We start from the raw sequence: 72,089 nt of genomic DNA on the forward strand, positions 1-72,089 counted from the left end.
AACCATCACCTCCTCCTTATTCATCTCAAATACCATCTGATCTTGAGCTTCTCATGAAAGAATTCTTATATGATATAAAGACAAGTGTCAAAAATGTAGAGAAGCATGTGCAGTCGATTATCAAATCACAGGAAGAGGAGCAAGCGAATTCCTTCCCAAGAGATATAATACAAGATCCTATAGAAGAAAGTAAGAAAATCAATCAAAAGAGTTCATACTCCAGTGAACTAGAGAACTTTCCATCCTCACACATGGAAGAAGAGGAAGATGCAAAAACAAAGGAGGAAGATGCACCCACAAAAGAGGAAGATGCACAACCTCCCATGCCCTTGGTAAGCAATGAAGAAGAGATTGAATTAGAAGACAGTTACCAAGAAGAAGAGGTTGAAATTGAGGAAGCTTGCAAAGAAGTGGAAGAATTCAAAGAAGAACACAAGGGAGTGAAGCTTGCAAGACCTCTCCCAAAACCATCACCATCCAATACAACATTCAAGTGGGTAAAATTTCTATCTTTAACATTTACATTCCCACTTGAATATGGGCTACTGGAGACGGATGGTCAACTTAGAGCTCTTTGTGGCATTAAGAGTGAGAGGAAGATGGTTAGTGGTAAGAGTTGTCAAGCAAGGTCCAATATGGTTGCATGCTCCAAATTGAATTACAAGGATTGGTGTAGAGCTCAATTGAATGGGTCTAGAAGGTTGTTTGAATGTTTCTGTGAGAATTCAGATTAATTGCCACCCGGTGAGAACAATGGTGATCCACAAGAAGACGGGTGTAAAAGCAAGGTTTGGGACCCTGGAATTCATTTTCACAATCAACACTATTGGGGCCTTGTCACTTGCTTCAACTTGCACGAAGGAGTTATGCGCCTAGTTTGGAATCCCAGTGGCCATTGGATTAACAAACATTGGTGGAGATTCCTGGATCAGTACAAGCACAAGCCACCATGACAAGGAGCTCACCACATGTCTAACTTAAGGACTTTAACTAAAAGTGCTAGGTGGGAGACAACCCACCGTAGTGTGATCATTCTTTTGCATTCTTAGCTTTATTTTGTTTTATTTTTATTAGTAGTAGTTTTCTTACTTATTTGATTTTTATTAAGTTCTTACTAATTTTCTGATCATGCAGCTATTTTATCACAGGAACCGAACACATCAGACTAAAAAAAAAAAAAATGACGCGCAAGTGTTGCTGACGCGTACGCGTCATATGGATATGCGTGAAAAAAATAAAGTGAACAGAGAGTTACGCGTGCGCGCGGATGGCTTCGCGTGAATCGCGCAAAACCCAGGGCACGCGGACGCGTTCCTGATGCTGACGCGTCATTAAGGAAATTTGCAACTCACGCGTATGCGTGCCGTACGCGTACGCGTCGCCTTCACCGCCCAGTTTTAATTTTCTTTCTCTCTCTCCCAATCCTAATTATCTCTTGTTCTTTTATCCTTTTATTTTTCGTTTCTCATAATATTTGTCTCTTTTTATTTTCAGTTCTTCTTTGCTTGAGGACAAGTGAAGAACTGAAGATTGATGGTTTAGAAGTTATAGTAAACTCTCGTTGCAAGTATAGTTACTAAACCAAGCAATCAACCTTTCTTACAAAAGTTTTGGTTGTCACAAGTAACAAACTCCTAAATAAATTGATAACCGAAGTATTCAAACCTCGGGTCGTCTTCTCAAGGAACTGCAGGGAAGTATGTTCTTATTATTGGTTATGGAGATTGTAAATTGGGGTTTTGAGAATGAGGAGTGAATAGTCTAATTAGCAAATAAAGTAAATGAAGAACAAGCAATTTAAATGGCAAGTAAAATAAATAAATGACTGTAAATAAACTTTTGGCAAGGTATGAGAAATTGGAGGTCCTATCCTAGTTATCCTTATCAATGATGATGAGAATTGAATCTTAATTCCACTTTGTTAACCTTTACTAAGATAAAGGAAGGTCAAGGGATTAATTGGTTTGATCTTCGGATCCTATTTATTTCTTAGGAAAAGATTGAGATTATTGAAGTTCAATTTAATTAACAAAGATAACAATTATCAATCATGTTTGAGTTTGATAACTCCTGAGTTACTGATTTCTTAACCAAGACCAAAAGGAAAAAAGTAAATCTACTGGAATAAAAATGTCTTCAGATGGGAATAACAATAATGTAAATAAAAGAAAGCAATAATAAACTGAAATACCTCAAATAACATTAATTCAAAGAGTAATCTGTAACATAGAAGAATTCATAAATAAAATTGGGAAAGTAAATAAAAGGGAATATTGAACCTGATAAAGAGATAATCCTGAAAGCGAATAAAATCCTAATTCTAAATTCTAATCCTAAAGAGAGGAGAGAGAGGAGAGAACCTCTCTCTAAACTAAATCTAAATCATGAAAAACTAACTAAAGTGTGGACTCTCCTTGAATCGATGCATTCCCCCACTTCATAACCTCTGGTCTATGCCTTCTGGACTTGTATTTGGGCCAAAAAGGGCTTCAGAATTCGCTATGAGCGTTTTTTGCAATTTCTGGTGTGTGGCCTTTGTCACGCGGTCGCGTCAGTCATGCGGCCGCTTCGCTGCTTCTTCGTGCTTGGCATGTGGCCGCGTCGTCCATGCGATCGCGTGGATGCCAGTTTCTCCAAAAACTCTGTTTTGTGCTTTCCTTCTATTTTTGTATGTTTTCTTTCCATCCTTTGAGTCATTCCTGCCTTAGAAGATCTGAAATTACTCAATACACTAATCACGGCATCGAATGGAAATAAAGTAATTAAAATAATTAATTTTAAAGCATAGGAAACATGTTTTTCACATACATCACATAATAAGGAAGGGAAAGTAAAACCATGCAATTAATATGAATAAGTGGGTGAAGGATTGAATAAATCACTCAAATTAAGCACAAAATATATCATAAAATATGGGTTTATCAACCTCCCCACTCTTAAACAATAGCATGTCCTCATGCTAAGTCCAAGAGTAATGTTAGGTTAAAGTGGTGGAATGCCATGCAATGCAATCTAATCTAAATGCAACTACCTAGATGCATCATGCAATTCTAATTTTTATGCACTTGTATATAAAGCTTGCATGTAGTTGAATTAATTCACATTCTCAAGGAGTCATATATATATATATAATATAATATATGGGAGAGAAAAACATTTTATAAACTTGCAAGACAATTAATAATTTCAGCAGAGATATATGTTAATGAGCTATTGAACCCTCACTGAATTTTGTGTTTACTCTCTAGTCACTCAGTGTTTATTGGGTTAATCACTCTATTCTTCTTTTTATTCTTACTTTCTATAACTTTGTTCTCCATCTAACCAATCAACGATTATAGAATATAGACATACCAAAAATCATGAGGTCTTTGGTTAAGGTTGTAATGGGGCCAAGGTAGAGGTAAGGGTATATGTATAAGGCTAAGTGAGCTAATAAGTGAATCCTTAATTAGTCTAAGATCTCACCTAACATACATACTTTGTAAAACAAAGCTTCTTTACCTATTTTCCCATATTTTCCCACTTTTGATGTTACATGCTCATGTTTCAATATTTATTATTTTTATCCCATGTGCATTGCTTTATTTCACATTTGGGGAATTCTTTTGTGTCCCCTTTATTCAACTACTGAAAAATAACACTTTTTTTTAATGCACATGGTAATTCAATTATTTTGATTTTACATGAGCATGCTTCCCAAAACTTTTATTTTGAATTATTTTATTCTTTTCAACTTTTCTACCTTTTGTTTTTATCATCCATGTTCCCAATAAGTTTTCCGCACTTAAACAATTACACAATTTCTATCTTAAGCTAACCAAGGATTCAACTTGGGATTTTTAATTTGTTTTTCTGCTTAAGGCTAGTAATGTGGCTGATAGAATAAGAGGGGATTTAAAGACTCAAGGGAGCTAACAAGGGTGATGTAAAAGGTAGGCTATTTTGGGATAAGTGAGCTAAAATCAAACAATGGCCTCAATCACTCTCTTGGTATGTATTTCTATTCTATAATCGGACATATAGATTAAAACAAAGTAAAGAACATCAGAAAAAAAAAGAAGGGCGGAACACACAGGAATAAAAATTATGGTTTGAATGTAACCATACAATTAAGCTCAAAACTCACAGGCTGTGTATTCTCTAGCTCAAAAATCATTTATCAGTTATGTATGTCATGCAAGTAAAATTAAAAGTTCCCATTATTCTCAATGTAAAATTTATATTGAATGGCTTTAAAGTTTGTGTTTCTCCTTGATGAAATGTTGTTAACTAACTAACATATAATGCTATATATATAAGGTGTGGGTTGTTTCTATTATGTTCAAGTTCCTAGTTTACTCCCTTTTTATATTTTTCAATTTAAACTAAGCTATCTTATGCTAAAAAGGGTAAACTATACTAATTAATCCACAATTTTCTATAACTAATAAGTTAATATTACAACTAAACTAAATGGCTAAAATATGAACTACAATGCAAAATGCAGAAATAGAGTAAAAATGCATAAAAATAGCAATATATAAGTACTGAGAAAAGAAAAATAAAAATAAAAAAAATACAGAAAAATAGCAAAATAAAATAAAAAGAGTCTGTAGTGGTTCACCAAAAAAATGTACGCCAGAGATGGCGACTTCCCCACACTTAAAATGAAGCATCGTCCCTGATGCTCACTCAAGCAGGGTGTGGAGTGTCATCAGTGGAAGGGTGGGTAGCTGGAGTCTCTATGGTGGTGGTCTGAAGATCTGCCTGCTGCATAGGAGGTGCTGACTGGATAGGGATCGCTGGGTCTACAGCCTGAATCCGAGGCGGAGCCTCCTGATGTGATGCAGCCTGCTCTGTGTCTGTCTGCGCAGCCTCGCTCTGTGGATGGGTCTCTGCCTCGTGATCATTCGCCTCCTCCTCAGATGCCTCGGATGGTGTATCAGGCTCGGAGGGGATGTCGCCAGATCGTATCATCAGCTTCAGGTGCTCGTAGCGTCGCTTGTTGCGACGCTCCATCTGGTCAAGCCGTCGAAACAGGCGGTGTACTAGATGATAGACGGGCTCTGGGGCAGGTGGAGGTGCAGTGGTGGTGGCAAGGGTAGCTGTAGAGGAAGAGGGGCCGGCAGATGGTGTGGCTGTCTCAGCAGTAGCACTGAGGAAAGAAGGTCTGTAGCCCAAAGCCAGAAAGTTCCTGCTGTGAGGGATAATCTTCTTGCATTCTGCAGCAGGTGGCTTTTCATCAGCATCCTCCCAAGGCACGTCAGCTCGACGGCCTAGCTGTGTAATCAGATAAGGAAAGGGAAGAGTGCCTCGGACGTGGACCCTGGCCATATAGTACCGGATAAAGCGTGGCAGGTACATGTCCTTACCCTCCATCACACACCATAGGAGGGTGATCATAGCGGCTGGTATCTCAGTCTTGTGAGTACTCGGCATAATGAAGTTGCTAAGTATCTGATGCCAGAGCTGAGCCTCATCATTCAAGTAAATCCGCTTGATTCCCTTTGGCATGGTGGTGTTCTGACCCATAATCCAAGGAACGGTCGGGTCAAGGGCTATCCTGGCCTTGACTGCATCCCAATCAAACTTCATGAAGCGCATATCCTCCTCAGCTCTTTGATAACCATCCAGCTGATCAGATTTAGGTAGAAGTTTCAGAACATCCTCTATGGACTCTTCAGTGACCAGAATCTGCTTTCCCCTAAGGTTCACTGCATCTAGGGAAGTTTTGAAGTAATTGCAGTAGAATTCCCGAACCCAAGATGCATTGACCTCAGTCAGGTTTCTCTCCATGAAGAACCAGCCTCTTTGTTTGATCTGATCAGAGGTGTATTGTTGGAGTTCTTCTGGGATCTTCAAAGTCCTCTCCAGGTATAGGTTCCTGGAGGTTGCAAACACCGGATACTTCAGCTCACAGTATCGGTTTGCAAACTTTACTGGATCATTAGCAGGGAGCAGCTGGTCGGCCTTTTCCTGCGGGGTAAAGTTTTTCTCCTACCAGGAGTCATCGTGCATGATATCCAGGATGGACATGGCGGATTCTCCTCTTTTACGTTTTCCAGTAGTTGCCTTTTCTTTTCCCTTTCTCTGGGTGGCAGACATCCTGAATAACAGAAAACCAGGATATCATAAAAACAGGAAAACAAATAGGCAAATAGTCAAAAGAAACACAAAGTGGCAAATGAGCAATAGGATAAGGAAAATGAGTTAAGTAAATGTGCATTAAGGATTGTATAGGAGTTAAAAGTTTGAAAAGAAGAATTCACAATCCAAAATGTGATAGAAGGTATGTTAATTAGGAAAAATTATCAGTATGCCATGGTTAGAAGGTTAAAGAGAAAGTGAAAAACCAAGAAGAGAGAGTATGAAAGGTTAGGTTGGTTAGAATTGAAAAAGAGTTGAAGAAGTTGAAATTAGTGAGTTAGTAAAAAGTGGGTTGATGTAAGTGGCATAATGATAAGTTTCTAAGTAACAAGCATTCACAATTAAAGCTACAGGTAACTCATAACCAAATAAGGAAATTAAGTTGATGATGATTCAGATAGATATAGAAATAGCAAAAAATTGGAATCTAAGCATCAAAAATGCAATTTATGAACCAGGAAATAAAAAAGAATAGGAAAGCTTGCCCTGGCATTCATGAATTGGTTTGGTTAAATCTAAGGAAAGTACAGTTGAAAATGTCAAAACCAAGACATGAATGGAAACATTTTACAGAAATTTGGGCAGCATTCCGGCTAAAATTGAAGCTAGAAAATAAAGAGCATAGCAGCATGAACTTGAAGAGCAGCATATGAACATTACTAACTTTCACAGCAACAGCAGAATTACAAATTGATAAAACAAGAAACACGAACAGTGCAATTAAACAGACCTAAATCTACTAACCACATCCTAGGCTACCTAACAACCTAGAATCCACTACAACATGCAGATCTAACTAGCCTAAATATGAACATAAACAGAAAAATATGAATTAACTACGAATGGATAGAAGGGTGGCGTTCGTCGGAATCTGATAGGCGAATTAAGGAGAGTGGGGCAGAGAGGCGGCTGGAGATGGTGGCGGTGGTGTCTAGCGCGGCAGAGGAGGGTGGCGCGGCAGTGGTGGCTGCTGTTCGGGGACAGGGAGGGAAAGGTAGGGGTAATATGGGTAGGGGGATAGGGGAAGGAGAGGGGCGTGGGTGGCGCTGGGCGGTGAAGGCGGCGCGGTGGTGGTGATCGCGGAGGAGGGTAGGGGCAGTGGAGGGAGGAAGAAGAAGGAAGAAGAAGAAAGAGGGGGGGGGGGGGAAGGAAGGGGGTGGGTGGCGGCGGGGTCTGGGTGGTCGGCGGGGTGGCGGTCGGTCGGTGATGGTGGCTGGGTGGTGGTTGTGTGATTGGAGAAGAGGAGAGGGGGGAAAGGGGTTTGGGGGGGGGGGGCGCGAATGGTAGGGTTCGCGTGATTGGGGGGTTATAAATTTGAATCCACGCAATCGTGTGGGGCACGCGGTCGCGTGGCTGGAGTAAAATGGGGGTCGACGCAATTGCGTGAGTGGCGCGATCGCATGGAATAGCTAAAAGAGTGAATGACGCGATCGCCTGGGGCATGCGATCGCGTCATTGGAATTTGTGCTAAACGCACGAATCCAGCGTTGTTTCAGCGCAACTCTCTATCTCCTTTTGGGGTGTTGTGTAATCCATGCGACGCGATCGCGTGGGATTGATCTTGTTCTCAACCAACCAGAAATCCACTTATCAATTTAGAAGAGTGTCACAGAAATTAAAATTAAAATACTGGGAGTATGAATCCCAGGTCGTCTCCCAACGAGTTGCAGAAAAGTGTGCTATTTTATTAATCAGATGTTTTCAAAAAGGTTTGAGTTGAATGGCAGAAAATTAAATTAGAGAATTTATATAAATTTAAATAAAAGCCTTGACTGGGAGTTGATTAGCTGGAAGCCCTATTCTTGTTGGAGTACTCTCAAGATTAATTGACAATTGAGGGTTATTATGTTTAGTTATCCCTCATAAGTAAGGGAAAGTCAAACAAGTTGGAATGTTGTTTCTATCCACAAGTTCCAATCTGCTCTTAGGAGGATTGGTGTCAGTGACTAGAGAGCAATCCAACAATAAACTCAATTACAATCTTTCTCTTGAGCATCCGAACTCAAGGGTTCCTTTCAATCAACTCCCCATCAAGTTAAGGAACTACTCGCTCATTGTAAATGTAAAATTCATAACATAAGAAAGGGAATTAAAGAAAGACATGATAAATAATGATCAAAGGATTAATTGAAAATAAAAGTAATTCTTGTATTAATAAATGCTAAAATAATCCAATAGTAAAATTAAGTAAATTAAGGAACATGGAAGAGTAAGAGACAAGTAAAGAGAACGAACTAGAATGTCGAAGTCTTGATGATGCAATAACTCTTCTCAATATCCCAATGCAAAAACAATGAAAATAACAAATCCTAAAAACTATGAATGTGCAGAGAAAAAACCTAGAGGAGAGGAAAACTATATCTAAAAACTAAAACTATGCAGAATGAAAGTTGTTCTTGGTTTCTGCATGTTATCTGGCTCTAGTATGCTTTTCTGGGTCGAAAACTGGGTCAAAATAAGGCCCGAAATTGCCCCCAGCGATTCTGCAGATTATGCAGATCGCGCATGTCACGCAGACGCGTCATTCGGCGTTTCGCTTTGCCACGCGGGCGCGTCATCCACGCCTCCGCGTCACTTGTGCAGTTTCCAACTCGCGCGGCCGCGTCATCCATGCGGCCGCGTCGTTGCGATTTCCTCTCTTCCGCACGGTCGCGTCATCCATGCGACCGCGTTGCTTCTCGCTGGTCATCTCCTCAATTTCTTGTGTTCCTTCCATTTTTTGCAAGCTTCCTTTCCAATCTCTAACTCATTCATGCCCTATAAAAGCCTGAAACACTTAACACACAGATCACGGCATCGAATGGAATAAAGGAGAAATAAAATACATAATTAAAAGTCTCTAGGAAGCAAATTTTCAATCATGCAATAATTTTAGGAAGGAATTATAAATGCATGCTTATTTAATGAATAAGTGGGTAAAGATCATGATAAAACCACATAATTAAACACAATATAAACCATAAAATAGTGGTTTATCAACCTCCCCACACTTAAACATTAGCATATCCTCATGCTTAGTTGAAGGAGATAAAAAAAATGAGTAGGAACATGTGAAACTCATGCAATGCAATGCAACCTATATATGCGAATGCAACTATATGATTCTTGTCCACTTGATCTAAAGTAAATAAGCTCTTCAAAACAATTACAGATCAAATTCCACTAACCCAATTCTTATAAAGCAAGAGCAGATAGAAATGCAAGAAGATAGCTCATGAAAGCAGGGAACATAATATTTCAAGCATTGAACCCTCACTGACGTATATGTACACTCCAGTCTCTCTAGTGTATAGGGTAATTACTCTATCCTTCTCTAATCATGCTTTCTAGTTTTTGTTCTTCTCCTAACCAATCAACAATATTTAATATACTAATGCAAACATCATGAGGTCTTTTCAAGGTTGTAATGGGGCCAAGGTGAGGGTAAGGATATATATATATATATATATATATATATATATATATATATATATATATATATATATATATATATATATATATATATATATATATATATATATATATAGCTAAGTAAGCTTATAAATTGAATCTTTAATTAACCCAAGCTTTAACATAACCTATATATATTCTATATAACTTTTAAAATTCATACCTAGCTATCCAGAAATTTCCTTTCACATTCCATACTCATGTTTCAACCTTTTATTTTAATTTTATCATACATGCATTGACCCTTGAATTCTTAATTTAACATTGGGGTAATTTTGTCCCCTTATTTATTTTTTTGAATAATTTTTTTAATTTTTTTAATTTTTTTAAATAAACATAAACATAAACATAGCTTATCAATGCACATAGATTTTTAATTCTTACAGTTTCTCATGAGTAGGTATCCAAATTCCTAGTATATTATCATGACACATTCCCTTATTATCTTTTGCTTCCACAATTTCCCATACTTAAATAACACACACAATTCTATCTTAAGCTAACCAAAGATTCAATTTGGGATATATAATTATTTTTCCGCTTAAGGCTAGTAATGTGGTAAAATATAGAACAAATAGGATTTAAAGGCTCAAAGTGGCTAACAAAGATAATTGAAAGGGTAGGCTTAATTTGGATAAGTGAGCTAAACAAATAATGGCCTCAATCATATACAAACATATAAATATAATAAACATTGGACATATAGGATGAAACAAAATATAGATTACAATCATAGAGAAGTAAACACACAAGAATAAAATAATTATGGTTAAATAATGTAACCATTCATAAAGGCTCAAATCTCACAGGTTGTGTGTTCTTTAGCTCAAAAATCATGTTCCAAATACAACTTCAAGCAAATTTGACATAAAAGTTTAATTAAAATTAGTGAAATTTTGCTCCAACGATAGGGTCTTAGAAGAAACTTATTGTCTTTTCAATCAAGCAGAACATGCATGCAACTAATCTATTACTATGCAATTTATCCTATTCTACAAAAGAAAAACTAACTAAATATCCTAATTTATTGGTGTTAGGGAAGAGAAATTACCTCCGGAAGTCAGGTACTGACCGACCTCCCCACACTTAAGGCTTTGCACCGTCCCCAGTGCCATCTGTCAAGAACAAAGGTGGGCTGGTAGCAGTATCTCCACAGTCGGGACCATCATGGCTCTTTGTGCTGGTAAAAGAAGTGGAGTCCGGGGTGTCTGAGTCCTTGAATTTTCCCATGATCAGCTCCTTGAGGTATGTGAATCGGCGCTTGTTACGGTGCTCTCGCAGCTTAGCTTTCTGTTCATGCCGATCCAACTTTTCAAGTATCTGATGGAGCAGTTGGGCTGTTGTAGGTGCCTGTGGTGTTGAAGAAGGAATATCTTCAACCGGTTCAGTAGGCTGGCTAATAGTGGCTGCTGAAAGTCGAAGGTACTTCTCGTTGGGGACATACTGATCATCCCGTAGGAGCATGGCTTTGGTGTCCCCAGCTTTGTAGGAGACTCCGGCTGCTGAAACAAGATCTGAGACCAGGGCGGGAAAAGGTAAGTTGCCTACGATTTGTACGTGTCCCATAGCATTCCGGATATGTCTTGGTAGATTCAGAGGTTGGTCTGTAAGGATGCACCATAGTAGAACGGCCATGTCCGCAGTGAAGGAGGACTCGTGAGTGCTCGAAAAGACGTAATGGGACATAATCTGTGCCCATACGTGAGCCTCCAAGGTAAGTGCTGAAGCCGGCGGGTACAATGGTATCCGTAGATCCATCTGCTGCCAGGTAGTGCGATAACTCTGAGAACGGCGTCCCAGTCAAATTGGTACATCTGGTGTTTAAGTGCGGCTTCTTGAAAGGCATCCAATCCTTCTGGAATAGGGGGAAGACTTAGAACTTTTTGAATGGCCTCTTCTGTAATGGGGACTTGTTTCTGACGGACATAGACAGACTCACTACAACACAAACGGAGATTAGCGGCGGTTTTTTTCGCTATTAGCGGCGGTTTTAAACCGCCGCAAAACACAATACCGGCAGTTCAAAAAACCGCCCTGGTTATTGGGGTGGGCATTTGATTTCGCGGCGGTTTTCAGCAACCGCTGGTATAACCGCCGCTGATTCAATATTTTGCGGCAGTTTATTTGGCGGCGGTTTAAAACCGCCGCAATATACAAGTGTCAGGATTGGCGTCATCTTTACTGGCGGTCAAAAACCCCCGCAATTTGGTTAACATGTTTTAAAAAAAATTGCAGCGGTTTGTAAACCGCCGCAATCCAGAATGCAGTTTTTAAAAAAAAAAATGTATACTATGGAATTTTATAACTCCCACAATTTTCACAATTATTTTAAAAAAAATTTGGCTTTATAAAGCTACTCAATTATATTGCTTCATCTAGACAAATGCATAAATAAGAACAACCTAAAGATGGCTAAAATATCACGAGTAAAGTAAATAAAAAATCAAGATAATGATATCTTAAAAACAAAATGTCAATAGTAAAATACACATTCGAAAATAATGTAAGAATGAAACATGGTTCAATTGACCATAAAGTATAAAAGATTTATTTGATATGACCAATAAGATCATAGGTTATGACTAAACTCATCACATAATTTATGAAACTACTACTAAACCTAAAAAAAAAATTGTTGAAAGAATTATATGATTACGTGACATAATATGAAATGATCTGATGTGATGTACTGGAAAGAATTACATGATTTTGTGATGTACTAAAATTGTGTATCATGACACACTTACTTTTCCATTGATACGAACAAGCACATCGTCTAGCTCCAAATGTTTATTAGCTGGACCGCCTGGCACCTAAACAAGCCAAGGATTAAGCCCAAAAAATTTGAATGAATTTCACCCCATAAAAGATTAAAATTCTGAGTAACAATATGCTTATCGCAGAGTCCACAACTAGCATTCCAGTTTCACTAGATGGAGAAGAATGACATACCATCTACATTATTCATAAACATGGTACTTATTCAAGGCATATTTAAATGAAACTGCTACCAAGAGAGGTTGCCTGTATCATATTTTACACAAATTAAAAATAAAAAAGAGATTGCTCAATTCCAAGGGAAACACCAATTTGAGAAACAAGAGAAATAATTTTTAAATTATTTCTCCCAATGTTAAAAGAGAAAAATAAGAGCAAACAAGTAGTAAGCAAATAGAAGACAAAACAAATTAAGATGTCAAAAAAACATGATGAGTGAGAAACTCTACCGTTATATTCATCCGTAATGAGCAGCATATAAAATACAATGAAAAGAATGATGTGACATTACTAAATTATAATGGATAAAGTGTCTACAATCATCACACACTCCTATATATAAAAGATTTGATGAGCAGACAAGTTGATTCAAAAGTCAAAGAAAAACTTGTAAATAAGATTGGTAAAATTTGTGAAGGTCTCAACTAAATTCTATTATCATAAGGTAAAAAAGTGATACTGTAAGACCCAGAACTTTTGAAGGATCTTATTAGGAGCTGATTTTTAATATATTTATTATTAGAGATTTTACTTTCAGAAATTATTTCATTGAGATTGATTAAATATATTAAAAATCAGCTCCTAATAAGATCCTTCAAAAGTTCTGGGTCTTACAGATACAAATGACAAACCTGAAGTGTAGCACTGGTATAGAAACTGCCTTCTATTTATCAACATATGTTTCACTGCCCTTTTGAATAAATCTCAATTCCCTCACTATCTGAAAAGTATATAATTGTGTTTAGTTGCCCAAAAATCCAAAAAACCCATATCATATTTTCAATTAAGCAGAAAAGGATCATGTATGCTATAGATCAGGTCTAGACTAAGATCAATAAACATTAACAGAATCAGATTAATATGCCAAATTAAGATTAGCTATACCTTAAAGAAAATGATCCACAATAATAAATAAGATAGAGAATCTTGTAGCACATTACCATCTTGAGAATCAATATACATGAAGACATGGCATTAATCTCAGCCCAAAAAATTCTTAAAGACAACAATAGAGAAAACATTTCCATCTTAAAAAAAGACATAGTTCTCAACATCTCATAACACTTGTTTCTTCTTTTTTTTTTTATTGTACAAAACAAATTAAAGCACCAAAATATAATTGAATATGGTTAATGGACATTTTAAAAATGGACTTAAACAGCTAACAAAGTGAGAATTATTGGCTTGGGAAAGCATAAAAATTATCAAACCGTTAAATAATCAATTAAAGCAATTATATATTTTAATGCAATCATACTCCTTTATTGTACTAGCTGGCTAGTTTTATAACACATTAGAATTTGGATTATTTAAAAAAAAAAGTCTTCAACAAAATAAGAATAAGTTGATTGGCTCAGTGGGTCATGATGACACAATCAATACTTGAACAATTGTGTGCATAATGAAATATGAATATTTTATTAAATATTTCACTTAGTTACTTAATATTTTTTACCATATAAACAAGCATATTTAGTATTCAAACTACACAATCAATGAAAATCTCCAAAGATAGAATAATTTCCAAAAAAGATAAAAGAAAAAAAATTTAAATAAATTATGGAACTCTGCAGTTTTGCTCCTCTTTCAAGGAGTACGTGAATATATTAATAGGAATATACTTAAGAAAATTATTGCATTTATTTCTTTTATTCCTCAACTAAAAACTTCTTGAGAATTCTGTATTATCATATATGTGACTTGGATATTGGAATCAAATGGATAAAAAATTTTCTCAGCAGAAACCAAGGTATGGTCACAAGAGAGGGCACAAGAAAAGCCACCAGCCAATGCAGATCTTAAAACACTTCCAACAAGAATCTCAAACAGAGATAGAAAACTTGATACAATAAATCTCAAACACCAAATGAAACAGTTAAATTAATTAAAGATATGTGCTGCTTACATGTATTGTTAGTACTTAGTACACCAACAAACAAGAAATTATTGGCACGCATAAAGCTTAAACCAAACTCCAGAGTTCAAACCAATGGCTTTCATGGATTTGTGAGGTGTGTGAGAATAAACTAAAATTCCAATTAGAATTATATCCTGCCCTGAAATAACAACTAGAATACTAAAGTTAAGTAATCCTCTTCAGATAGTTCAAAACAAAAGTAAGGAGGCATGTAGAAAGTTATTATAAGACTAACAATAACAAGCATTCACAGAGCATTTAGAATAATCCAAAAGTAATCACATGATGAATTTGATCCCAACAAAGCACAAGTATCACTTTCTCCTTGTTAAAGAGAGATGTTGTGCAGATATTAAAATTGAGCATGCATCTCCCCCAATTTTTCATGGCTATACCACATTCAAGAGAACAAAGAGATATGAATTTGAAAGAGTTTTAATACGTAATCACAAAAATTGAAGTCAAATGCACACCTTCTTTTGTAGATTCACAAATGACTAAAAAATTGAAACTGGGAAAGTAGAATGTCTATCTGTATTATACACTACAGATTATATAGAATTTGCTTTTGTAGCTAATCAATTTCAAATATATAAAAACATAATAAAAATAGAATACAAGACAATAACTATGATGAAAATTAACAATTTTAAATATACCAATGCAAAATCAGAATAAAAACAGCAACCAGAAGAAAATCCCAAATTTCAATCCAATAGCCATAAATTAATTCAGAATCAAATATCCACTAGAATTACCTCAGAATCCATGCAATTATGTTAGAAGTCAGAATCAAACCCAACAACAATTTTGAAAATTAACAAGAAAAAAAACGCAACTGAAGAATTAGGGATGAGTGCTTACTGGAGACGAGAAGGCGAGCCAGCAGCAGATCTGAACCGACGATGACGACGAGGACAGGTCCGGGCTTCACGAAGAGGGCAGAGACGGCATCGCGAGTAGCAACTCCGAAACGGCCTTCTAGCGACGCGAGGAGATGAGCAGACCTTCGACGGCGAGAGCTGCTATAGGCGAGGGCTGCGTGAGGTGAGAGTGTTCAGAGGCAAGTGCTTTGACGGCTGGAGAGCATAGGGAGTCAGAGCTGAGGGTTATGGCTGGTGGGGAGTGTATAACGAAAGAGGGTTTTTCAAAGGGGGAGTAGTATATATGATGGTGTTAGTGTTTTAATAATAATAATAATAGGATCAACGTCTTGATTAGTGGCGTTTGTTCAAGAAATAGCCGCTAATCAATCAGACTCTGCGGCACATGATGTCAATTGCTGCGATTTCTGATATTTGTGGCGATTAGATAAACGGCCGGAATTTTTTAGCCGCTATCCTCCGCCTATCCTGTAGTGACTGCAGGGTTGGTAGGTGGAAGTTGGAGTAAAACTCGACTACCCAAGAAAGATTGACCTGCCTTGGCTGTCTCTGTAGGAAATCCCATTGTCTGCGTGCAATCTGCGACTCAACAAATGTAGCAATATGGTTTGGGAGGAGAAGAAGGTATTCATTGTTGTAACTTCTTTCTGCCAGGATGGGGAACATCTGCTCAAAGTAGCGATTGGGGAATCGCGCAGTGTCCTTTGCTGGGAAGGCTTTTTCTTTATCATCAACCTTTATGATCCTCTTAATCTTCTTTGTTGAGGGCTTTACCGCAGTTGAAGAGGGTTCTGCCACTAATGCTCTTTTTGTACCTCTTCTTGCTGGTTGTTTGGGGTAGCTTTCTCCTTTCCTTTCTTGGTGGCCATCCTGAAAAAGGAAAGAGAAAGTAAATTAAATTTACAGGGGTAGAGCAAGGAAGAGGGTGGTGTAAGTGATAATCAATGCACAATAAAGAAGAATGACGTTAACTCATGGTTATGACCATATGGAAAAAGTCATCAATGGAAATATAGCAAGTGCATATGGGGACAAATAAATGCAAGGGGTTTATTGGCATGCAGGCAAAGGCATGAGTAGCATAGATCAATCATTCAGTGTCCAATTAAAATATGTTATCACTCGTAACTAACTATCACGTTTGTATTGACAATTAAATTCAATGAATAAAATAGTAAAGAAAATTTGTGAAAAGCAAGCATTGAAGATTAGAGTAGAAAAATGTAAAGAAGTTCATAATGCCATATGGGCTTTTTCACAAACACATAGCATGCATGTAGAAGAAGTTCTTGAAAATAAGAATTTGAACATGCAAGTAATCCCTTAAAAAGCAATATATAATTGTCAAACAAATTTACAACAATCCACAAGCATATAATGAAAAACAATGACTCAAATAAATTTCCAACATCAAGTAAAAAGGAAAAAGAAAGAAAAAGAAAATATGAATAATGAAAGTAAAACCAAAAGAAAAGAAGATAACATATAAAAATAAGAAGAATAATAGAAAAGTAAGGAGGGAAGGAGAAAAGAAAAACCTTGTTAATGGGGGTGAGAGAGAGAGAAAGTGTAAAAAGTGAGAAAGAAGGAAGAAGGAAGGAAGGGAAGAAAAAGAGATAAGGAGGGAAAAGAGAAAATAGGATTTGGGGAGAAAAAGATAAGATAATTGACAAACCAGGGAAACTGTGCGGCGCAAGCAACGCAGTCGCGTGGGGCACGCTGTTGCGCGACTTGCATTGAAACTTGATTGACGCGGACCGCGTGACCCGTTTAGGCTAATGGTGCGAGGGTAGCCTCGCACTCGCACAACTCTCTGTTCAAAATCATATTAGTGCCAAATTTTGGGTGACGCGATCGCATGGGGCAGGCGATCGCGTGAGTGATCAATTATTGGGGTACGACACGGACGCATGGGGCACGCGATCGTGTGAGAGGAATTGCGCGTCCAGCACCAGTCCAGCACCACTCTAGCACAACTTTCAGGTGTGCACCACTTTGACGTCGAAATCCTGGTCACGCGGCCGCGTGGGGTGCGCGGTCGCGTGGGAGGCCATTATTCCCATATGACGCGGTCCCGTGGGTGACGCGGTCGCGTGGGACAATTTGTGCCATTGGCACGCCTCCAGCCACGCTCTCGCGTGACTCTCTGTTCAATTTATTATTCTCTCCCACACCTATGACGCGGACGCGTCAATGAGGCGGTCGCGTCGCATGAATTTTTTTTTTATAAAAGTATGGAAATGCAGATGCATGAAATGTACTAATGAAGAGAAGAGTTATTGAATAAGAAAACTAAAAATAAAGAAAAGAATGATCATACCATGGTGGGTTGTCTCCCACCTAGCACTTTGCTTTAACGTCCGTAAGTTGGACGCTCCACTAGCTCAGTCTTCGGCTATGTGGGGATCTTCCAAGAGGAAGATCTTAAGCTCCTTGTTTTTCCTCAGCTTCTTGCCATGGTACAGCTTTAAACGATGTCCATTAACTTTGATAAGTTCAGAGTGTGAAGGATGGCTTAGGTGATAAACTCCGTACGGTTCGGCCTTCTCTACTCTGTATGGACCTTCCCATCTTGATCTCAATTTGCCTGGCATGAGCCTTAGTCGAGATTTATAAAGGAGGACTAAGTTCCCAGGTTGGAACTCTTTCCTCTTGATGTGCTGATCATGTACAGCCTTCATCTTCTCCTTGTACAGTCTTGAGTTCTCATAAGCTTCTAGGCGAAGGCTCTCCAGTTCCTGCAGTTGCAACTTCCTTTCAGCTCTGGCTTTTTCAATTCCTATGTTGCATTCCTTTACTGCCCAAAAGGCTTTGTGCTCTACTTCAACAGGGAGATGACAAGCTTTTCCATAAACTAAGCAGAAAGGACTCATCCCAATGGGTGTTTTGTATGCTGTTCTGTATGCCCAGAGTGCATCTTGTAGCCTGGTGCTCCAGTCTCTTCTATGAGGTTTGACTATCTTCTGCAAGATACGCTTTATCTCTCTATTTGACACCTCGGCTTGCCCATTAGTCTGAGGATGGTAGGCTGTTGTAACTTTATGAATTATCCCATGCTTCTTCATTAGTCCTGTTAGTCTCCTGTTACAAAAATGGGTGCCTTGATCGCTCACGATTGCTCGTGGTGATCCAAAGCGACAAATAATATGGTTTCTCACAAAGAAAACAACAGTGTTAGCATCATCATTGCGGGTAGGAATTGCTTCCACCCATTTGGAAACGTAATCCACAGCTAACAATATATAGAAATAACCATTAGAATTTGGAAATGGACCCATGAAGTCAATGCCCTAAACATCAAAAATTTCACAGAAAAGCATAATTTGTTGAGGCATCTCATCCCTCCTGGATATATTACCAAATTTTTGGCATGGAAAACAAGATCTACAAAATTCAGCAGCGTCCTTAAAAAGAGTAGGCCACCAGAATCCACAGTCTAAGATTTTTTTAGCAGTTCTTTGAGGGCCAAAATGTCCTCCACTCTCAGATGAGTGACAGGCCTCTAAGATGGACTGGAATTCTGATTGAGGCACACACCGTCTAATTACCTGGTCAGCGCCACATCTCCATAAATATGGGTCATCCCATATATAATATTTAGACTCTCTTTTCAGCTTGTCTCTTTGATGCTTAGAAAAGTTCGGAGGGAAGGTGCGGCTAACTAGATAATTAGACGGTGTGTGCCTCAATCAGAATTCCAGTCCATCTTAGAGGCCTGTCACTCATCTGAGAGTGGAGGACATTTTGGCCCTCAAAGAACTGCTAGAAAAATTTTAGACTGTGGATTCTGGTGGCCTAATCTTTTTAAGGACACTGCTGAATTTTGTAGATCTTGTTTTCCATGCCAGAAATTTGGTAATATATCCAGGAGGGATGAGATGCCTCAACAAATTATGCTTTTCTGTGAAATTTTTGATGTTTGGGGCATTGACTTCATGGGTCCATTTCCAAATTCTAATGGTTATTTCTATATATTGTTAGCTGTGGATTACGTTTCCAAATGGGTGGAAGCAATTCCTACCCGCAATGATGATGCTAACACTGTTGTTTCCTTTGTGAGAAACCATATAATTTGGGATTGATCCCCGGCAACGGCGCCATTTTGAAGAACTGAAGATTGATGCTGTGCAAGTGACGCGATCGCGTCAGGGACGCGATCGCGTGGGCATTTTGTGCAAAACGCACAATGGCCGCACGATTCCAGCCTAACTTTCTGGATGTTGGATCTTTACGCCGATCTCCAGATCACGCGGCTGCGTGAATGACGCGGTCACGTGGGAAGTGTTTTCGCAACTTGACGCGATCGCATGAATGATGCGGTCGCGTCGCGCACTTTTTTTTATGCAGTATGTAGAATGCAATGATTAATATGAATGCGATGCAAAACTCCAGGTTCCATATAATAAAATGAAATAAGACTTGAAAACAAATAAAACTAAATAAAAAAATTGAAAAAGGAACGATCATACCATGGTGGGTTGTCTCCCACTAGCACTTTTAGTTAAAGTCCTTAAGTTGGACATTGGATGAGCTTCCTGTTATGGCGGCTTATGCTTAAATTCATCCAGAAATCTCCACCAATTCTTGGAATGCCAATAGCCTCCGGGGTCCCAAACTAGGCATGTGAAGCTTCTGAGCAGCTTCAAACAGATTGTCAGGCTCCCGGGGTGATGATTGTCAGCATAGATTCCAGGATCCCAAACTTTGCTTTTAAATCCGCCTTCATCTTGATCTATACTTTTCCATCTGAGCGGTTTAGAAATTAGATTCTCACCAGGATGACCAAACATTTTCCGAGATCTATCCGATTGATCATGATGCCAATCTGTGCACTTCAAGTTGAAGCGTAGAACCTTATTAAACCTTGTGCACCAGCTCTGAGTACGAGCCATTTCCCGCTTACTCTTAAAGCCGCAGAGAGCTCTAAGTTGGCCATCTGTTTCAAGCAAACCATATTCAAGTGGAAAAACACAGTTAAAGGTTAAGGATTGTACCCACTTGAAGCTTGTATTGGGTGGTAATGGCCTTGGGATAGGTGGTTCCAGTAGTTCTATGAGTTCTACTCCCTTGTGCTCTTCTGTGAATTTCTCCACTTCTTTGCAAGATTCTTCAAATGTATCCATATCCTGATCAAAGCCATCTATGTCTTCCTTATCACTTAAGTCATAGGCTGGAGGTTGAGAGAAATCTACCTCCGTATCATCTTCGTATTCACTTGGGGAAGATTCTTCGATCTCAGAGAATTTTCACTTGCAGATGCAAGTTCATTACGTGGGGGTTGGACACTGTCCTCCTTAGCATCAATTGTAACGTCCTTGACAGAATTTTTCACAACTCTGGATTCCCATGGAAGTTTAGTGTCTCCTAAGTCTTCAACCAACTCTTCTTCTTTAATAATGACAGCTTCCTCTACTTGTTCCAGTACGAAGCCATGCTCTATCTTGTTCACTGGAGTTTCTAGTATCTCCTTCATGCTACGTTCTTCTTTAGATTGTCCACATGAGGCTGTGGGAGGTCCTTGAATGTTTGAACGTCTAGAAGATAATAGACTTACTGCTTGCTCCAGTTGATGAAGGGTTGTTTGAAGTTGATCTACTGTTTCCTTGAGGCGAACCTCTGATTCTCGGGGCGATAGATTTGGATATGGTACATGGGAAAGTGGTGATGTTTGGGAGTAATTGGACTGGAACCGGGGTAGATGAGGATCATTCGGTGGTGAATGGTGAAAAGGAGCTTGTGAGTGTGGTGGTTCGAAGTTATGTTGAGAGGATGGTCCTATAAGCACATGGTGGGGCTTGTGGGTAATTACAAGGTTGTCCACCATGTCTATTGGCTTGGTATGCATTGTAGAATGGTCTTTGTCCATGATATCTTGGAGGGTGTTGTTGCGTAAAAGGTTGATCAGATCCTCTTGGCTCCATCCATCTTTGATTGTTCTGACCTTGATGCATGTTCCTGTTATAACTTCCATTCCTTTCAATAACATTAGAACCAAACTCAAAGCGAAATGGGTGAGAATTCATAGTAGCTAATAGAAATAAAAAGGGGAAGATAAAGACAAATAAACAAGTAAAAGAAAAATATTTACAATAACCAATAATAAGGCACACGATTGCAGCTCCCCGGCAACGGCGCCATTTTGAAGAACTGAAGATTGATGGTTTAGAAGTTATAGTAAACTCTCGTTGCAAGTATAGTTACTAAACCAAGCAATCAACCTTTCTTACAAAAGTTTTGGTTGTCACAAGTAACAAACCCCTAAATAAATTGATAACAGAAGTATTCAAACCTCGGGTCGTCTTCTCAAGGAACTGCAGGGAAGTATGTTCTTATTATTGGTTATGGAGATTGTAAATTGGGATTTTGAGAATGAGGAGTGAATAGTCTAATTAGCAAATAAAGTAAATGAAGAACAAGCAATTTAAATGGCAAGTAAAATAAATAAATGACTGTAAATAAACTTTTGGCAAGGTATGAGAAATTGGAGGTCCTATCCTAGTTATCCTTATCAATGATGATGAGAATTGAATCTTAATTCCACTTTGTTAACCTTTACTAAGATAAAGGAAGGTCAAGGGATTAATTGGTTTGATCTTCGGATCCTATTTATTTCCTAGGAAAAGATTGGGATTATTGAAGTTTAATTTAATTAACAAAGATAACAATTATCAATCATATTTGAGTTTGATAACTCCTGAGTTACTGATTTCTTAACCAAGACCAAAAGGAGAAAAGTAAATCTACTGGAATAAAAATGTCTTCAGATGGGAATAACAATAATGTAAATAAAAGAAAGCAATAATAAACTGAAATACCTCAAATAACATTAATTCAAAGAGTAATCTGTAACATAGAAGAATTCATAAATAAAATTGGGAAAGTAAATAAAAGGGAATATTGAACCTGATAAAGAGATAATCCTGAAAGCGAATAAAATCCTAATTCTAAATCCTAATCCTAAAGAGAGGAGAGAGATGAGAGAACCTCTCTCTAAACTAAATCTAAATCATGAAAAACTAACTAAAGTGTGGACTCTCCTTGAATGGATGCATTCCCCCACTTCATAACCTCTGGTCTATGCCTTCTGGACTTGGATTTGGGCCAAAAAGGGCTTCAGAATTCGCTATAAGCGTTTTCTGCAATTTCTGGTGCGTGGCCTCTGTCACGCGTCCGCGTGGGTCACGCGGTCGCATCATTCGGAGTTTTCCTTGTCACGTGATCGCGTCAGTCATGCGGCCGCGTCGCTGCTTCTTCGCGCTTGGCATGCGGCCGCGTCGTCCATGCGATCGCGTGGATGCCAGTTTCTCCAAAAACTCTGTTTTGTGCTTTCCTTCCATTTTTGTATGTTTTCTTTCCATCCTTTGAGTCATTCCTGCCTTAGAAGATCTGAAACTACTCAACACACTAATCATAGCATCGAATGGAAATAAAGGTAATTAAAATAATTAATTTTAAAGCATAGGAAACATGTTTTTCACATACATCACATAATAAGGAAGGGAAAGTAAAACCATGCAATTAATATGAATAAGTGGGTGAAGGATTGAATAAATCACTCAAATTAAGCACAAAATATATAATAAAATATGGGTTTATCAACAAGCAAACATTTAAGTTTGGTGTTGACGCTTCGCTTAAGAATTTTCTGTCTATTCCGATGGCACCAAAAGGGAGGCGAATCATCTTCACTGAGGAGCACAACCTGAAGAATAAAATGACCGCTCAGATAACTAAGGTGGTTGAGTTCTTTTCATTTTTATTCCCTCCTGCTTTTATTATGTATGTTCCGGTTTTCTGCTATTTTGCTTTGTTTGCTGCATGATCCTTTATTAGTAGATTCATAGGTTATAGTTTAATTTTTCTGTTAAGTGCTTTAATTCTGAAAGATGTCTTATGTATTGCCCATTAATCTTGAAATCAAAAAGAAAGAAGAACAGATGTAGTGCATGAGAATTTGAGTTTAATTTTTAGAGTAGTCTTACTTACTTAGATGTGGTGGTATTTTCTGTGATTCTGAATGAATGCTTAAACAGTGCATATTTTTTATAGTGAAGTTTATGAATGTTAAAATTGTTGGCTCTTGAAAGAATGATGAAAAAGAAAAATGTTATTGATAATCTAAAAAATCATAAAATTGATTCTTGAAGCAAGAAAAAGCAGTGAAAAACACAAAGCTTGCAAAAAAAAATAATAAAATAAAGAAAAAGAAAAAAAAAACAAGCAGAAAAAGCCAATAACCCTTTAAACTAAAAGGCAAAGGGTAAAAAGGATCCAAGACTTTGAGCATTAATGGATAGGAGGGCCCAAAGGAATAAAATCCTGGCCTAAGCGGCTAAATCAAGCTGTCCCTAACCATGTGCTTGTGGCGTGAAGGTGTCAAGTGAAAAGCTTGAGACTGAGCGGTTAAAGTCGTGATCCAAAGCAAAAAGAGTGTGCTTAAGAACTCTGGGCACCTCTAACTGGGGACTCTAGCAAAGCTGAGTCACAGTCTGAAAAGGTTCATCCAGTTATGTGTCTGTGGCATTTATGTATCCGGTGGTAATACTGGAAAATAAAATGTTTAGGGTCACGGTCAAGACTCATAAAGTAGCTGTGTTCAAGAATCAACATGCTGAACTAGGAGAATCAATAACACTATCTGAATTCTGAGTTCCTATGGATGTCAATCATTCTGAACTTCAAAGGATAAAGAGAGATGCCAAAACTATTCAGGATTGCAGTTGTAAACCCCACTATAAGAAGAGACATGAGCTTAATCGAACTCTCGTTCTCATGCAAATTCACATCCTAAGCTTATATTAGTTTTGGTTGCTTGAGGACAAGCAACAATTTAAGTTTGGTGTTGTGATGCGTGAGCATCTTTCCTATATTTTTCTAGTGAATTTGCATCTAAATTGTTGAATTTAATAAAGAATTAATTATATTTTAGCCACTATGGATGCTATTTTGAGTTTTGTGCAATACTATTTATTTTATGTAGTATTCGGCTGGATTTGATGGAGTTTCTGCAGCACAAGAATCAAAGGAGATGGCAGCAAGGAGCGACGCGCACGCGTGCTTGACGTGTGCGCGTGATTTGGAAGTATCCATGGCGACGCGTGCGCGTGACTGACGCGTACGCGTAATTTGAAGATTTGCTCAGCGACGCGTGCGCATGACTGACGCGTATGCGTGACTCGTGGAAAAAGACCATTGACGCGTGCGCGTGACCGACGCGTACGCGTGACATGCGCAACGTGCAAAAAACGCAGAAAGACGCTGGGGACGATTTTTGGGCTGTTTTGACCCAGTTTCCAGCCCAGAAAACACAGATTAGAAAGCTGCAGAATTGACAAATCAAGTGGTCCCCACCCATCAGCTGAAGACTTGTTAATTAATTCGAATTTAAATTCAAATTTGATTTTTAAATAGGAAAAGATATTATTTTAATTTTAATTTTAGAAATTTGATTTTTAAATTATTAGGATTAGTTATAAAAGGGGATTTAGATCCATCAGATTGGAACTCAGTACATTTTTTACTTGAATCCTTATTTTTTACTTTGAACCATGAGCAACTAATCCTCCATTGTTAAGGTTAGGAGCTCTGTCTATTTCTATGGATTGATTTTATTGCTTTTTCTATTTTAATTTATGTATGGATTTATAATTTAAGAATTATTTTCGCTCTTTATTTTATGAATTTGGGTGGAACGGAAGTATGACCCTCTTTCTATTTGAGTTCTTGTATAACTTGGAAAAGCTCTTTACTTGAACAACAGCTTGAAAACATATTCTCCTAAATTTTAATTATCTGGATTTAACGGGATACGTGACATATAATCCTTTTTTTTAGGTAATTAGAGTTTTTGTGGCATATAAACTGGAATTTGATCATCACTCTCTAATTGGAATTAATTGACCAAGGAATTGGCTGTTGATGAATTTTAGAGGAGACTAGGAAGGTCTAAGGAATTAGGGTTTAGTCACATATAGTTTGCCATAAATTAAATCCTACATGATTAAAATAGTTAGTAAGAAAAATAATTCCAGAAAAATAGATAACTCTGAAGCTTTAACTATCTTCTCCATATTTTCTTCCCAAAGTATTTACTTGCCTTTCTTCAATATTCTTTATATTGTTTAATGTCTTTTATATTGCATCTCAACACTATTTTCTGTTTGTCTAACTAATTCTATCAAACACTATTGTTGCTTAATCCATCAATCCTCGTGGGATCGACCCTTACTCACGTAAGGTATTACTTGGTACGACCCGATGCACTTGCCGGTAAGTTAGTGGGTTACAAATACCGCACCAAATAACAACTTGCTTTGTTTTTGGAGAATAAGGGCAACAGCCTATTCAATCTACTAACAAGTGACAAAATTTAAAGCAACTAGCGAGAAAAACTATCAAAGTGTCAGAAGTTTAGAGAAATTTACAAGGAGAAAGGGTTCCACTCAATCAAAAGAAATTATGCTCAGAAGAAAAGGTACAAGCTGAAGAGAGAGAGGGTGCCACCCCACAATGGGCACCTAGTGACCCATGAAGATGATGATGTGAAATTGTTGGGATACGGAAAATCTCCTGACAGTTCACAACATACAAGAGATCTCTATATCTCATTCCCCGAGGTAATATTTTTATGTGAAACTAAGAATATTATCTCGAATGTTACAACTCAATGCAACAAAGCAGGTTTTCAACAGGTATATTATGTGGATCCTAGGGGTCAATCTGGTGGGTTAATGCATACATGGAAGGATAATGCAGTTGTCTCAATTCTTTCTAGCGATGATTTCTTTATTTTCTTTGAGTGGACAAATCCTACCAATCAAAGAAAATGGAAAGTAGTTGCTATTCATTTATATTGTGATAACAACATTTGATTTAATCAATACTGAAGAATTATTAAACTCAAAATGACAGTCAGCCCCTACTTTCTCGTGATATGCGACTCCAATGCCATCTCCGCCTATCATGAAAAAGAGGGAGGAAGAATGATGTCAGCCTCATCAATAGAGGCTTTTAACAACTTCATTAGTGAAGGTGATTTAGTGGAGTTGGGTTTTCAAGGGAGAAAATTCACTTGGTGCAATAGACAATACGGTGACAACCTAATTATGGAACGACTGGATAGATGCCTCTCTTCACATCATTTTAGAGCAAATTATCCACGAGCAACAATCCTTCATTTAGATGATCCTGGCTCTGAATATTGCCCTTTGATGCTACTGGTGGACATAGAGGAGCACAAGGCAAAAAAAAGATTCCGATTTCAGGAAAGATGGTGTGACAGTGAAGAAGTTCTTAATATGGAAAAAGAAGCATGGATGACTGAATTTAATGGCTCTCCAATATTCAAATTATTCTCTAAACTAAAAAAATGCAGGCATGTTTTGGAAGAATGGCAGAAGTCCGGCTCTAGCAATTTGCAAAAGCTAATCTCTGATCTGAAAAATCGATTGGAGCTAGAAAAAATGAAGGAGACAAAGGCAACAAGATCAACTATTTTATAGCTGGAGGAAGAATTAGCTGAAACCTACTTACAGGAGGAGAGGTATTGAAAGGAAAAATCTAGAATTCAATGGTTGAAATGGGGCGACCACAACACAAAATTCTTTCATGCTAAATTCCAAAGTAGAAATCGAAAAAATAAGATTTTTATACTACAAGACAGCTCGGGTAATTTTAGCATAGATCCTGGAGGCGTTGCCCGAATTTCCACTAAGTACTTTAAGGAGTTGTTTACTTCCTCTAACCCCAGTACTTCCTCGACAGAACTGCAATCTTTGGAGAGAAAAATTGATGATGATACTAATCGAATACTTACTAGAAGTGTTTCAGAAGAAGAGATCAAGAAAGCTACATTCTCTATTAATCTTTTCTCAGCCTTAGGAGATGATGGATTCACTGCAAAGTTTTATCAAAATTATAAGGAGATTGTTAAGGGTGATCTATGTAGTTTTATTAAGAGCTTTTTTTCTGGAGGTCGAATGTTAAGAGCATTCAATCACACTCATATTTTCCTAATCTCGAAGACGCAAGGCACAGAAACCATGAGCCAGGTCCGTCCCATTAGCTTCAGCACTGTCCTCTATAAGATTATATCCAAAATTCTTGTCCACATAATGCAGGATATTTTGGATAAAATTAAAAGTGCTAACCAGAGTACATTTATTAAAGGTCTCCTGATCAGTGATAATATACTAATAGCTCATGAGTATGCATTTTTTGAAAAATAAGAACCATGGTGATCATGAGATGGCTGTGAAGCTTGACATAAGCAAGGCTTATGATCGGAACGAATGGTATTTTGTTTGGGAAGTCATGAAAAAGTTGGGTTTTTGCTCTAAATGGATTGACTGGATCAAGGAATGTGTTACCACTGTGTCATACTCTGTTACTGTGGATGGTCAAACTCATGGTTACTTTAAACCATGCAAGAGATTGAGGCAAGGCGATCCCCTTTTTTCCTATCTTTTCATTCTTTGTGCAGAAGAGCTTTTCCATCTACTCCACAGAGAAGAACAGAAGAGAGAGATCTCAAGTCTACGACTCAATGGTAGATATCCTACAATTAGTAATTTATTCTTTACAAATGACTTAATCCTATTTTGCAAAGCTAATGAGCAGGAATGCCAGAGATTGCTAAAGATTTTAGAAGACTATAGGAAAGTTAGTGGGCAACTCATTAATTTCTTAAAGTCTTAAGTATTCTTTAGCAAAAACACCCCAACACAGATTAAAGATGCCCTAGATGGATCTCTTCAACTTCCACATGTGGGCAGACAAAATAACTACCTAGGACTTCCAGCAGTTATACATAGATCTAAGAGGCAGACATTCAATTGTATTAAAAAAAATGTGAAAAGAAAGCTGCAAACATGGAAGAGACCTCTCTTATCCGTTAGTGGCAGAGAAGTTTTGGTGAAGATAGTAGTTACTGCAATACTTATCTATATATTAAGCTGCTTTAAGCTTCCTGATTTGTTGCTTGAGGAAATACAAAAGAAGATTATGAGTTTCTGGTGGGGTCAGAGAGGCTCAAAAAGGAGGCTACAGTGGATGAGATGGGATATAATTTGTAGAGAGAAGAAGTATGGGGGCTAGATTTTAAGGATCTAAAAGCATTCAATTTAACTATGCTAGCCAAGCAAAGCTGGAGAATTCTTACCAAGCCTGAGTCCCTACTAAGCAAAATCTACAAAAGCAGATATTTCAAATATTCCTCTTTTCTACAAGCCCCAATAGATCAACATTCATCATGGGCCTGGAGAAGTTTACTAGACAGAAGGAGAATTTCGGAGGAAGGAATTGGATGGAAGGTGGAAAGACGCAATTAGATTAGGATATTTGAAGACCCATGGCTAAGGAAGTTTAATCCTATTTCAAACTACCAGCAAAACAATCACAATTGAAACATGGTATGGGTCAATCAGCTCATTAACAATTCCAGACAATGGCAAGAAGAATTAGTGAAAACCATATTCAGAACCGATATTACTACTGAGATCCTACAAATATCTATTTCAGACGATGGGGAAGATAGCATTACCTGGAAGGAGGGACAAAACAGACACTACTCGGTGACTTCTGGGTACCGTACTGCTTTCAAATTTTCTCACCCTCCAATCCAACATCTTCCGAAAGTGTGCAGAGAGAAGAGAGTCTGGAATAGCTTGTGGAAACTTCGGTGTCCACCAAAAATCAAAGTCTTCCTCTAGAAATATTTTCACGATGGTCTGCCTGTCTGACACCAATTATATAGTAGACTGCCGACGATCGCGGGCCTCTGCCCGATGTGCCAAGAATTAGAAAAAATGGTAAATCATTACATATTGGACTGTAAGCTTGCAAGAGAAATTTGAAGGAAAGCTGAATTTGAAAATTTTCTCATCTCCAACCGCTTTGAAGATTTTTGGAGGTGTTGGATGAAGCTTATGAAGGCGTTGAAGAGAAGACCCAATTAGAAGACAAACACTGCTCTTACTGCAATTTTCGCTTGAAAAAACTGGATAGCATGAAACCTTAAAATCTTTAAAGCTAAGGATCCCTCCACTGAAATGCTCTATTCATCTACTGTGGAACTTTTGAAGAATTTGGGAAGAAAAATGGAAGGTAGTTGTTACAGTAGATAGGTTCAGGCTATCATGTTTTGATACTTGTAATGGGTTAATGATTGTAATGGGTCAATGGATAATCTTTTCTTTTCATTGGCCCTCTAAATGGAACTCTCATCTTTTGTGTATTCATTTTTACAAATATAAATAAATATATAATTAACTTGAAAAAAATAGTGGTAAAAGGATAAAAAAAATTCTTGAAAGAAATATATGTCGCAGGTGCTAGGTGGTTCAGATGGAACATTGTGTACAAATAGTGGTGAAAGGCCAATATTTCTAGCAAATGAAACAGTACGTAAAAATGGTGATGGAATGTCAATATTTCCAGCAGAAACAAGAATAATTTTTCGTAGAATTAAAAATAAAATTAACACAATAATCTCTTTTATTTTAAAGTCAAATTTTTTAATGGGAGTAATAAAATAACTTTTCAAAAGAATGAAGTTATATTTTTCTATTTTTTTAAAAACTCTTAATTAATTTTTTAAAGGTTAAAAATATTTTTTAAAAATAGCACCAAACACGCGTAATATACTTTTTTATAATTCAAAAATAAAAAAATAATTTTTACTACTTTTCAAATAAACTCTAATTATACATAAAAAAATTAGTTTTTAAATCGATCAATCTTATATAATATATATTAAAAATGGATTAAATAATAAGTGCATATACAAGTAGACAATAGTTGATTACGCTGATATATTTTTTAAAAAAAAAAGGTTAATCCAAATTGAAACGAGGCTGTTCCAAACAATGGAAGATGAGATTTTTCTGATGCATTGAAATCTTAATCCAAATCCAATTCCCCATTACATAAACAGAACCTCTTTTTTCTTCTTCTTAGTTCTTACATTTCACTTATCACACAATTAACACACCTTGCTTAAACCATTCGAATGCTCTTTACCTCAATTCACTGATTCACTCTCTTTCGTGAAAACCTTCTATTTTTAATTTTCAACCTCTTTCTTCTCACTCACTCTCATCACTCCAAAACAAAACCCTAGACTTCCTCCAATCTCCGATTCTCGCTTTCTACTTTGCTGCACCCTTGCGGTAAGTTGCGGATGCTTCCACAGTGATTCAGCTTCTTTTGAACCGCAAATGTCGATTGGAATAATCACCGTGTTGTCATTGTCCTTGTTGTGCACTGTTAAAACTTGTTTTAAAAAAAAAAAACACTATTTTTATTTCATGTTTTTTTCTTTATTTAGAATTAAAGCATATGTTGCAAAGCTTTCTTCTTCTTTTAGAAGTAACAGTGTTTGCAGGATTTGAATGATTGGATTTCGTTCAACTAAGAATTGCTCAGAGTTTTGTTTTCTGTGTTTATTCAGGGGATGCTTTTTGGAGGCTTGGATTGAATGTGTGAAACAAAACTAGTGGAGAATTTTTTGTGTTAGTTTTGGTGCTTCAAGTGATTTTTCTATTTTTGTGTTAGTTGCTGTTAGATTGGTAGTTTTAGTTCAACAGCAATTGGCGTTGGATTGAGAATTTTGCATATATAAGATAAGATAGATGTATCATCAAGTGAGCCATGGCCCTTCTTTAGGACAAGGTGGTTCTCACCCTCCTCCGCCACCTCCGCCGAATGCTTATCAACAGCAACAACCTCCGCATCATCATCATCATAATCGCAATCCTCCACCTCCACCACCACAGTTTCAGCAGGGTGGTCCTATTCCGGTTCCACAAGGTCATCATATGTACCTACATGGTCATGGACCACCCAATGCACCTTCCACTAGTTCTGTGAATCTTCCCTTTCAAGCTCCACCTGGAATGGTGCAAAGTGCAGGGCAGTATGGGAACAGCATGGCGGCACAAACATTTACTAGCGTTGGACAGAATTTAGGGGCTCAGAGTCATCACATTCTGCCATCTCCTCCTCCTGTGCCACCATCTAGAGCACTACCACCTCCGCCGCCGCTGCCTGCATCTTCCCAGGGGGAAATTTTGTGTAAACCTCCTTTTGGTCTGCCTCCACCACCCCCTGCTGGATATGTTGGGAATTATCAAGTTCCTCCTGTTGCTCCCCCACTGCCGCCACTGCCATCCTCTCCACCGCCTATTCTGCCCCCTGCCCCTCCTATGACTTCCACCTCTGGCGAGGTTTCTGGCACTGAGTTGAAGGCTGTGGATTCGGTTGAAAAAGGTGTGGCTTCCTATCCATCTGGTATTGCACCTATATGCAATTATGATCCTAATGGGGAGAGTGGAAGTTGCAGAGAGTTTGCTGCTTCTGCTGATAGAAATGAACTATTGTCAAATAAAAGTGGAAATTTGGATCCTCCCCCACCTCCGCCATCAGAAGAAAAAACTGTTCAGAAGATTGAAGCTTTATGTCAGCTTATTGCTGAGAATGGTCCTGATATTGAAGACAAGATTCGTCAAGAGGAGTTTCAGAATCCTGAGTATCAGTTTTTGTTTGGTGGTGACCAAACTGAAGCTGCAATCTCCCACACGTATTTCCTCTGGATGAAGAAGAAATACAATTTGGAAGATAGATGGCTTGAGAAGAAAGCTGAATCACAGTTAAGACCTCTATCAGTAGACTCTACAGGGCCACTGTATCATCTGCATGTTGCAACCGAAAATGCTGATTCTGACATGGAGATGGAAGGTCAGTTTGCTTTGTTGTGAACTTGTAATCCTGATATAAATTATTGGTGCTATCTCTCTTATGTTAATGACTTAATGCTCACATGAACTACTGAATAAGCATTTGCATAATTGGTTTAGTACTTCTGATATAAAGTTTTTATTACTTCTTTTATTTTCTTTTGCTTGGATGCTCCAATGTAGAGGATGCAGTTTAGAGAGTAAAATGTAGAGTTGATGATAAACACTGATGGTAGTATACACTTTATAAAGTAAAATCTAGAGTTGATAACCCTTGATGGAAAAGCCAATGCCCAGTGAAATGGAGTTTTTGAAAATACAAGCACCTAGATAACAAATTATGAGTACACTAGAACCCACCATTTTAAAATTGGCTATCATACATTATTGCTTACACTTTTATCTCTTAACAGTACTAATAGACTGTTCACTTGATATAATTTCTCTATAAATGGCCTTCAGGACGAATATCTCACCTGTTTAAGTCGGATATGCTGCTTTCTCCAAAGTGCATGTAGCAGATTAGGAAAAAGAATAATGTCTTGTGTAATTGCTAATTTGTTTTGGCTCTTTTAGTTTTGTGGATGATACCTCATAGAAGTCAGAAAATTGGCTGGGGCCCAGGAGAAAAAGTAGTGACCTAAACGTAGTCATACCATGGCTATTAGAGTTACTTCATATATCTTTTATTTTTGAATTTCTTACCATTTTCTGAGATGATAATCTGATCTACTTTATTTAATTTTGTGTTTGGGTTAAGATGATATCACTCTTTCCGACAAGGACCAGGGACCAAATTATGCAATTGAAGCTCTAACTCAGCAGCCTCATCAGGTTGGTGAGGAATGTAAAATGAATGAGTATACACATCAGCTGCAGAATTCAACAGAGAACGATCCCTCCAACGACATCTTAGCCAGTGATGCATCAACACGTGGATCCATGGGAATCGGCAACCAACATGAAGGTTCCAGTTCATATAAAGCCCTGCTAATAATGTTTGATTATCATTTCCTTTTGATTGGTTACACATGATTTTTCACTCACTCAAGTATTAATGTTGATGATTGATATTTATTTACATTAGGCACACTGGTAATTTTTAATTGCACCGCAAGTCGTAGAACTGGAATTCTTTAGTGTCTAGTGCTGAATACACGCAGTATTAATTTTGAGTGGTTGAAGTCTTTCTTTTCTCACTATAAGCACTGAGCTTGATTGGATTTGCATGCATTAAGTGTAGAAATTATTTATTACATATAGAACTTTCTTTAACATTCACTTTTATATTTTATTACATTACATGTTCAATGCTTCTTTGATTTGATAATTATGAACTATAATTGTCATTGTGTCATTAAAGAAGTGAGATTATAATTCCTGATACAAAATGTCGAAAGTGGTAGAAGATTTTGAGTGCTCTGTTAGTCTGTTATTCGATAACAAATTCATCTTAGAGATAACTCTGAGATATCCATTATTCAAGGTATTTGCTGCTTGTGTTAATATGGCTCTTTAATAAAATACAGGACCTGGGAATATCTCCAATTTTGAGCAAATGAAATCTGCAATATCAGTTACCAAGGTTCATAGTCCTGTGAATGGATCAAGTGAAGTGGCTAAAGTCCCCCTTGGCACAGGTTTTGAGAAATCTGCAGCTCCTCTAGCAGAAGGTTTTATTCGAAATGGGACTTCTGATCTTGTGGAAGCCATTGATGCTGATAGAGATTCTGGACAACTTATAAGGAGTGGCAGCCCAATAAAGCTACTTCAAGATTATGCTTCTGATGATACTTCAGGTAATGAAGATGAAATATCAGCAGGAGCTGGCAGTGGTGTTTCAATTGCGCATAAAGATTCCAGGAGTCGCTTAGAGACTGATATTGGATCCAAGAGTCCCTCCGGTACACAAAAGGGGTTTGGACAGCTCTCTGAAACAACTCTGGATAATTTAGTACAAACATCTAAGGAACCCATTGAAGATTACCATGAAAATCAGGTGTCTGTTGCTGCTTCCTATGAAACCATCGCAGTGAAAGATAAGTTAGGTAGTAAAAGTAACAATGCTGAACCGGAGGATGAGAGGAAATCCTCAAAGTTTGAAAAGAATATCTTGAAGGTAGATAAATTTGGAAGGCATCCCAAAGAAGCTCCTACAGATAGTGACTCCGAGTCTGATGATTCTCACTATCGTCAGACTAAGAGGGGAAGCAAAAGAGGCAGAGGGAGGAGTCACAGCAGATCTCCTGAACACAGAAGTCGGAGTAGGAGTAGGAGGAGGAGAAAGAGTCCCCGGAGGAGAAGGGATAGAAGAAGCCGATCTCGAAGGTATGGACTTCTACTGTGTTGCATTTTAGGATCCCTGATTGCCTACCTGTTAACATGAATGTTGCCCCCGACCAAGTATAGAATGTGCAAGCTGTTTTTTGTATCAACTAATTGAAACTAAACTTGTTCCCGTTGGCGAGGATAATCCGTCTTTCTTTTCATTTAGAGTTTCGATCTTGATTGCGTCATTTGTCTTCTTGAGGAATATAGTTTTGGCTAATCTCAGTTTGTTGGTTTCAGCCGGTCTCCACGATATCGTAGAAGCAGGAGTAGGTCTCCAATCTTAAGACGTACAGGGGACTTTGGTGGTGAGAATGTGAAAAGGGACAGGGGCCAATGCTTTGGCTTCGTTCGGGGGAAGTGCCATCGTGGAGCATCTTGTAGGTTCTCTCACCATGAATCTGACAAGAATGTTAGTTTGAGGCGCCATAGGAATAAATATGACCAAGAAGTCCATTCTCATGCAAAACATGTTAGTGATGGTATAAGAAGTCAGGGTGTGGATCAAAAGCAGGAGACAAATGAAAAAGAAAATTCTGTTAGGTATGCAAATCTGCCTAATACTTCTGGTATTGACAGTCAATCAGTAAGGAATGATCCAATTAAATCTGAAAGTTTCAGAGAGACTGTTCTTGAAATGAAGGAAAGTTTGGTTGGTTTTCTTCCTGAAGTTTTAAGTGGTGATGATGCCTCTAAACCATGTGATGGCACAAATGAAGATGGTGTTCATGCAGAAGATAATTCATTTGTTCACAAGATACAACCCAATGTTCCTGTTGGAATTACAGAGCATCCTAGTTACTCATCTAGTATCCAAACTTTACCATATATGTTACCACCAACTCAGCCATTGTCTGCCCCTGGCTCTGTTGGTCCATCACCTTCATCAAGACGGCCTTTATTACATAGTAGTTCCTCGGTGGAATTACCACCTCATGCTTACCAGTTGCCTCCCCCACCTGTTGTTTCACATGCACAGGGTGAGAATGCTGTGAATTTGCCACAAATTTCAAGGGACTATGGTGTAACACAAAAAAATACATTATTCCCTTTTCAGCCCACTACTAGAGATAAATTTGAACCTTCCCCAGCTCTGATTCACATGCAGAGTCCTCACTTCAGTGTACCACTACCACCTAATTACCCTTGGACATCATTGCCGCTACCACCACCTCCTCCTCTCCCTTCACAAGTTGCACATAATCCCAGTATAAGTTCCGGAGTTTCAACATCATATGTCTCTTCAGAATTTAATCAAACTCAATTGCATTCAAGAGGGGACTTTGTTTCTCTGACTTCTGGTAAGCCTGGATTGCCTTCTCATTCTCAGAGTTCTGAGTTTCAGGATCATGCCTACCCAGCAAATCAATTGCTTTCAGGTCCAAATGTTAGTGGAGAAGACCATTATAAGCAATTACCCATGCAAGATTCAAACCTTTCAAGCTCTGGTGGTTCACATCGTCTACAAAACCAATATTCCTGGCAGTCAGATGCTATCAGAATACAGCCTTCTGTTGGTGCGAATTTACCTCCAGAAGATCATTTCAAGACATCTTCCCACACACTTGCATCATCACAGAAGCAACAACCAGTGCATAGTTTTCAATATTCTGCATCTGAGGGTAATTTGGGTGTGCCTGGAGAAACTGTTACCTTATCTAGATATCCACCGGATGTTCTCGATAGCAATCATTCAACTTCTCTTCCAACTTTTGTGGGGTCAGGAATTCCTGCTCACTGTAATCCTTATGCTTCAACCTTTGAGCAGCCGCTTACTTCCAAACTCAGTTCAACTATTTTTAGACAAGAAAGTGATGTAATCCATGGAGACAATAATTCTGGGTTGAACCCTATTTCTATAAATAGGGAAGGCGCCGTTGGTGTTGAACCAAAGTCTTCTAGAGCTAATCAGTATGATCCTCTGTTTGACAGCATTGAACCACCATTGTCTTCTCTCAAGAAATTTGATTTTGAAAAACAGGAAGTTACAGGTGAATCCAATGTCAGCCTAAGGCCCAAAAGTTCTAATATGCCGTTGGATGCGGAAGAGCAAAATAAGCATGAGGAGGTTGGAGCTGTTGCCTCTACCACTTCTCAAAATAATGATGAATATGGTGAGACTGCAGATGCAGAGGTGGATGATGTTGAAAATGAGAGCCTAAGTAATCATGTGGATGTTGCAAACATGACTCCAGGGGAGGTCGAGATTAATCAGACTAAGTCTCCAGGGAAGAGAAAGAAGAGCAAGGATTCTAGATCAATGAAGTTGTTCAAAGTTTCCATTGCAAATTTTGTTAAGGAGGTTTTGAAACCGTCATGGCGGCAGGGAAATATGAGTAAAGTTGCATTCAAAACAATTGTGAAAAAAACTGTTGACAAGGTGTCAGGAGCCATGAAAGGCCATCGTATGCCCAAGTCCCAAGCAAAGATAAGCCAATACATTGACTCATCACAGCGAAAGTTGACTAAACTTGTGATGGTAATTGATTTTCTCCTTGTCAATGGTAGCTGATATATGTTTAGTTTTCCCTGCATTTTCAAGTGCACTGCCATAAGTTTTTTTTAACCAAAATGTTGCTTCTGTGCTGCATTAACTTAAGTCCATGCCTCTTAAGTGTTATGTGGAAATTTTGTTAGTGACGTTCCTTTTCCTTCATTTTCTGTAGGGTTATGTTGACAAGTATGTCAAGTCATAAAGGACGGCGGCGGTGGTGTATGGTTCCGGTGTCAATAGGTGTGACATCATCCCCCTGCAGTGCAAGGCATGCTGGATCACGTGACGGTGGTTGATCAGCATTCCATTCCTGATAGGGTTCTTGTTTCTGTCTAATATGTATGTATGTATTGTATTTCCCTTTTTGATTCTTGAGGTTAGTTATATTTTCTAGTTTCCCTTCCATGTTGATAATATTTCTCATGAGTAGAGTCAATCTATTAATATTTGCTAAATTGGCCGTTTATTCTCTTTTTGTGATTAGCAAATTACTTTTTGTCCATAAAATTTTTGAAAAATATTAAAAGTAGCTAACATTTAATTTGTTTTATTTTTTTTTTTTAATAAAATAAGCATTAATTTTATCCGTTTTGACCATATGACGATGAAGCCTTAACCCAACCTTTGGCATCTCTTGTGGCCGTCGATCAAATGCTTTAAAGTTTAAAGCTTCCAAATATCAAATACGCACCACACAAGCTATATTCGTGCCTTAACGACACACATAAAATGATAAAACCAAAATTAGCATGAGACCTTTGATCGCTTACCGCACCCAAATTTGTGTACAAACGCATCAAGAGTATATATTTTTTGGTTGTATTATAGTATGTTTATGTTATGATAATTATGATAGCTTTGATATTTTAAAAAGTGTAGCTAAAAAAAGTGTTATCAAAATGTAAAAAAAAAAAAAAATAATAATAATTTTAACAATATTCGTATAATTATTATAGTTACCATAGATATAGACATTAAAATTTACCATATTTTTTTCTAGTATCATTGTACACAAAAAATTAGCTATTATATAAGATTATATATTTATTTTTTGTGAAAGAATTTAATTATTGTTCATACCCTGTTCCAACACTATGGTCCAGGCCTAAATAAGTAAAAAAGGCCCAGTCTAAAGATAGGCCTTCATTATCCACCCGACTTCATTTAAAGAAGTCAGGCTCGACATAGGCTCTTTCCCAAAGAGGTCGGGTTCGATATGAGCTGGCAGATAACACTTATTCAAATAAGTAACTGCCCCTAAAATCTCTCAACCCACTTTTAGGAGCCATATCCCAACAACCCTAAGATAAAGGGGCAGTTATCCACCTTCAGAAGTGGAACTACTCCAACGGTGGTTATTGGATCACCACTATAAATACATTGACACCCCTCAGATATCTCTAAGTTCCAATACTCTCAAAACCTTCATATCCCCTTGCTAACTTAGTTATCGGAGTGTCTTTATAGGTACCACCCCCCATTCTCCAAACACACAACTCGGACGGCGGCTCTCGAATGCATACAAGTCGGAGAGCACCTTCCATTGACATTTGGGCCAATCTTACAAGCCCAATCCACCTATCTCAGGTTACCTACGCAACATTGGCGCCGTTGTCAGGGACCTAGGAGATCAACCCATGATGATGGACGACCTAAACGAGGACGGAAACACTGCGTCCGAATCTGAGCAAGAAAATCTAGACACTGGTAACAATGATAGAGCCATAGTCCCTCTGCAAGGAGTGACTAACCAGCACAAAGAAGGCCTCTTAGGGGAGAAAGACCCAAAGGGAATCCCCTCTGAGGTGCGCGAACCAGGAAAAGAAGGACAGCCCCATGCGGCCGACCTCATGGGATTTGCTCCACGGCCACGAAGGACGGCTGGAGCAGCTAGAACAAGAGCTAGAGCGACCGCGAGAAGCGGAGAGAAACCTGAGGAGAGAGGTCGAGCGACGAAAAGAGCTTGAAGAAAAGCTCTTGAGATTAGAGTCCAATCTCCGAGGTAAGAGCTCTCGCAGTGACCGAGAAGATTCTCCCTTGGGGGCAGAAGACCCTTTCAGTGAAGACATAATGAGGGCAAAAGTTCCAAGGAACTTCAAAAGCCCCGACATGGACCTATACGACGAGACCACCGATCCAAAGCATCACCTGAGCAATTTTAAAAGTCGGATGTACCTAGCCGATGCCTCTGATGCTACTCGCTGCAAAGCCTTTCCAAACACTCTGACCCAAGCAGCGATGAAGTGAAGCATGCGCCGAGTCTCCTGGGAGTAAAACAGGAGGTCAGAGAACCTTTGAGGGACTACATAGAAAGGTTCAATAAGGTGTGCCTAGAAATTCAAGACCTGCCTACAGAAGCAGTGATTATGGGCCTGGTAAATGGACTTCGAGAAGGCCCTTTTCTCCTAGTCCATCTCGAAAAGGCACTCGACTTCTTTGAGTGATGTACAGGAAAGAGCGAAGAAGTACATCAACATGGAGGAAAATGCCAGAATGCGAGAACTAAGCTGGCGACCTGGGCACTCTCACCCGACAAAAGAGAAAGAGAGGGAGCCCAAGAAAAAAGAAGTCGGGACCGGAAGGCCTAGGATATATCACTCCTATACCCCTCTACGAGTTTTTCTAGTAGACATTTATAGGAAAATTTGTCACACTGAAAGGCTACCTCCCCCTCGGCCCATCAAGAACAAAAAATGGGGAAGTCGTTGCGAATACTGTGAGTACCATAAGCTATATGGTCACTCAACAAATGATTGTTATGACCTGAAGAATGTGATAGAAAAGTTGGCTAGGGAAGGTCGGCTTGACAGATATCTCATGGAAAAGTCGGACCATCATGGCAAGAGGAAAAGAGATGAGGAGGATCGAAGAGATCCACCACCACAGACCACGGAAAGGCACATACATATGATCTCAGGGGGGGTTTGCTGGAGGAGGTCTAACAAAGTCATCTCGCAAGAGGCACCTGAAGGAAGTCTACCAGGTCGGGGGCGAATTGCCCGACCTCCCAACCATCTCTTTCACCAAAGAAGATGGGCAAGGCATTGTTTCCGGACATGATGATCCGGTAGTAATTACCATGATTCTCGCCAATGCCAATCTACACAGAACCCTGGTGGATCAGGGGAGCTCGGATGACATCTTGTTCAAACCAACATTTGACAAGTTGGGATTGGATGAAAAGGAGTTAAGAGCATACCCTGATATCCTATATGGGCTGGACGATACACCCATAAAACCACTGGGATTCATACCCCTACATACAACTTTTGGAAAGGGAATGAAATCCAAGATCTAAGCATCGACTTCATAGTCGTTGATGTGGGCTCAGCCTATAACGCTTTAATAGGCAGAACAACCCTAAATCGGCTTGGAGCAGTGGTATCTACCCCCCATCTTCGCATGAAGTTCCCAACACCAGAGGGAATTGCAACCATTAGGGGAGATAAAAAACTGGCGAGAAAGTGCTATAACGAAAGCCTAAACCTGAGAGGAAAAGGCAAGGAGGTTCACACTATTGAGCTCGGAGGAATTCAAGCTAAAGAAGAGTTACGACCACAGCTCGGAGAAAAGATTGAGAGGTACAGGTCGGAAAAGAGGAAGGAAAAAATACTGTTCATACCCTGGGTCGAGCTATCCGACCTGGGATGATTGGAGACAAAGCGACCGACCTCTTCAGGTCAGACTATCCGACCTCTTTACAAAAGAGGTCGGCTAAATCGACAGGAAGGCCCAAGAAGGCCCAAACAAAGGAACACAGCCCAATCCAAAGGTAGCCCAAGCCTACAGAAAGAAGGGCGGTTCTGTTGAAGATAAGCCGACCTCACCCAAAGATAAGATAAGATAGGATAAGATAACTAACTTATCTTATCTAGAAAGGTCACTCTACAACCATTATAAATACACTGGAGCACCCAGGTATAACTCATACTCTGATTCTACAATAAACCTGCTTAATACCTATGCTAACTTAAGCATTGGAGTCTCTTGCAGGTACCCCCCACCCTCCGGTGACCAAGGATCAGAAGTGAAGCCAGTCCAACAAGTCGGACACAACAGCTCCGGCCGCCACCAGCCAGCCGGACACGTCATCTCCGACCAGTACAGAAGATCTCATCCGAGATCGGCCTACGGTTTCAGGTAACCCTCGGAACATTGGCGCCGTTGCCGGGGAGCCTGGAAGTCATCCCATCACCATAGCGGACGACCATGACAATGACCACAACTCAGATCTAGAGGACAGAACGCCGCACAAAAATACGGATGCCACACCAAAGGATACTCCAGAATCTAACGGAGACAAAAGCTCATCACATCCGGGAGTAATAGAAGCACTTCAAGATCGCTTAAAGCAACTCGAAAAAGAAAGCCAGTACCAGCAAGAAGTTGGCAAGGATCTACAAAGAGAGGTAAGGCGACGTCGAGAATTGGAAGATAAACTCCTACAACTTGAAGCCGATCTCAAAGCAAAAGCTACCCGGACTACTCCTGAGGACAACTCTCCCAAGGATCAAGATCCATTCACTAGGGAAATCATGAAGACTAAAATCCCTAAAGACTTCAAACTTCCGGATATGACTTTATGATGGCACCACAGATCCAAACCATCATCTCAGCAACTTCAGAAGCAGAATGTACCTCACCGACGCTTTAGATGCCGTTTGCTGCAAAGCTTTTCCAATGACTCTCACAAAGACAGCAAGTAGATGGTTCGACAACCTACCTCCGAAGTCCGTCTCAAACTTCGACGACCTGGCCAAAAAGTTCCTGGCCAGATTCTCCATCCAAAAAGACAAGGCTAAGCACGCTCCCAGTCTACTGGGTATTAAGCAAGGAGATCGGGAAAGTCTTCGCAACTACATGGAATGATTCAACAAAACATGCATAGACATACAAAGCTTGCCAACAGAGGCTGCCGTCATGGGCCTCATCAACGGCCTACGAGAGGAACCTTTCAGCCAATCTATATCAAAGAAATACCCCACATCTCTAGACGAGGTGCAAGAGCGGGCAGAGAAGTACATCAACATGGAAGAAAATTCCCGACTTGGAGAAGCCTCAAAATCTGGTTTCACCTACCGAGATAAAGAATCCAAGAAGAAGGAAGATCGAACGGGCGAAAAAATAAAAAAGTATCATAATTACACCCCTCTTCGGGTGTCCCTTGTGGATATTTACAAAGAAGTCTGTAACACAGAAAAGATACCCCCAGCTCGACCACTCAAAGGCAAAAGAGAAGGAGAAAATCGGAACGAATACTGTGAATATCATCGGATCCGAGGGCATTCCACCAACGAATGCTTCGACTTAAAAAACATCATAGAAAAATTAGTAAGAGAAGGAAAACTAAATCGGTATCTGGCCACCCGAGATGATGAGCAAAGAAAAAGACAAAGAGATGAAGATGTCGGACGAGCTGAGCGATCACCTCGTACGCCAGAAAGACATGTCCATATGATACATGGAGGATTCGCAGGAGGTGAAATCTCCAAATCATCCTGCAAAAGATACCTCAAAGAAGTATATCATGTCGAAGGAAAGGAGGAAGCACCCGACATCCCTGCGATCACGTTCAACAAAGAAGACGCATCTGGTATCATCTCAGGACACGACGATCCCATGGTCATCACCATCATACTAGCAAACGCCAATCTCCACTGCACATTAATAGACCAAGGGAGTTCTGCCGACATCTTATTCAAAACAGCCTTCGACAAACTCGGCTTAGAAGAAAAGGAGCTTAGAGCATACCCGAACAGCCTGTTCGGACTGGGAGATACCCCAGTACAACCACTGGGATACGTGTCACTACATACAACCTTCGGAAAAGGGAACCAATCCAGAACACTCAAGATAGACTACATTGTGGTCGACGTGAGTTCAACCGACAATGCCCTAATAGGTTGGACAACACTAAATCAACTCGGCGCAATAGTCTCAACTCCACATCTATGCATGAAATTCTCAACTACAGAGGGGATAGCCACAATAAAAGCAGATCAAAAGATGGCACGCCGCTGTTACAACGAAAGTCTAAACCTCAGAGGCAGAGGAGAAGAGTTCCATACAATTGAGCTTGGTGGAGTCCAGAGACTAGAAGAACTCTGTCCACAGCCCGAAGGTGAAATAGAGAAAGTTCAGATCGGAGACACCTCGGACAAAACGACTAATATTGGCACGATCCTGAAAGGAGATGGAAAGGAATTACTAGTACAGTTCTTGCGAGATAATGTCGATCTCTTTGCATGGAAAGCTGCAGACATGCCAGGCATAGACCCCAAGCTAATGTGTCACAAATTGGCAGTCTATCCAGGATCTCGGCCGGTACAGCAGAGACGAAGAAAACTTGGGCCAGAGCGATCCCAAGCTGTGGAAGAACAGGTACAATCACTACTGGAGGCAGGATTCATAAGAGAAGTCAAGTACCCACTATGGCTAGCTACTGTCGTCTTGGTGAAAAAATCAAATGGTAAGTGGCGAATGTGCACCGACTACACCGACCTCAACAAAGCCTGCCGAAAAGATCCTAACCCACTCCCAAGTATCGACGCTTTGGTAGATGCTTCCTCCGGATATAGATACCTCTCGTTTATGGATGCATATTCCGGATACAACCAAATCCCCATGTATCCACCAGATCAAGAAAAGACCTCGTTTTTTACGCCAAAAGCAAATTACTGCTACATTGTGATGCTTTTCGGTCTCAAGAATGCGGGAGCTACTTATCAAAGGCTAATGAATAAAGTCTTCTCAGATCACATCGGAAAAACCATGGAAGTCTATGTGGACGACATGTTGATAAAGACACAAAGCGAAGAGACATTATTGTCCGACCTGGCTCAAGTGTTCGACACTATAAGGAGGCACGACATGCAACTCAATCCCGCAAAATGCACCTTTGCAGTAGAAGCGGGAAAATTCTTAGGTTTCATGCTCACACAAAGAGGAATTGAAGCGAATCCAGACAAATGCCAGGCCATACTCAACATGAAGAGCCCAACTTGTGTCAGAGAGGTACAACAACTCAACGGGAGATTGGCAGCCTTATCCAAATTCTTAGCGGGATCAGCGATAAGATCTCTCCCCTTCTACGCCACTTTAAGGAAAGGAAAAAATTTCGAATGGACAAAGGAATGCGAGCAAGCCTTCCAGGATTTCAAAAACTTCCTAGGACAACCACCTACTCTAACTCGACCACGAAAGGAAGAACCACTCACATTGTACCTTGCGGTAGAAAGTCGGGCAGTAGCCTCAGCACTGGTTCGGGAGGACGACAAAGGGCAACAACCTGTATACTTCATTAGTAAAGTGCTGCAGGGATCCGAGCTAAACTACCAAAAAATAGAAAAGTTTGCCTACACTCTCATACTGACATCTCGACGACTTCGCCCGTACTTCCAGGCTCACACCATTAAGGTTCAAACCGACTAGCCCATAAAAGGGATATTGCAGAAAACAGATCTAGCAGGAAGAATTTTACAATGGGCAGTCGAGTTGTCTGAGTTTGACCTCCAATATGAAGCTCAGACAGCCATCAAATCATAGTACTTGACCGACTTCATTGCGGAATTCACAGATACCCTGGAAACCCCCACAGAATGGAATCTCTACGTGGACGGTTCCTCGAATAAGACCGGAAGCGGCGCAGGTGTGATAATAGAAAGCAACCAAGGAACCCAAGTTGAGCTTTCCCTCAAATTTGGGTTCCCGGCCTCAAACAACCAGGCGGAATATGAGGCGTTACTAGCTGGTTTGAAGCTGGCTAAGGAGGTTGGAGCTCAAAAACTCATCATCTTCAGCGATTCACAAGTAATCACCTCACAAATAACAGGGAGCTACCAAGCCAAAGATCCCACCATGAAAAAGTATTTGGATAAAACCAAGGAACAGCTCGGACAACTCGGGAAATATAAGATATGTCACATACCCCACGAACAAAATGCCCGAGCTGACGCACTCTTGAAACTAGCTAGCACCAAACCAGGGGGCAACAATAGAAGTCTCATCCAGGAAATGCTACAGAACCCGTCAATCTCGGAAGAGGAAAAAGTCTTAGCCATAACAAGTCAGGACCAAGGATGGATGGCCCCCATAATTAACTACCTCAAAGCAAAAACACTCCCCACAGATGAAAAGGAGGCAAAGAGGTTAAAGCGGGAGGCTCAGTATTACACTATCATAAACAACACCCTATATAAGAGAGGGATCTCAATACCATTGTTAAAATGTGTGCCGACCTCTAACACAAGGGAAGTTTTAGAGGAAGTACATAGCGGCATTTGTGGTAATCATCTCGGAGCACAAGCTCTCACCAAAAAGGTACTCCGGGCGGGATTTTACTGGCCAACTCTACAAAAAGAAGCTACAGAGTTTGTAAAGACATGTCCCCCTGATGCCAGGGCATTTGGGCCAGTTTCACTGACATTTTTTTTACTGTTTTTAGGGTAGTTTCATGCATTTCCTTAGGAAATAAGCTAGTTTTGGGTAGATATTCACTTACATCTTGATTCAAGCATACATTATGCACCTTACATGATTTCATGAGGATTTTGCATGAATTTAATGACAAATTGGATGTTGCATTTCCCATGACTTGGATTAGAACTTTGATGCACTTTATTGCTTGATTTCAGGACAAAGAAAGCAAAGAAGAACCACATTAGTGGCTACATTAGTTACACTAACGTTAGCACTAACGTGGAATGGGAGTAACTTGCAAAGTTAATGAGAAAAGTAATCGCCAATAATGCTCTCGAAGCCATCATTGCCCACGTTAAGAGTCACGTTAACTAAGTTAACGTAAACTCCAACGTGGAAGAAAGGAAAGGGAGCCAACGTTAGTGACACTTAACATTATCACTAACGTTGGACCAAGCTCATAAGTGGCCACGTTAAGAGCCACGTTAACTTAGTTAACGTGGCCTCTAACGTTAAGAGGTAAAGGGGAAGCCAACGTTAGTGGCATTCAACTTTGTCACTAACGTTGGCCAAGTCACAATAAGCCACGTTAACTCCCACGTTAACCTAGTTAACATGGAAGCTAACGTGAAGAAACAAGGTGGTCGACAACGTTAGTGACACCAAACATTGTCACTAACGTTGGAAGGAACCCACACAAGCCCCAATAAGCCACGTTAACTCCCACGTTAACTTAGTTAACGTGGAAGTTAACGTGAAGAAGGGAGGTGATAGCCAACATTAGTGACACCCAACATTGTCACTAACGTTGGAATGAGCCCACACAAGCCACTATGAGCCACGTTAACTCCCACGTGGATAAGGGAATGATGAGCCAACGTTAGTGACACTCAACTTTGTCACTAACGTTGGAGATGGCTAGCATGGCCACGTTAGAAGCCACGTTAACCTAGTTAACGTGGACTCTAACGTGAGAAATAGGGGCACATTGGAACGTTAGTGACAATGGTAAGTGTCACTAACGTTCTCGAAGGTTGGCAAGCCTACGTTAAAAGAGCCACGTTAACTAAGTTAACGTGGACTCTAACGTAGGGAAGGGGGAGACTTCTCAACGTTATTGGGAAAGGCAAGTCCCAATAACGTGTGCGAAGGACAAAGAGGCAACGTTAGTGGCAACGTTTGTGCCACTAACGTTGAAGTTAACTTGGCTCTTACTTTGGTGAGGAACGTTAGTGAAAAAGGTGATTGTCACTAACGTTCTCGAACCCATATTTTCACTAAACGTTAACACCACTAACGTCCTGAGCTAAAGTCTCTACCCACTTCACACTTTCTCTCTGCAAGTAAAGCCAAGCCCAATGAAGAAGAGAACTGCTTCAAACTCAAGATCCAAAGGCCCATACCCAAGACTTGAAGAGCCAACCAGAAGAACAGAAGAGTAGTATATATAGGAGTAGCTTTGAATTAAATTGGGAGTTGGAAATTATAGGGAGCCTCTTGGCATAGAACTACTCTTTGTATTTTACTTTCTCTGCACTTCTAGTTTCATCATGTATTCTCCATCTTTGTTTTCATTTTCCAGAGCTATGAACAACTAAACCCCTTTCATTGGGTTAGGGAGCTCTGTTGTAATTTGATGGATCAATACTAGTTTTCATTATTCTTCTTCTATCTTTTCTCTTGATTTTACTTGAAAGCTTTCGATCTTCATCCAATTGGGTAGTTATCTTGGAAAAGAAGCTATTCATACTTGGATCTCTTCTGAACCTTGAAAGAGGAATGAAGAGATCATGCTAGAAATGCTTTCTCATGCTGGACCAAATTGGGTTTGGATGGATATGTGACTATAATCCTCTCAACACTTGATTTGGGAAATGCAGGTGGTATAATCAGTGACCATACTTCATCTCTTCTCATGAGCAATTGACTAAGGAATTGGCTATTGATCAAGTTTTGAGAGATTGAATTACAAGAAATTGTAATTCGATCACTTAAGATTGCCAAGGAGATCAATGAGTGCATTGATTGAGGAAGAGATGAAAATGAAATTAATCCGGAGAATGCAACATCTCCTGAGCCCAATGAACTCCCCATTCCTGATCTTACCCATTCTCTTTAATTTCTGTCATTTACTTTTATGAGCAATTTTCCCATTCCCATTTAAGATTCTGCAATTTACTTTCCGTCATCTACATTCAGCTCTTTATTTCTAGCATTTACTTTTTTGTTATTTACTTTTCTGCCATTTAATTTTCTGCAATTCTCAACTCAAATTCTGATTCGCTCAACTAGAACATTCCTCTAATTAAAGTTGCTTGATCAATCAATCCCTGTGGGATTCGACCTCACTCTATTGTGAGTTTTTACTTGACGACAAATTCGGTACACTTGCCGAAGGAAATTTGTTATGAGACAAGTTTTCCGTGCATCAAGTTTATGGCGCCGTTGTCGGGGATTGATTGCGCATCAACAATGATTAAATTGGAAGATAACTAGATTGAGCATTTTTGTTTTGTTTGATTTAATTTTCTGTTTGAGTAATTTTCTTTCTGTTTTAGTTAATTTCTTCCCTTCCCCTTACTTTTTCTTTGTTATTTACAATTCATTTCACTAACCCACTAACTGTTTGATATATTGCATCACTCACACTAGCAGTAATTCTGACAGAAATACTTTCTGCATCTATTTTCCTTGCTTGTACTTATTGGTTGTATGATAGGGAAAAGAAGCGGGGCTTCAACTTCCTTTGATTCTGAACCTGAGAGGACCTTCTTGAGATTAAGAAGGGAAGCAAGAGGAAAAAGAGTAGTTGGTGCTGAGGAAGAGGAGGAATACTTTGAACCAAACATGGAAGAAAACATGGAAAACCATCATGAAGAAGAGACTCACAACCATGACGGAGGAGGTCGAGCAAATCATGCTGGGGAGGATAGAAGAGTTTTAGGCTCTTACATCAATCCGAACCCAGGAAATTGTGGAAGTAGCATTCAAAAGCCAACCATCCATGCCAACAATTTTGAACTAAAACCACAGCTCATCACCCTTGTTCAGAACAACTGTTCGTTCGGAGGGAGTGTCCAAGAAGACCCCAATCAACATTTAACCACCTTCCTGAGAATATGTGACACAGTGAAGTCTAATGGTGTTCATCCTGACGCCTATAGACTGCTCTTATTTCCATTCTCACTCAAGGATAAGGCAGCCAAGTGGCTAGAGTCTTTCCCAAAGGAGAGCTTGACAACCTGGGAGGATGTGGTGAACAAATTCTTAGCAAGATTTTACCCTCCTCAACGAATCAATAGGCTGAGAGCTGAGGTCCAAACTTTCAGACAACAAGATGGTGAGACTCTTTATGAAGCATAGGAGAGGTTTAAGGACCTAACAAGGAGGTGCCCACCAGATATGTTCAATGAATGGGTGCAGCTGCACATTTTCTATGAAGGCCTGTCATATGAATCAAAGAAGGCAGTAGACCATTCATCCGGAGGATCTTTGAACAAGAAGAAGATCATTGAGGAAGCCATAGATGTCATTGAAACTGTAGCAGAGAATGACTACTTCTATGCTTCCGAAAGAGGGAACACGAGAGGAGTGATGGAGCTAAACAATGTAGATGCTCTGCTGGCCCAAAACAAGCTCATTACCCAGCAGCTGGCTGACCTCACCAAGAAGATGGAGAGGAACCAAGTAGCAGCAATCTCCACTTCATCAACAACCCAAGAAGGAGTGAATGAAGAAGCAGAGGAAAGTCAGGAGCAAGTCAACTACATTGGGAATTCACCTAGGTAAAACCATGATCCATACTCCAAGACCTACAACCCTGAATGGAGGAATCACCCAAACTTTGGGTGGGGAAATCAACAAGACCAAAGCCTTGATCAAAGACGCCCAAATCCCAACAATGCAGCTCACCAACATTCCGCATCTAGACCATATCAACACTCCCATAACAACACCTCTCCATATCCACATCAAAACCAAAATAACTTACCTTATCCTTCCACCTCTAATCCCGATCTACAATCATTTGATGACAGACTCTCAAGGATTGAGAATCTACTTGAAGGCATAGGCAAAGAGATTCAAGATAGTAAAACGTTTCGAGAAGAAGTGATGTCCAATATGCAGAATCAGGATGCTGCCATCAAGAAACTTGAGACACAAATTGGCTACTTATTCAAGCAAATTTCCAGCCACAACCTTCGCAGCAATACTAGCTTAACACAAAGGGAGGAGTGTCAGGCTATCACCCTTCGGAGTGGGAAGGAACTGAAGGAAACCCCCCAGAAACCACAAGAAAAGGACTAAGATAAAGAGGAAGAAGAGCAGGATGGAGCTCAAGTTCCTAATCTGAGTTTACAAAAAGGGGAAGGAGTACTGAAGCCAGACGTACCAAGAGTCCCATATCCTCAGCAATTAAAGAAGAAGGGGGATGACAACCAGTTTTTGAGATTTTTGGAGATCTTCAAGAAACTACAAATCAACATACCCTTTGCTGAAGCAATAGAATAAATGCCACTCTACACCAAGTTTTTAAAGGAGCTAATGACTAAGAAAAGAAGCTGGAAGAACAACGAGACTGTGATATTAACCGAAGAATGTAGTGCTATCATTCAGCACAAACTACCCCAGAAATTGAAGGATCCCGGGAGTTTTCAGATCCCTTGTATTATAGGGGAAATCATAGTGGAAAAGGCTCTTTGTGACTTAGGAGCCAGCATCAATTTGATGTCGGTAGCTATGATGAGAAAGATGAAGATTGAGGAAGCTAAACCAATAAAGATGGCCTTACAATTGGCAGACCGATCGTTCAAGTTCCCGCATGGCGTCGTAGAAGATTTGCTGGTGAAAGTGGGAAATTTTATCTTCCCAGCAGACTTTGTAGTGCTGGACATGCAGGAGGAAGTCAAGGCTTCCATCATCCTGGGAAGGCCATTCTTGGCCACTGTTGGAGCTGTCATTGATGTACAAAAAGGAGATCTCACCCTGAGATTACACAATAAAAAGATGACGATCAATGTGTTCAAGGCCATGAGTTACCCACCAGAGCAATTGGGAGAGTGTATGAGGTTGGACTCACTTGAAGATGCAGTGCAGGAAAGTTTTGAAGAAGAAGAACCTGAAGGTTTAATAGAGGAGGAGTCTACATTTAGTGAAGAGGTTGCAACAGCAGAGATTCAAATACAAGGTGCACCAAAGGAAGAGAACGAAAAGTCAGAAGCACCCAAACTTGAACTCAAAGCACTACCACCCTCTCTCAAATATGCATACTTAGGAGAAGATGAAAATTACCCAGTAATCATAAGCTCATGCCTCAGCCAAGATCAAGAGGATGAACTACTCAAAGTACTACGAAACCACAAAGATGCCATTGGTTGGACTCTTGCTGACTTGAAAGGGATAAGTTCGGCCATATGCATGCACAAGATACTGCTGGAAGATGATGCCAAACCATCCATTCAATCCCAAAGGAGGTTGAACCCAATCATGAAGGAAGTGGTACAGAAAGAAGTTATGAAGTTATGGCAGGGAGGGGTAATCTACCCGATCTCAGACAGCCCCTGGGTTAGCCCCGTGCATGTTGTCCCAAAAAAGGGAGGAATTACCGTGGTTCCCAATGAGAAGAACGAACTAATTCCTACAAGGACAGTCACAGGATGGCGGATGTGCATAGACTTCAGGAAGCTCAATGAGGCTACACGAAAAGATCATTTCCCCCTTCCATTCATGGATCAGATGTTGGAAAGACTCGCAGGGCACGCTTATTATTGTTTTCTCGATGGTTATTCAGGATATAACCAAATAGTGGTTGATCCCAGAGATCAAGAGAAAACCTTATTCACTTGCCCATATGGAGTGTTTGCCTACAGGCGCATGCCATTTGGGCTATGTAATGCACCTGCGACTTTCCAACGCTGCATGCTTTCTATCTTTTCAGATATGATAGAAAAATTCATTGAAGTTTTTATGGATGACTTCTCGGTATTCGGAGATTCCTTTCCTAGTTGCCTACATCACCTCGCCTTGGTATTGAAAAGATGCCAAGAGACCAATCTGGTCTTGAACTGGGAGAAATGTCACTTTATGGTGACAGGAGGAATAGTCCTTGGTCACAAAGTTTCTAACCAAGGCATTGAGGTTGACAGAGCCAAAGTAGAACTTATTGAAAAACTGCCTCCACCCAGTGATGTCAGGGCAATTAGGAGCTTTTTAGGGCATGCTGGTTTTTACAGAAGGTTTATTAAAGATTTTTCAAAGATAGCCAAGCCCTTAAGCAATCTCCTTGTATCTGATACACCATTTATCTTTGATGAAACATGCATGTTAGCCTTTGAAAATTTGAAAATGAGGTTGTCCTCTGCTCCTATCATTTCCCCACCTGATTGGAATTTACCATTTGAATTGATGTGTGACGCATATGATTTTACAGTTGGGGCAGTGTTGGGACAGAGGAAAGATAACTTAGTCCATGTGATATACTATGCGAGCAAAGTCCTTAATGATACTCAAAGAAATTATACCACTACTGAAAAGGAGTTGCTGGCAATAGTTTTTGCATTTGACAAGTTTAGATCGTACCTCATTGGTGCTAAAGTGATTGTTTTTACAGAACACACATCACTTAAATATTTGTTTACCAAGCAAGAATCAAAGCCAAGACTAATAAGATGGATCTTATTGTTGCAGGAATTCAATATTGAAATCAGAGACAAGAAAGGAGTGGAGAACAAGGTAGCAGATCACCTATCCAGGATTCCTCATGATAAAGGTGGAACACCTGATACAAGTGTGAATGAATTCTTCCCTGATGAGCAGTTGATGATAGTTCACAAAGCACCATGGTTCGCAGACATTGCCAACTTCAAGGAAACTGGGGCATTGCCTCTAGAGATCAATAAACATCAAAAAAGGAAGCTCATGAATGATGCAAAGTACTTTGTCTGGGATGAGCCATATCTATTCAAGAAGTGTTTAGATGGAATCCTTAGAAGATGTGTTTCGGAAGAAGAAGGACGAGAGGTCCTATGGAATTGCCACGGCTCATGCTATGGAGGCCACTTTGGAGGGGATAGAACTGCAGCTAAGGTGTTACAAAGCGGATTCTTTTGGCCCACTCTTTTCAAGGATGCCAAAGAACTAGTAAAGAGCTGCAATGAATGCCAAAGATCTGGAAACTTGCCTAAAAGAAATGAGATGCCACAAAATTTCATCTTGGAACTGGAATTGTTTGATGTGTGGGGAATCAATTTCATGGGACCATTCCCAACCTCATATGCAAACAAGTACATCCTGGTAGTAGTGGATTATGTTTCCAAGTGGGTAGAAGCTATTGCAACCCCAACGAATGATAACAGGGTAGTCATGAACTTCCTCAGGAAGAATATCTTTAGCCGGTTTGGAGTCCCACGAGTACTCATCAGTGATGGAGGGAGCCATTTTTGTAACAGACCACTAGAAGCTCTTCTCCTACGATATGGGGTAAAACACAAGGTAGCCACGCTCTACCATCCCCAAACAAGTGGACAAACTGAGATATCCAACAGAGAGCTAAAGAGGATCCTGGAAAAGACTGTGGGTGCATCAAGGAAGGATTGGTCGAAGAAGTTGGACGATGCTCTTTGGACATACAGAACAGCATTCAAAACACCACTTAGAATGTCCCCATATCAACTAGTGTATGGGAAAGCTTGTCATTTACCACTGGAGCTGGAACACAAAGCTCTCTGGGCTATCAAGATACTAAATTTTGACAGCATTACTGCTGGTGCAAAGAGGATCTTGCAGCTGCAAGAGATGGAGGAATTCAGGTCACAAGCCTATGAAAATACCAAGATGTATAAAGAGAAGGCAAAGAGAAGATATGACCTGCATCTTGCACCCAGGAGTTTCGAAAAGGGGCAGCGAGTACTCCTTTACAATTCCAAATTGAGACTATTGATGATTGGATTTTTGATGGTATAGAATTTCACAAATGAATTCTCGTTGCAAGTATAGTTTCTAAACCAATCACTAATCCTTTCATACAAAAAGTTGTTTGTCACTAAAACAAACCCCTAAAATTAATAACCGAAGTATTCAAACCTCGGGTCGTTCTCCCTAGGAATTACAATAAAGTGTCTTGTTATTGGTTATGAGTTATTTTGGGGTTTTGGATAAGAAGCATGAAAAGTAAATGGCAATGAAAATAAACTAACAACTATAAAAGGCTCTTGGAAAGGTGTGAGAACTAGAAGTCCTATCCTAGTTATCCTTCTCAATTGTGATGAGAATTGTTCATTGCTACCACTTAGTTAACCCTTACTAATTAAAGGAAAGTCAAGTGGATGAATTGACTTGAGCCACAAGTCCTAGCCAACTCCCAAGGAAAGACTAGCTTTAGTGCACTCCAAACCAATTATCAATCTCTCCAATTATCAATCAACAAAGGAATTAGATAACTCAAGTGTCACTAATTACTCTACCTAGGCCAAGAGGAACAAAATCTACACTAAAACTAAAAGAGACATTTCAACAAACACATAAAGTGCAAGAGAAGTAAACATTATTAAATGCAAGAATTAAAGGAATCTACAACTACAAAAACAAGAGATCAACAATAGAAAAGCAAAGAAGAACAATTGTTATGAATTACCTCTTATTGAATTGAAAGAAAATGGAAGGAACAATAGTAGATCTACAACAAAATATAAGAACAACATAAAGGAAATTACAACTAAAGAATGGAAGAAGAATGAATGTAACAACAAGGAATTGAGAGGTAGAAAGAGATGAAAGCATGAATTAAAATCTAGATCTAAGATTATTGAACTAAACCTAATCCTAATTCTAGAGAGAAGTGAGAGCTTCTCTCTCTAGAAACTAACTCTCACTACTAAACTAAGCTAAAACTAAACTAATGATAACTAACTTCTAAAGTATGAAAAGTATGAAAAGTATGAAAAGTCCTCTCCTTTTCCCCTTCAATCCTTGGCTTAAATAGCATCAGAAATGAGTTGGATTGGGCCCACAAGGCTTCTAAAATCGCTGGCCACGAGTTGCATTAAGTGGGTCATGTGCCACCATCGGCGCGTCCGCGTACCGTGCGTGTGCGCGCCCCTATGCGCAATGAAACTATGACAAATCTTATATCGTTTCGAAGCCCCGGATGTTAGCTTTCCAACCCAACTAGAACCGCATCATTTGGACCTCTGTAGCTCAAGTTATGGCCGATTAAGTGCAAAGAGGTCGGCTTGACAGCTTTCCGGTTCTTTCATTTCTTCATGAGTTCTCCAACTTTACATGCTTCTTTCTTCATTCCCTTGATCCAATCTTTGCCTCCTAAACCTTAAATCACTTAACAAACATATCAAGGCATCTAATAGAATCAAGGAGAATTAGATTTAGCTATTTTAAGTCCTAAAAAGCATGTTTTCACTCTTAAGCACAATTAAAGGAGAAGTTATAAAACCATGCTATTTCAATGGATAAATGTGGGTAAAAGGTGATAAAATCCCCTAAATTCAATACAAGATAAACCGTCAAATTGGGGTTTGTCAACTATTCCCAGGAAAACTCAAATCAAGGTGGTCCGGACCTTTTCTTGTCACAAAAGTTTTGCCATATGGACACATCGAAATCATGGATGAAGGTTCAGAGAGGACTTTTACAGTGAACGGACAAAGACTCAAGCATTATCTGGGCAACATGGGGGAAAACCCCAGAGTGAACTACCATCTCAAGTAAAGGAGGAACCGTCGAGCTAGCGACGATAAAAGAGCGCTCTGTTGGGAGGCAACCCAACCTCAGGTAGTTTCCTTTTCATCTTTATTTCAATAAGGATCGCAAGTTGTTTCCCCTGTATTGCGAGGAGCTAAGTTTGGTGTTCCACACTAAAACAATTCAAGAGTGAAAGTGTGATTCTAAGTTTGGTGTTCCACCAAAGGAATCACACTCCATTCCCAAAGCACATTGCTAGCTCCAATCAATCAATGGAAACCACTTAGATTTAGTTAGATTTTAGTTGATAATTGTTTTGTTAAACAACAAGATATGAGGTTCTCTGCATATATGCAAGGTTCTGTACTGGGCAAGGAACTAAGTTTGGTGTTGACACACCAAATTAAGTTCAGAAGTCACAAGCATACATGCAAGCTAACTATTTCTCAAGTGCTTTGGGAACAAGCAACTTCCAATAACTTTGCAGGAATCTTATGAGAAAATGGTGCACCTTCACCCAAGGAAATGAGGTAACAAAGACCAGGATGATGACAAAAAGGGGGCAACTAGAAACCATCCCCTAAAGGTTGTATTGTCACTTAATTCCATGTACTTAGAATGTTGAAAACTGGAAGTCCAAATGCAATCTTGATTAATAGTTAAATGTTAGTTTGAACCTTTTTAAATTCTATCTTTTAAGTTTTTTTTTTTGTTGAAGAGGTCTATGTTTGCTAGTCTTCATGTCACTGCATCCTTACTTTGCTTACTTGTATGCTTGTCCTTTGAATCAAATGAAAAAGAGAATGTGTATTTCAAAAGACCAGAGAGGAGTTCATACTATGGAGTAAGTTCATGAGTTTATGGTATAGTCATAAGTTAGCTAAGTTGGTTCAACCATAAGGTGGGAAGACAACTATCTGTCAGGAAAACTATGCTTGAGACACACCCCATGAGACTAGCTAAATAAGAAGATCTTAATAAGAAAAAAGGAAAGAACAATAAAGGTTGAAAAATAAAAGAAAAAGAGTAAGCAATAAGGCTAGGCACCAATGGTTTTAATCTTGAGGCATGTGTCTGTGGTGCTCCTGTGTGAGGGATCTACTTGGATGAATAAGCTCTTAGGGGTGCCTTATCACTTGGTAACTTGGGTTAACTAACTCGGGATTATCAGCTGAAAGTCCACTATTAAGAGTAACCTTCACTACAGAGCATTTAGTAACCCAAAGAGGTGCTGGACACCAAGGTCTCAAGAAAAGAAAATAAATAAACTATATGTCTGTGGTGTGTATGTATGGGAGAAAGAGACTTGAGGGAGTAAGTTCTTAGGGGTGTCTTAACACCTAGCACCTTGAACCAACTGGTTCGGGAGTGTTGGCTGAAAGCTTATCTTAAAGAGTCGCCCCCTTACAGAGCACTTAGCCTAAGAACACAAATAAGCCCTGAAATAACAATAAAAGGATCAATGAATAAAAGTCTCATGGGATGCAATCACAGTGAGTATTCTAGGACATGATAAAGGTCTGAAAGCCAGGAATGAACCTAAGTTGCTATGCATGAAACCACCATAAAACCAGGGACATGACTTCCAGAAGAATGATTCATTTCTCTTGGCATTCTATTCATCATTCTCTTGTTCCAGTACTTGCTTAGGGACAAGCAAGCTTTAAGTTTGGTGTTGTGATACTAGGGCATTTTGGCCAGTTTCACTGACCTTTTCTTTACTATTTTTAGGGTAGTTTCATGCATTTCCTTAGGAAATAAGCTAGTTTTGGGTAGATATTCACTTACATCTTGATTCGAGCATACATTGTGCACCTTACATGATTTCATGAGGATTTTGCATGAATTTAATGACAAATTGGATGTTGCATTTCCCATGACTTGGATTAGAACTTTGATGCACTTTATTGCTTGATTTCAGGACAAAGAAAGCAAAGAAGAACCACATTAGTGGCTACATTAGTTACATTAACGTTAGCACTAACGTGGAATGGGAGTAACTTGCAAAGTTAATGAGAAAAGTAATCGCCAATAACGCTCTCGAAGCCATCATTGCCCACGTTAAGAGTCACGTTAACTAAGTTAACGTAAACTCTAACGTGGAAGAAAGAAAAGGGAGCCAACGTTAGTGACACTTAACATTATCACTAACGTTGGACCAAGCTCATAAGTGGCCACGTTAAGAGCCACGTTAACTTAGTTAACGTGGCCTCTAATGTTAAGAGGTAAAGGGGAAGCCAACGTTAGTGGCATTCAACTTTGTCACTAACGTTGGCCAAGTCACAATAAGCCACGTTAACTCCCACGTTAACCTAGTTAACGTGGAAGCTAACGTGAAGAAACAAGGTGGTCGACAACGTTAGTGACACCAAACATTGTCACTAACGTTGGAAGGAACCCACACAAGCCCCAATAAGCCACGTTAACTCCCACGTTAACTTAGTTAACGTGGAAGTTAACGTGAAGAAGGGAGGTGATAGCCAACGTTAGTAACACCCAACATTGTCACTAACGTTGGAATGAGCCCACACAAGCCACTATGAACCACGTTAACTCCCACGTTAACTAAGTTAACGTGGATAAGGGAATGATGAGCCAACGTTAGTGACACTCAACTTTGTCACTAACGTTGGAGATGGCTAGCATGGCCACATTAGAAGCCACGTTAACCTAGTTAACGTGGACTCTAACGTGAGAAATAGGGGCACATTGGAACGTTAGTGACAATGGTAAGTGTCACTAACGTTCTCGAAGGTTGGCAAGCCTACGTTAAAAGAGCCACGTTAACTAAGTTAACGTGGACTCTAACGTAGGGAAGGGGGAGACTTCTCAACGTTATTGGGAAAGGCAAGTCCCAATAACGTGTGCGAAGGACAAAGAGGCAACGTTAGTGGCAACGTTTGTGCCACTAACGTTGAAGTTAATGTGGCTCTTACTTTGGTGAGGAACGTTAGTGAAAAAGGTGATTGTCACTAACGTTCTCGAACCCATATTTTCACTAAACGTTAACACAACTAACGTCCTGAGCTAAAGTCTCTACCCACTTCACACTTTCTCTCTGCAAGTAAAGCCAAGCCCAATGAAGAAGAGAACTGCTTCAAACTCAAGATCCAAAGGCCCATACCCAAGACTTGAAGAGCCAACCAGAAGAACAGAAGAGTAGTATATATAGGAGTAGCTTTGAATTAAATTGGGAGTTGGAAATTATAGGGAGCCTCTTGGCATAGAACTACTCTTTGTATTTTACTTTCTCTGCACTTCTAGTTTCATCATGTATTCTCCATCTTTGTTTTTATTTTCCAGAGCTATGAACAACTAAACCCCTTTCATTGGGTTAGGGAGCTCTGTTGTAATTTGATGGATCAATACTAGTTTTCATTATTCTTCTTCTATCTTTTCTCTTGATTTTACTTGAAAGCTTTCGATCTTCATCCAATTGGGTAGTTATCTTGGAAAAGAAGCTATTCATACTTGGATCTCTTCTGAACCTTGAAAGAGGAATGAAGAGATCATGCTAGAAATGCTTTCTCATGCTGGACCAAATTGGGTTTAGATGGATATGTGACTATAATCCTCTCAACACTTGATTTGGAAAATGCATGTGGTATAATCAGTGACCATACTTCATCTCTTCTCATGAGCAATTGACCAAGGAATTGGCTATTGATCAAGATTTGAGAGATTGAATTACAAGAAATTGTAATTCGATCACTTAAGATTGCCAAGGAGATCAATGAGTGCATTGATTGAGGAAGAGATGAAAATAAGATTGATCCGGAGAATGCAACATCTCCTGAGCCCAATGAACTCCCCATTCCTGATCTTACCCATTCTCTTTAATTTCTGTCATTTACTTTTATGAGCAATTTCCCCATTCCCATTTAAGATTCTACAATTTACTTTCTGTCATCTACATTCAGCTCTTTATTTCTATCATTTAATTTTCTGTTATTTACTTTCCCGCCATTTAATTTTCTGCAATTCTCAACTCAAATTCTGATTTGCTCAACTAGAGCATTCCTCTAATTAAAGTTGCTTGATCAATCAATCCATGTGGGATTTGACCTCACTCTATTGTGAGTTTTTACTTGACGACAAATTCGGTACACTTGCCGAAGGAAATTTGTTATGAGACAAGTTTTCCGTGCATCACCCCCATGCTAGAAACATGCCAACTTCTACATTGCCCCGCTAGAAGAACTCATCAGCGTAACTTCACCTTGGCCATTCGCAAAATGGGGACTCGACCTTCTCGGACCCTTTCCTCAGGGATCGGGACAAGTCAAATTCCTCATAGTTGGGATAGACTATTTTACAAAGTGGATCGAGGCAAAGCCTCTAGCCAACGCCACTACTCAAAGAAGCCGGAAATTCTTATATAGAAATATTGTCATAAGGTTCGGAGTCCCGCACTCCATCACCACAGACAATGGCACTCAATTCACAGATGCAGGTTTCAGAAAACTAGCTGCCGACTTGAACATAAAACACCAGTTCACCTCCGTCGAACATCCTCAAGCCAATGGACATGCCGAAGCTGCCAACAAAGTCATATTGGCTGGATTGAAGTGGAGATTGCAAGAAGCAAAGGGAGCTTGGGCCGAAGAACTCCCACAAGTCCTATGGGCATATCGAACAACACCACATTCTACCACAAACGAATCACCATTTCGATTAGCGTACGGAGTGGAGGCAATGATCCCAGTAGAGGTCGAGGAAGGGTCTCCTAGAGTGGTCCACTATAATGAACAAGCCAACTCTCAACTTCAAAGAGAAGAGCTCGACTTACTTCCAGAAGTCCAAGAAAGAGCTCGGATCAGGGAAGAAGCGCTAAAACGTCGAATGGCTTCAAGATATAATCAAAGGGTAGTGCCAAGAAGTTTTGCTGAGAATGATCTCATCCTAATCCGAAATGATATTGGAACAACTCGACCTGGAGAAGGAAAGCTGGCAGCAAACTGGAAAGGACCCTACCGAGTTACAGAAGTACTTGAAAAGGGATACTACAGACTGTCTGAAATTGATGGACGAGAGCTTCCCAGATCATGGCACGCATGGAACCTAAGAAGGTACTATAGCTAGAAGATCTCGTCATAGGGTGCACTCTTTTTCCTGAAAAGGTTTTTTAATGAGGCACCAAGTTGAGATCCAGAAATTATTCGACTGAAAGGGATGAAAAACTCCCACATGTATATATTTGCATTTCCTTTTGAATAAAATATATTTTAGATATGCTACAAATTCTCAAGACGCATTAATCTGAAGCATTCATCGCCCGATTATAAAGCAACAGATCGGCAGAAAGTGAAAAACAGATTCACTGCACGATCACGATGGAAGACCAATAAAGATGAAAACGCGATTCATCTAAAGGTCGACCAAACAAAGACAGAAACCACCTTCTACAAATCGGCAAAGATGAACACAGAATAATGTAAAAAGTTATCGAAAGTGATCCGAAAAAGAACCTGACGAGGTCTTATGGATTGCTAAATAATAACTTAAAGACTGGCCGACGTTAAGAAGTCGGACCAAGTCAACTCAAGTTATCAGCAAATCCCTGGAAAGAGGTCTAGCCAACACTATAAAAGAGGAATTGCTATAACTTAGAAGAGATCGACCTAACAAAGTTGGTCTCCTTCAAACAAGTTATAAAAGTAATCCCTGAAAGAGACCTGACAAAGGTCCAAGAAAGAGGATTACAAAAATAACTTAGAAGAGATCGACCTAACGAAGTCGGTCCCCTACAAACAAAAGTAATCCCTGAAAGAGACCTGACAAAAGTCCAAGAAAGAGGATTACAAAAATAACTTAGAAGAGATCGACCTAACGAAGTCGGTCCCCTACAAACAAAAGTAATCCCTGAAAGAGACTTGACAAAGGTCCAAGAAAGAGGATTACAAAAATAACTTAGAAGAGATCGACCTAACGAAGTCGGTCCCCTACAAACAAAAGTAATCCCTGAAAGAGACCTGACAAAGGTCCAAGAAAGAGGATTACAAAAATAACTTAGAAGAGATCGACCTAACGAAGTCGGTCCCCTACAAACAAGTTATAAAAGTAATCCATGAAAGAGATCTGACAAAGGTCCAAAAAAGAGGATTACAAAAATAACTTGGAAAAGGACGACATAAAGAAGTCGACCTCCTACAAAAAGAGTTATAAAGTAGTCTCTGAAAAAGACCTAACAAAGGTCCAAGACAGAGGACTGCAAAAGTAACTGGAAAGAGGACCAACGCAAAGAAATCGGCTATGGATCGATAGAGTTACAAGCAAGAAGCAAGAAAACCAAGAAACAAGTTGGAACCACCCCTTCACGACCACAAAGGATCCAGCCCAATTCAAAGAGGCCGAAGGCTCTGACATTTTCAAAAAATACTAAGACAAACAAGCATGATATGAAATACAATATTATAAAGCTTTGGGGTCAGGATCAAAAGCATAAAAGCTACTTGTTGTTTTTTCAAGATAGAAGTTGCTAAACAAGCAACCAAAAGGAATATCAACAGTCAGCAAAATATTCAAACTACAAATAAAGAGTTTCAAAGCCCACAAGCCGGGCCAACTACACAAATATCCAAAGAGAAATCAGCAAAGATCGGGAGCCTTCCCGGCAGCATCAGTACAGGGAGAAGGAGGCCGAGTCTGAATGGGGACAGCATCTACGGTTCCATCATCCCGGTTCAGAATCTGGCAATCCGGATCAGACACAACTGGAGGAACTGAAGAGGCTGACACTTTGGTAGAAGACACAGAGGAAGGTTCAACATCATCATCATCCTGGTCATCAGGGACAATCTTACCATCCTTCACAACATTATCCAGGCTGAAAAGAGTAAGATCGGCCTCGGGAGCAATAATCCAAACCTGCTCCCTCAAGCTCTCATAGGCAGCAGTTACGCTGCCAACAAGATGACCTTGGAGCTTGGAGTAATCAGCTCGCGCATTCTCCAACTCCTCCCTCAGGCGCACCACCTCCCGATAAGATGTCACATAACTGTCTTTATGCCTCAATGCCGTGTCCTCGGCCAACCACACAGAAGCTGCCAGAGCAAGGGAACTCGCCTTTTCGTTCTCCAGATCCTTCTCCAACTTGGCTATCTTTACCTCAAGCTCTTCCTTCAGGCCCTTGATTTGGTCGAACTCCTGTTTAGCCTCCTCCATAAACTCCTTGGTAGCAGGGAGAGGAAGATTCTGAGCAGTTCGGTACAGGGCAGCCCCCATATATGCCATTTTAACACTATTTTAGGTCATAAAATCCAGATGGCGAAGGATTGACACATCATCTATGGGGAGGGTACCGTAGGGACCGATTTGCTGATCTACGAATTCGATTGCATTAAAATCAGGGGCGTCAAGGTTAAAGGCCTCAATTGTTTCTGTTTCTTGTTGGGAAGAGCACCAGAAGCAATGGCAGAAGTCTGTAGAGGATCAGTCAGGCGAACTCGAGGAGTGGGGATCACCTTCCTTGGCCCATGAGAACTTGGCACGGGCGTCTTCACAGGAACTTGAGAAGATCCTTCTTCGGCCGCCTTTGCCGAGATGTTTTGAGCAGCAGCAGCCTTCTTCGCCTTCTTGTAGGCCTTCATGGAATCATTATTTTTCGACATCTCTGAAAATATAGAATCAACCATAAATGACGAGTTACAAAAGCTCAGAAACAAGTATAAAAACAAGTCAGACAGTACCCAAAGCAGTTCGAACCAAAGATGGATCACTCAAGAATCTTTTTGTATCCAGATGGGGTGGTTCCCCGCACAAATATTCAAGAACAACTATAAAAGCCCGCTCAACCTCATTAAGCATCTCCCATGTATAACGTGGCACTCTCACATTCTTTTGCCACTCTAGAGGAAAAGTAGGCTCGTCATTCTCATCAAGAAAAAAGGGGCGGACCCCCTCAACAGCACGGACTCGGAAGAAATAATTCTTAAAATCTTTAAAGGACTCATCATACATGGCAAAAACTTTATGCCCCTGGGCCGATCTGAAAGAAACCCAGGAAGCTTTCTTTTTGGAAGAACCTCCGGGCTTGGCCGAGACAAAAAGATAGAGGAAAAGAGTTTCAGAAGGTGTTACGCCTAACTCTTGGCAAAGCAGTTGAAATATTTTGATAAAACTCCAGGAATTCGGATGAAGCTGGGATGGAGCAATATTACATGACCACAACAAGTCGGTCTCGAAAGCAGTAAAAGGAAAAGTAACGTCCAACTAGCTGAAGAAATATTCATAGGCGTAGAAGAAGGGACGTTCCCCCTCGACGAAAGTAGGAAAACAAGCCCTCTCATCAAAGGCAGGAGCTACAAGCTCATAATCCCTCTCCCGAGCACTGCTACCACAAATCCTATGACGTTTCCTCAGCTCTACACAAAATTCAGCATCCACGACAGAGACACACATTAAGACAAGGGAGTCTAGCCAATTGGACATCCCCTCGGGAACTTTGGAAGACACCTCTACAATGTTATTGCGAGAAGACATGGCGCCGACTAATCCTACAAATAAGAAAAGAAGATTGGATTACTAAAAAAAATCTCGGACAAGGGGCAAAACAACTCGACTAAAATGACACAGGCGAACAAGCAGAAAAGGAAAACCCCAAGACTCAAACCAAAGTCCTGGGGCATCCTTTAGAGGCAGAAACAAAGCAAGGTTTCAAGAAATTCCTACAGCCTACGTCCCAGCATTCATCAAACAAGAAAAGAAAGGTTTCAAATGAAACAAAGGAAGTAAAAACACAAAAGTCATCCAAGTTACTATCTTTCTACAGTATATCAGCAAAAGCATCACCAACATCAGACAGGCCAAGCGGAAATCGTCAAAGACACAAACCTTTTTTCAGAATCAAACAAAATCATCATTCCAAAACCATCATCAGAAGCACAAACAGAAATGACGGCAACATGCAAAAAACCCTAAAAAGCATCGAGCAGCAGGGAAGGCGAAAAAACTCACACAAACGGCGAAGAAATTCCAGAACACGCAACAATCAGGCACGGTAAAAAAGTAGAAAAGATCCAAACTTTCTCAAAATCAGACATAAAAAGTGACAGAGGAAGAAAAATTGAACCTGGAAAATAGAAGAAAATCTCGAAAGAAAGCTGAAGAGCAGAAACAACAGAGCTACCCCGCGAAACAGAAAAATTCGAAGAACGGAAAGAGAAATCCAGAATCACCCTTCTTCCACGAAAGCAGTGGCAGAGCAGGCATCGCAGGAAAGAACTATAAACTCTAGGCAAGAAACAGAAAGCGAGAGAGTAAAGGGAGAAGTTACGAAGAAGAATGAAGAAGAGAAACCGTTTCTGATGGCAAAATTCAAACCAAAGGAAATGGGGCATTTGAAGTCAATTAATGAGGGCATTAAACCCTCGCACGTTCCCAAAGCGCTGATATAAAAGCGCGCGCTTTTAAAGGAAAACGTTCCACATTCAAAAAAGGCTCTACAAAGAAAGGAATCGACAAAATGCTTGAGTTCGGCTTCACTAGAAGGACCGAAGTCAAAGACTCGACCTCAACAAAAAGACCGAGCTCAAGCAGGGGCACTGTTCATACCCTGGGTCGAGCTATCCGACCTGGGATGATTAGAGACAAAGCGACCGACCTCTTCAGGTCAGACTATCCGACCTCTTTACAAAAGAGGTCGGCCAAATCGACAGGAAGGCCCAAGAAGGCCCAAACGAAGGAACACAGCCCAATCCAAAGGCAGCCCAAGCCTACAGAAAGAAGGGCGGTTCCGTTGAAGATAAGCTGACCTCACCCAAAGATAAGATAAGATAGGATAAGATAACTAACTTATCTTATCTAGAAAGGTCACTCTACAACCATTATAAATACACTGGAGCACCCAAGTATAACTCATACTCTGATTCTACAATAAACCTGCTTAATACCCGTGCTAACTTAAGCATCGGAGTCTCTTGCAGGTATCCCCCACCCTCCGGTGACCAAGGATCAGAAGTGAAGCCAGTCCAACAAGTCGGACACAACAGCTCCGGCTGCCACCAGCCAGCCGGACACGTCATCTTTGACCAGTACAGAAGATCTCATCCGAGATCGGCCTACAGTTTCAGGTAACCCTCGGAACAAATACCAACATAGGAGCCAACTTGAAAGAAGACTTGAAGCAGAAGCTTATAAGGCTCCTACAAGAGAATTCTGACCTTTTCTCATGGAAAGCCTCCGACAGGCTCAGGATAGATCCCGAGCTCATGTCGCACAAACTGTCGGTATACCCTGGATCACGACCTGTTCAGTAGAGAAGACGGAAGCTCGGACCTGAATGGGCTCAAGTGGTGAAAGAGCAAATACAAGCCCTCCTAGAAGCCAGCTTCATCAGAGAGGTCAAATATCCGGCTTGGCTGGCAAATGTGGTGCTAGTAAAGAAATAGAACGGCAAGTGGAAGATGTGCGTTGACTACACTGACCTGAACAAGAAGTGTCCAAAAGACCCATATCCACTTCCAAATATTGATACCTGTTCTGAGGGTTACCTGAAACTGTAGGTCGATCTCGGACGAGAACTTCTGTGCTGGTCGGCGCTGATGTGTCCGACTTGTGGGTGGTGGCCGGAGCTGTTGCGTCCGACTTGTTGGACTGAGAGTGCTGCTGATCCTTCATCACCAGAGGGTGGTGGTACCTGCAAGGGACTCCGATGCTTAAGTTAGCAAGGGTATTAAGCAGGTTTTTAGTAGAATCAGAGTATAAGTTATACCTAGGTACTCCAGTGTATTTATAGTAGTGTGGAGTGACCTTTCTGGAGATAAGATAGTTATCTTATCTTATCTTTGAGTGAAGACATCTTATCTTTAAGGGGAACCGCCTTTATCTTTCTGGGCTTTGGCTGCCTTTAGATTTGGGCTGGGTTCCTCCCTTTGGGCCTTCTTTCGGGCTCCTCTGATGATTTGGCCGATCTCTTTGAGAAGAGATCGGGTAGTCCTGACCTGAAGAGGTCGGTCGACTCAGGCCAGGTCGTACATCTCGACCCAGGGCATGAACAGTGCCCTGCTTGAGCGCGGTCTTTTTAAGGTCGAGTCCTTTAGACTTCAATCCTTTTCGGAGAAGCCGAGCTCGAGAACTTTTTGTTGGTCTTTGCTGGTAGAACTTCCCATTATTGATTTTAAATGCGAAACATTTTCTTACTCCTTTAACTGCATCGTGCGTTGCGTTTTCCTAGGGAACGTGCGAAGGTTTTAAATACCCTATTAACTCTTTTGCTGTTTCCTCTTATTTCCCTCTTTTGAATCTTCATTTGAATTTCACAGCCTCTTTTCAATTTCCCTTCTCCGCGCTTACTGTAATTTCTCCCTTTCTCTTTGCTCTTTTGTTTCGGGCTCGTCTTTGCGATTTCTTCATTCTCTTTGACCTTAAGTTTTCACGTCTTCGTGATCTTCTTGTTTTTTGGAAGTGATCATTGGTGCTCGCCTTTTGCTTTGACATTTCATCGTCTTCTTCATAGGTTGGCCTCTTTCTTTGTCTTTATTCTTTCCGTGCTATATATTTTTTATGCTTGGATTTAAGAAATTTTGATCTTGCTTGTCTTCGTGTTGGAGAGTTTTGAATCTTTCTTTGCCTGCTGTGTCTGATCATTTCTACGACGTGTACTGTTTTAGAGCTTTGATAAACCACTATTTTATGGTTTATCTTGTACTCAATTGAGTGGTTTTTATTAACTTTTTACCCACTTATTCATACTATTTGCATGGTTTTATATTTCCTTCCAAATTATGTGTTTTGATTGAAAACATGCTTCTTTGATCTTATATTTGCTTATTATTAATCCTCTCTTATTACCATTAGATGCCTTGATATGTGTGTTAAGTGTTTTCAGATATTATAAGGCAGGAATGGCTTGGAGGATGGGAAGAAAGCATGCAAAAGTGGAAGGAATGCAAGAAGTTGGAGAAATTGCTAAGCTATCCAGCCTGACCTCTCTGCACTCAAACGGCTATAACTTTAGCTACAGAGGTCCAAATGACGCGGTTCCAGTTGCGTTGGAAAGCTAATGTCCGGGGCTTCGATTTGATAGATAATATGCTATAGTTCCCCTGACACTAGGCGATGCGACCGCGTGATTCATGCGACCGCGTCGCAGTGACGGAAATCCAGCGTGGCAAAATTCGAAACCAGCGAATTCTGGACTGTTTTTGACCCAGTTTGCGGCCCAGAAAATACAGATTAGAGGCTATAAAGTGGGGAAATACATCCATTCATAAGAGACTCTCATTTTTACAATTTTAGGAGTAGATGTAGTTTTTAGAGAGAGAGGTTCTCTCCTCTCTCTTAGGATTAGGATTTAGGATTTCTCTTAGTTTTAGGAGTGACTCTCAATCCCAGGTTCTTTATTTTTATTTATTTTCTCAATTTAATTTATGAACATCTATACCAGATTTAATTTCTTTTGTTAATGCAATTTGAGGTATTTCAGATTTAAGATTGCTTTGCTTTATTTATATTAATGCTTTTAATTTAATTTAGATATTTTCTTCCTTTTGGCTTTGGTTAGGTAATTGGTAACACTTGAGTTGTCAAACTCAGGAGTGGTTGAAATTAGCAGATTTTGCTTTAGCTAGGATTGCTCTAACACTAGTCTCTCCACATTAGTTGACTAGGACTTGAGAATCAAGCTAATTAGTCCACTTGACTTAACTAAGTGGGATTAAAATCCAATTCTCATCACATCTGATAAGGATAACAAGGACAGGATTTCCAGTTCTTCATACTTTGCCAAGAGTTTATTTTATTATCATTATTTTATTTTATTTGTCATATAACATATTCCCACCTTAATTCCTAAACCTCAATTTACAAACTCATAACCAATAATAAGAACATACCTCCCTGCAATTCCTTGAGAAGACGACCCAAGGTTTGAATACTCGGTTATCAATTTCAAAGGGGTTTGTTACTTGTGACAACCAAAACATTTGTATGAAAGGACTTTTGAAGGTTTAGAAACTATACTTGCAACGAGGATTTATCCACAAATTTCTAGACCACGCAAAAGTTCTCTCATCAAAATGGCGCCGTTGCCGGGGAATTGCAAACGTGTGCCTTATTATTGGTTATTGTAAATATTTGCTTTTTTTTATTTGTTTTTATTTTTATTTTTACTTTTTTTTTGCTTTTTCGTAAATTAAAAAGGTTATTGGTTTTTATTTTAAAATTTTTATCTTATCTTATCTTATTTCAAAAAAAAAATCAAATTTCAAATTTCAAAAATTCAAATTTCAAAAATTTAAAATTCAAAATTTCAAAATTTCAAAATTTAATTTTCAAATTAAAAATTTAAATAACCTTTTAATTTTAATTTGTTTTTATTTTTTAATTTCTATTTACTATGAACTCTCACCCCTTTGGCTATGAGTCTGGTTACAATTATGTTGCAGGAAGAAGAAATTACAATGAGAACAGGCATCAAGGTTGGAACAATCAAAGATGGGAGGAGCCACAAGGACTTGATCAATCCTCATGGCAACAACCACCTCCAATGGACTATCAACAACCACCACCATATGCCTATGAACCCTTTCCTCAACATAACTTTGGACCACCACACTCACAAGCCCCTTTCCGCCATTCACCTCCATATAACTCCAACCCTCAACCACCATACCAACCACCTTATGAGCCATATGAACCATATATAGAACCACCCCAATTCCAACCCAATTACTCCCATGAACCACCACTTCAATATTCACCATCTCCATATCCATCAATCCAAGAGCATTATGATCCTATTTATGAAAGTCGAGTGCATCAAGAGACAAAGGATCGTTTCAAGGAAACAGTGGATCAATTTCAGGCAACCATTCGACAAGTGGAGCAAGCATTAATTCAATGGGCTTCTAGGCGCTCAAATATACAAGGATCAGCCACAGCTCCATGTGGACAGTCTAATGAAGAGCGTAGCATGAAGGAGATACCAGAAACCCCAGTGGACAAGACAGAGAATGAATTTGTACTAGAACAAGTAGAAGAAGCTGTCATTGTTCAAGAAGAAGAAAAAGTGGTTGAAGACTTAGGAGATGCAGAACCTCCATGGGAAAGTCCAGTCATAGAACCCCCTTCCAAGACGTTTGAAATTGATGCTGAGGAGGGTGTACAACCTCCAAGGCATATCACAGTTAAAGACTTGGAAGAGGTTGATCAAGAGATGGAGATTCAAGAAGAAGAAGCACAACCTCCCATGCCCTTGGAAAGCAATGAAGAGGAGATTAAATTGGAAGAGAGCTGCCAAGAGGAAGAGGTTGAAATTGAAGAAGCTTGCAAAGAGGTGGTAATTATCAGAGAAGAGCACAAGGGAGTGGAGCTTGCAATTTCATTAAAAATACCTCCCTCTAAGTTGCCATCATCCTTCACAACATTCAAGTGAGTAAAATTCATATCCCGTAGCTTTCTAATCCCACTTGAATATGGGCTACTGGAGACGGATGGTCAACTTAGAGCTCTTTGTGACATTAAGAGTAAGAGGAAGATGGCCAGTGGTAAGAATTGTCCTGCAAGGTTCATTATGGTTGGAAGCTTTAAGTTTAAACGCAAAGGTTAGTGTAAAGCTCAACTGAATGGGTCTAGGAAGTTGTTTGGCCGCTTACGTGAGAATTCAGACTGCTTGCCACCCGGATGAAACAATATTGCTCAACCAAAAGATGGGTGCAAGGGCAAGGTCAGGGACCCCGGAATCCATTCTATCAATCACCACTCCTGGGTCCTGGTCACTTGCTTTGACTTACTTGAAGACTTTTTGCGCCAAGTTTGGGACCCCGGAGGTTACTGGAGATACAAACATTGGTGGAGATTCCTGGATGAATACAAGCATAAGCCACCATAACAGGAAGCTCATCAAATGTCCAACTTAAGGACTCTAACTAAAAGTGCAAGGTGGGGGACAACCCACCATGGTATGATCGTTCATTTTTCATTTTTATTTAGTTTTATTTGTTTTCAAGTTTTATTTTATTTTATTGAACCTGGAGTTTTGCATCACATTCATATTAACACTGCATTCTACATCTTTTCAGATTAAAAAAAAAGCGAGCACGCGACGCGACCGCATCAGCAACGCGTCCGCGTCGCAAGGAGATGGGAGACAATATTAATATGAACAGAGAGTTTCGCAGGAGCAGCGCTGGAGGCGTGCCAATGGCACAAATCACCCCACGCGACCGCGTCATATGGGAATAATGGCCTCCCACGCGACCGCGTCACCCACACGGCCGCATGACCTGAAATCGGCGTAAAAAGGGTGTATGGCAGAAAGTTGAGCTGGAGTTGGGCTGGACCCGTGCTACTAGCACAAGCCCAGCTACACGAACGCGTCACTCACGCGTCCGCGTCATATTGGAAATAAGGCCACCCGCGCGATCGGGTCGACCACGCAACCGCGTCACCCTGGATTTTGGCAATACTGAGTTTTGAACAGAGAGTTGTGCGACCGCGAGGCTGCACTCGCGCCACTAGCACAAATCGAGTCACGCGATCGCGTGACCCACGGGTCCGCGTCACCCAACCATATCGCGCACCACGCGACCGCGTCACCCACGCGATCGCGTCGCCAGCGTCGCACAACCTATCCAGATTAGTGCCAATTTTCTTATCTTTTCTTTTCTAATCCTAAATTCTCCCTTCTCTCTCCTTTCTCAATTTCTTTTTCTACTTCTCATTCTTTTTCACTTTTATTTTATTTTATTTAATTGCATACTCTCATTCATTGCATATTTTCATTTTTTCTAAATTTATTTTTGGTGTTCAAATGTTCTTATTCAACTGTTACATCTTTTCTGGTATTTTCTTGGTGCTTCATGACTTGTTTTATTCTGATTGGGTAATATTATTTAAATCAATGCTAATTTTAATATTACTGATATTCCTTTTGCATTGACATGAATTTACATTGTCTTTCATTACCCACTTTTTTCCCCATGGTTGCAAATTTTGCACCACTGGTATGCCATGGCTTCTATTGTTTTCTCCCTTACATGTTGAAGCTTCCATGTAAATGAGAGACCCTTATCATTTGGCATTAACCCATACTTCTTTTATTTTCTTATCTCTATTTCTGGGTTACTCTTCTTCCCTTTTTCTTTCAGGATGGCCACCCGGAAGGGAAGCGGAAGACATTTTACATGGGGAGACAGACAAGTCCATCTGCACAATGCTTAGAGAAAAGCGTCAGTTGGAGCAACCCGTCCACCTGCACATCTCAGCATGCACCGAGGACGGTGCAATCTTTAAGTGTGAGGAGGTCAATACCGATCTCCATGGGTTAGTATTTTCTTCTGAAACACCAATATTTTATTTTCCTTGTTAATTGTTGCATTTGCATGTTTGATTGCATGATTATTTGATTTTCTTGCATATTTTACCACTTGGTTGAAGTAATATTTTCTTTTTCAAGAAAATTTTTAGAAAATTTCACTAATTTGAATAAAATTTAATGTTACACTTGTTTGAAGAAATATTATACTGGAACATGGTTTAGAGCTCGAACACACAAAACCTGTGAGATTTTGGGCCTATTTGAATTGGTTGCATTTTTCAACCAACATTTTATTTTTGATGTGTGTTTTTCTCTCTAAAATTGTGATCTTTGTCTTGCATGATTCTATATTTCCATGATTTGATGTATGCATACACTTAAATGATTGAGGCCTTTGTTTCACTGAGCTTACATACCCATATGGCCTTACCTTTCATTATCATTTGCAAACCAATTTGAGCCTATTTTACCCCTTTGTTCTTTACTTTAGCACATCATTAACTCTAAGCGGAAAACAATATTGTCCTTAATTTGAATCCTTGGTTAGCTTAGACTAGTGAGAGTGCTCATGAATTAAGTGTGGGAAAAAGTGGGTTTGGAAATATTTGGTTTAAGAATTGGGTGTTATATATCTTTATGAAAATGTGAAAGAAATGTTTAGGACATGTTCATGCATTCAATAATTTAATCATATGCATTGAGAAAAATAAAAGAAAAAAAATATATATAAAAAAAAGAAGAAAAAGAGAAAAAGAAAAGAAAAAGAGCAATTAAGCAAAAAGGG

General features: G+C 39.8%; 1 protein-coding gene and 1 non-coding gene across 2 annotated transcripts; one reads left to right on the forward strand and one right to left on the reverse strand.

The window, feature by feature from the left end:
- The first annotated feature begins 30,216 nt into the window (after nt 1-30,216).
- On the forward strand, nt 30,217-37,388 carry LOC107622644 (uncharacterized). The gene is made up of 6 exons (XM_016324625.3): nt 30,217-30,545; nt 30,827-32,112; nt 32,872-33,078; nt 33,641-34,439; nt 34,680-36,918; nt 37,106-37,388. The coding sequence occupies exons 2-6, from the start codon at nt 31,008-31,010 to the stop codon at nt 37,133-37,135; spliced, it is 4,380 nt and encodes a 1,459-aa protein (XP_016180111.3). The 5' UTR covers nt 30,217-30,545; nt 30,827-31,007; the 3' UTR covers nt 37,136-37,388.
- Nucleotides 37,389-48,651: 11,263 nt separating this feature from the next.
- LOC148581813 (small nucleolar RNA R71) lies at nt 48,652-48,758 on the reverse strand. Its single transcript, XR_015899106.1, has one exon. It is a non-coding gene; the product is annotated as a small nucleolar RNA R71 (small nucleolar RNA).
- Between the last annotated feature and the right edge of the window lie 23,331 nt (nt 48,759-72,089).

The sequence above is a fragment of the Arachis ipaensis genome, chromosome B10 (assembly GCF_059453495.1).
Source record: "Arachis ipaensis isolate K30076 ecotype BB chromosome B10, ASM5945349v1, whole genome shotgun sequence".
Classification (NCBI taxonomy): domain Eukaryota; kingdom Viridiplantae; phylum Streptophyta; class Magnoliopsida; order Fabales; family Fabaceae; genus Arachis; species Arachis ipaensis.

Coding starts and splice junctions, on each gene's coding strand:
- LOC107622644 (XM_016324625.3), top strand. CDS start 31,008: ATGTATCATCAAGTGAGCCATGGCCCTTCTTTAGGACAAGGTGGTTCT. Junction 33,079..33,640: donor AATCGGCAACCAACATGAAG/GTTCCAGTTCAT, acceptor AATAAAATACAG/GACCTGGGAATATCTCCAAT. Junction 36,919..37,105: donor AGTTGACTAAACTTGTGATG/GTAATTGATTTT, acceptor CATTTTCTGTAG/GGTTATGTTGACAAGTATGT.